Source organism: Amphiprion ocellaris, chromosome 8 (genome assembly GCF_022539595.1).
Source record: "Amphiprion ocellaris isolate individual 3 ecotype Okinawa chromosome 8, ASM2253959v1, whole genome shotgun sequence".
Classification (NCBI taxonomy): domain Eukaryota; kingdom Metazoa; phylum Chordata; class Actinopteri; family Pomacentridae; genus Amphiprion; species Amphiprion ocellaris.
This window is the reverse complement of record NC_072773.1, coordinates 7,690,997-7,745,257: the sequence shown is the minus strand read 5'-3', so window position 1 is coordinate 7,745,257 and position 54,261 is coordinate 7,690,997. Positions and strand designations below refer to the sequence as shown.

General features: G+C 41.4%; 2 protein-coding genes and 1 long non-coding RNA gene across 11 annotated transcripts; 1 reads left to right on the top strand and 2 right to left on the bottom strand.

Annotated features, from left to right (window-relative positions):
- Positions 1 to 2,912: 2,912 nt before the first annotated feature.
- myt1a (myelin transcription factor 1a) lies at positions 2,913 to 26,571 on the top strand. 8 transcript variants are annotated; one of them, XM_055013028.1, is made up of 23 exons: positions 2,913 to 3,214; positions 4,944 to 5,008; positions 5,098 to 5,152; positions 5,974 to 6,016; positions 6,108 to 6,176; positions 7,205 to 7,422; positions 9,021 to 10,124; positions 11,576 to 11,695; positions 12,109 to 12,199; positions 12,584 to 12,697; positions 12,801 to 13,018; positions 14,651 to 14,853; positions 14,979 to 15,194; positions 15,332 to 15,480; positions 19,315 to 19,377; positions 20,329 to 20,397; positions 20,640 to 20,702; positions 21,498 to 21,581; positions 22,303 to 22,524; positions 23,849 to 23,940; positions 24,267 to 24,370; positions 24,615 to 24,758; positions 25,472 to 26,571. In XM_055013028.1, the coding sequence occupies exons 3-23, from the start codon at positions 5,098 to 5,100 to the stop codon at positions 25,613 to 25,615; spliced, it is 3,585 nt and encodes a 1,194-aa protein (XP_054869003.1). In that variant the 5' UTR covers positions 2,913 to 3,214; positions 4,944 to 5,008; the 3' UTR covers positions 25,616 to 26,571. The 8 variants fall into 8 exon arrangements, with proteins under 8 accessions (XP_054869003.1, XP_023154342.2, XP_023154340.2 ...); XM_023298572.3 differs by having other exon boundaries at positions 2,915 to 3,214; positions 7,205 to 7,443; positions 25,475 to 26,571; XM_023298571.3 differs by having other exon boundaries at positions 2,919 to 3,214; positions 4,941 to 5,008; positions 7,205 to 7,443.
- A 59-nt stretch (positions 26,572 to 26,630) lies between these two features.
- Positions 26,631 to 29,286, bottom strand: LOC118470762 (uncharacterized). Its single transcript, XR_004847905.2, has 3 exons — positions 28,220 to 29,286; positions 28,009 to 28,143; positions 26,631 to 27,926 (listed from the first exon to the last, which is right to left on the bottom strand). It is a non-coding gene; the product is annotated as an uncharacterized LOC118470762 (long non-coding RNA).
- A 6,036-nt stretch (positions 29,287 to 35,322) lies between these two features.
- Positions 35,323 to 52,012, bottom strand: asxl1 (ASXL transcriptional regulator 1). Of its 2 annotated transcripts, none has more exons than XM_055013085.1 (11): positions 51,670 to 52,012; positions 46,625 to 46,707; positions 43,086 to 43,203; positions 42,491 to 42,692; positions 41,983 to 42,143; positions 41,488 to 41,572; positions 40,964 to 41,130; positions 40,487 to 40,583; positions 39,825 to 39,930; positions 38,558 to 39,518; positions 35,323 to 38,436 (listed from the first exon to the last, which is right to left on the bottom strand). In XM_055013085.1, the coding sequence occupies exons 1-11, from the start codon at positions 51,724 to 51,726 to the stop codon at positions 35,776 to 35,778; spliced, it is 4,698 nt and encodes a 1,565-aa protein (XP_054869060.1). In that variant the 5' UTR covers positions 51,727 to 52,012; the 3' UTR covers positions 35,323 to 35,775. The 2 variants fall into 2 exon arrangements, with proteins under 2 accessions (XP_054869060.1, XP_054869061.1); XM_055013086.1 differs by having other exon boundaries at positions 45,988 to 46,707; positions 51,670 to 51,736.
- Positions 52,013 to 54,261: the final 2,249 nt, after the last annotated feature.

Genomic DNA, 54,261 nt, shown 5'->3' with positions numbered 1-54,261 from the left:
TCCTTTTGGGTTATGTGGGTTGCAGAGTGGGTGTCTGTGGATCAGGCTTGATCCAGTTAGGAGACAGGGGAGTTTGGAGACCAAATTTGCAACTTTTAATTGCCGTTATATGCTTTAATGCAAGATGGTTAGACTAACCATGCAGGGCACTCTGCAAGAGTTCCCACTTACCATTCACAATAAAAGGATGACACTTTTATTTTTAAGATTTCAACTGAGGATGAAAAATATGAAGCTAAGGCTTCTATGCATGCTATCTTAGCAGTTTTTGCAGTGTGCCATATTACATTATTTTCCTGGGAAGGCCACTACTGTCATGAAGTGCTGTTGCCATGCATCACACAAGATGCACAACTGGCTTCATATATTGTGGTAAAGCTGCTTGAAAGGCTATTTCTAGATGGCATGGGTGCTTCATGTTACTTCATGTTCCTCAACACAGTTTTTTAAAATGTCCAAAGCAACTTTGTCGTCAGCTCCTCTCAAAACTTCATCAACTAGCTGCTGAAATATAGTAGTCATGTAGTCCAAACTGCATTGTTGTGAAATGAGAAAGTCTTCTAGAAACCCTAAGTGTTGAACACCTTTGGGCTTGACAGACTGAAAAAAATAAAAAATAAAAAAATCCTACTATGTCTGCACTCCCTGTAAGCACCATGGTCCTATTATCACACCTGAACTTGTTTTATCAGTCTTATCCAGGTAGTTTTCTCCTGACTACATCCTTGCTTGTGTTGTATCTACTCTCAGATATACATGACTAAAAGATTAAAGTATCTGCTAAATGAAACTGTAGAATTGTCGAAGTCTTTAGAAGCCTTGGTCAATGCCATCTGCCAATATGCTTCACAAAGGTCAAGTCTTGTCAGATACTTGCTGTTTCCCAAGCACTAAATCAAATTCTCACTCTTGGAATAGGGTAGGCATCCAAAACATGAACAGCATTCAATTTAGAGAAACTAACACAAAATTTCTGTTTTGTGTCATCTTTCCTGGGGACATGCTTCAGTGCAGGTATCAGCTTAGCAGGAACTCTGGAGGTGGTGCCCCTGATGGGTTGCTGGTTAGGTCAATGGAAACATATGTCATGTTGAATGAGATATGTACAGTAGAACTTGGCTTGGTACTGATGAGCCTCTTGCTCCCCCAGTTGGTCTGTTGACAGATGACAGAGCTCAGGGATTGATTGCTCTTCAGCTAGAGCAGGAAATAACTGCTCTTGTGGTTCCTCCTCCTCCTATACAAGCCCCCAACTTTGTTCATGATACAGGTCTAACCAGTCAGTGTTTCTTCAGATTCACATGAAAAACCTGGTGCTTCTTATGACAATCTGGAGTGTTCAGTTCGTAGGTGACAGGACCTACTCTCCTGTTGATCACATAGGGCCACTTAGCTAGGAGACCGCTCTCTATAATGGGAAGAAGAAGCATTAATTTCTTCTCCTCTTTTACAAAATCCTCTGCCAAGCCACTTTGTCGTAGTTCTGCTTTTGATGCTGCTGAGCACTGATCAGATGAATATTGGCCAAATCCTACAACTCTTCAATCTTGTCTCACATCTTTACATATATGAGGGAACATTACATCTTTTTCAGGTTTCGGTCCCTCCCAGGCCTCTTTTAGTGCGTCCAGTGGACCCCATACTGCATGACCATACAAAAGCTGGAATGGAGAAAAACCTGTTGACGTTTGAGGCACCTCTCTGTAAACGAAAAGGAGAGATGGGAATCGTTGGTCCCAGTCTGCCCCTAAGTCTTCCACAAACTTCCTCAGCATGGATTTCAGGTTTTTGTTGAAATGTTAAACAGGATTATCTCTCTGTGGGTAGTAGGGACTGGTTTTGAGGCTGAGAACTAAGGATGCAGCTTTGGTGTATCCTCAAAATAGTGACAGATGGAATCGTTGTAGTGTAACATTCGCTTGCAGGGAGGAAAACACTGGTATTAAAATGGAGAATTTACTGAAAAAAAATAGTAGGGCTGAGTTCTGCATTGATCCATATCCTCAGGAAAACTTGCAAATTTCAGAGTGTTAGCTTGCTAGCTTGGAGGTTGTTGTTTACCATATGGAAGGGAATTTAGAAAATGATAACAGTAGAAGGGAAGAGCAAAGGGGCCAGAAATGAATGGTCAAAGTGAGCTTAACCCAAAGCCTACATCAGTGAGTAAGGCTACGCTTAGCCAGATCGGTCTCCACTAACCAAACTCAACCTTTCTCATTATAATACTAAATGCACCATTTAAATGATTAACTGGAAAACTGCTCAGAGGTATGTATCAGAGTAACATCCACATGAATGCAGGTCCTGAGGCTTCACAGCAAAACATTTCATTGTGACAAGATGATCATAGTTCTTCACTTCACCTGACAGTGATATTAATGTGGCTGATTCAGTATATGTCAGTGTAGAACAAGAACTCTGTTTATTTATGGTTTACTTCTTTAGTTTTTTTGTTGTTGTTATTGTTATTCGTCCCATTCTGAAATCAACTGTAAAAAGTATGTGTACATTTTCAAGACATTTAACATTTGCAATAAAATTTTATTTTTTTATTCATAGACGGTGTACCTTTCCCAATTTAAAAAATGTTTGGTCACAACAGATATTATTTTATAATTGCAAACAATACTCGTCTGTCCTTATTGGCTGCTGTGGGACACAGGAACATGGCTGTGCTTTCTGATTGGTTTCTCTCGAGTAGGCATCGAATAGCTGATGGGTTTGTTCCAGAGGTGTGACCAATACTGTTCAGCCTAACATTTGGGCCACGTAGTTAACAGATGGTGTACAATAGTGTGAAATACTACTACTATCAGCAGCATTATTAGAACCGCCATAGGCCGACTTCCAGCTGCTGGGTGGCTCTTTAAATATTCACACCGTTTCCTCTTCATTCCAGGGAGCGGGCAGAAGGGAGCCCAGCCCCCGCAGGGCGGTCTCTCCAAGAGCCGTTTCCAGTTGCACCTCCGCTGGTGTCCTGTAGGAGGCGGTGCAGCGGGGCTTCTGTCCATGGTGCTGAAGATTCGGCTGGCTCTGTCCGGGGTGCTGAACGGCTCCGGGGTGCTGGACTCAGTGTGCGGCTGCGGTCGGTCCGTGCGGTCCTTTCTGATGTTCGGCTGCTCTGCTGTGGTCGTAGTGAGCGGACTGATCCAGTAACCGTCTGTCTGCCATGTCGGTGCAGAGGGGGAGGGGAGGGCAGTAGTCTGAGCGCAAGGTAAGGCTTTATGTCTCTGACAAAGAGCAGTTTTATTTGTCGGTATTTACGAGGCCTTGTCTGCGGGCTTCACGCTGGAATTCACACTGAGCAGGAAGGACGTGACGAGGCGACAGTAGGCCGCCCTCTAACGTGTCAGGGTGCTCTCTGGCGGTTTTGTTTCCTGAGGAGAATAATTGAAGCTCGGTCCAAATGTACGCTCGGCCCGGCTCCTAACCCGATTATTGTCGGCCGCTGGGCTATTTCCAGCTCCGACATTGAAGCCTTGGAGTCGATACAGTAAATTTAGCGAAGAGTGTGAACCGCTGAATGCCGCTGGCTTTTGTATGTTTCCTGTTTTGTCATTGTGCCAGTTTAAGAGAGCAGAAGGCCTCGTTCCAGTTAGCAGCCCGGCCTCCATCTCTGCTGTCCCTGTGCTCTCTACCTAATGTTGTCATTTTGCTTTTCATGTAAAATGTCAACAGTCAGTGCTCGTTCAAAGTGAAGGCACGGTGAGCCTTAGTGATACCGAGGCCTTACAGAAGGCAGGAGACCTTCAAGCCTTCTGTGACTCAGTTCAAAGAGCCACACACTGTCACGACCACAGCTGTCAGCTGTCAAACTGCCATGTAGGACGAGTCTTTGTAATCCACTCCAAGAGCAGGGATCTCTTCCCAAGTTATGGTTGTACTTTTGTAATATGTTTTCTTAGTTTTCATTATGAGCATGTTGTATTTACACATGCAATAAAATTTAGGAATGCCTTTGTATGCTAACACTTTTAAATAAATAAATAAATTTAGTAAAATAATGAAGATGCTATTTGCTTTTGGTATTATTTGGATTTTTTTGGTTGTTGTCTAATGAAAACAGCAGTTTCTCAAGACTTAAGAAAAAGAAATGATTCTGCAATATGAACTGGGTTTCAGTGTGTTCTCTTAGAAAGACATTTAATCTAATTTAGATGTAGGAATTTTAATCTTGGAAATCAAAAAATCACAATGTAGGATCTATTAATAGTTTATATTGTTGTGGCTTTAAAGGGCATTGTAAGTTTGTTTACTTATTTTTCTGTTAGATTTTGAAAGGATGGAGCTTGTGTCGCTGTGACTTTCCTTCCTGTCTTTTTGATTGCCTGCTCCACCCTTCTTCTTACCAAATCAGCTCCTCATATACATTCATACACACACTCCCCAGCAACTTGGTTGCATGGTTGTTGGTGCCAGACGTGCGTCTTCAGCTGCTTCAGAGTTAGGTCGTCTACAGGGATTTTCACATGCAGCCATCTTCGGGGTTTTACGGAGAATGGTATGATTGGAAACTAAACTTGGACAACAGGAGACTAGGAAAACATTAGCTGGTCTGATGAGCCTTGATTTCTGCCACAGCATTTAATGTGGTGTCAGAATTTGACCTAAATGTAAAAGCATGCATCCATTCTGCCTGTATCAACTGTTGAGGCTGGCGGCAGTTGTGTAAAGCTGTGGAACACATCTTTCTGGTCCATGCTGGGCCCCTTAGTGGCATTTAAGTATCATCTTCTCAAGTCCCTCCCCTGTCACTGATGAAGCATCAGCTACTACCTGGGTCACAAAGAAAACAGTGAATGGAATCAAAGCATCAAAACAGCAGATTACAAGTGTGTAAAAATAATTACCTTTCATCACTGTGTGTGTGTGTGTGTGTGTGTGTGTGTGTGTGTGTTTGTGTGTGTGTGTGTGTGTGTGTGTGTGTGTGTTTCACCCAGCAGAAAATGAGTTCAAAGGTCAGACGCTAACAGTGCAACAGGGGAGAGCCAGTCAACTCAGTGACAAAGTATGCATCTTTACATCTCTCTGTCCTGTCTTTCATCTGTGCTGCACTTCCTCGCTTATGACTCTTGCTCATTTAACTCTGTTATTCAGATGAGTCAAGACACTACAGAACCACGAACACGAACCCGCTCCAAAGGCATCCGGGGTCAGTACACACACACACACACACACACACACACACACACACACACACACACACACACAAAATGAGCTGTGATGCCCACCATGTACACTACGACTAAATGCAGTTGTTGGAGTATCACCTGTGCCCATGTTTAATTTGTGTCAAATTAATTTCTAATACATGGACATAGACTGAAACTAAATAATTACAGTTGCTCAAGTGACTATGTGGCCTTTTGATGACATTTTTACATATCTTGGCACTTGTATAATAAAGATAGAGTCTTAAAAACATGCTTGTAAGTCATTGAACCTTTCACTGTGTGAAACAGTAACAATAAAATCTTATTTTTGTCACTTGTGGCTTCCCAAGTTGTAAATTTGGCTGGAATAATGGCTCACTCTTTTTTAGCAGCAGCGTCAAGAGGTTATATGTGGTTTCCCTCATTGCTTCCAACTTCTCTTTGAACCACTGGACATGTTTTAACTCTTTATCTCCTTGGAAAGTTTCACCATTGTTGTGTTTTAGTTTTTCTTTTAAATTATCTGAGTCTTGAATGACACAAGAAATTCCTCATTATCACCAACCTTTAGGTGCTCTTATATCACAGAAAAAGCTGCTCTGAGCTGAACCTCTAACCAGCTGGAACACTATCATGCGACTGTAGTGGTTTTCTCAGTTTCTCACCCTTAACATAAACAACACATTAAGTGGATTTCTCAAAACAGTTCACCCAAACAGCACCACACAATAAATAACCTGCAAAATTGTGTACCCTGTTCAAAATCCAAAATCCAAATCTTAATGTCATTGTCATGACAGTTTGTCTGCTTTATACTCAGGGACATCAGAACTGGTGGGACAAGAGATGAAGCAGGAGTTAAAGTAAGTGATTTTGTGCTTTAGCAAAAGACCATCATAATGTACGAAATGTGAGTTGTGTGTATGAAGTGTACATTTGTTTTTTGTGTGTCAGTAGCACTTGTCCCACGCCTGGATGTGATGGCAAAGGCCACGTCAGTGGAAGATACTCACGACATAGAAGGTAGGTTTTATTATCCTACCTTAAACCTACTATAAATCAAACTTTGTGCAAACAGACAGCCAATTGGCATGAACACAAATTTAGGGCTTCATGAGATATAATATTTTATTTATTTATTTATTTGGTAGGGACAGTGCACATTAATGAACGCCCATTTATTCAGAAATGAGCGTAAATATGCCGGATTATAGCACGATGCTAATTTACATCTGTAGTCCCTAAGAAAAAAAGACGTAACAGTGAAACATAAAACAATAAGTCACAATAAAAGCACACTGCAAAAAGTACACAAAGAAAACATAACAGTGAAACATATAATAAAACATAGGACAATGGATCACAATAAAAATATGTTTGCATATATGAAAATATCTGGCCGGTATCAAGCCAGTTACTGTGTGATTGCACATGTTGAACAAAATAACAGATACAGTAGAGATCATAAATTTATAATCGCACTGTATCAAACTAAAGTATGGCAACAATTCAAGACATGATTTTAGTTGTGAACAGTATTTAGAAAGAAATTGGCTGAAGCTTCCAGCTAGAGCATGGTAACCGGTGCCTTACTAGTCCATCTGACAAGGTGGTTAGAAGCAAGCGGTGAGCAAAAGGTGGACTGAGTTGTGTAACTGAGAAGGCTGAAAGACAGTAAAAGAGGAGCCAAGAGATTCAGAGGACCTGAGGCAGTCAAAGCAGAGTTGGCTATGATGTTACAACCACATGGTATGATGAAACAAACTGGTGAAGAGTGGAGTGAAGAGCTGGGGTTAAAGTACTGCAGAGGCCTGACTGGTGGATGAGGTGTGTAGACTGACACACGACCAACAAGTCACCACACTTTGGTATGCACACACTAACACACAGGAAAGAAAAACAGGAGACAAATAAAAGACAAAAAGGAAAGGGGAAAACAATAGAAACACAAAGAAGAGGATGAAGGGAGTAGCTGCACCATGACAGCTTTTATCTTTTGTGTTTATTTTTGATGTTAATGTTCACTTACATGCCCATTCCTCTCTCCTCAGCATACTGGGCTGCCCAATTGTGAAGAAAAGGAAGCTAGAGGAGGCTGAGGCCGAGGAGAACCAGTCTGCTCCCAAGAGGAAGAACCAATCTGCCAAACAGGCAACAGACGAAGGTTCCACTGCAGATAGTGACACGGCAGAAGAGGAGGAGGAACAGAGAGAGGCGGAAGGGAAGGAGGAAGAAGACATAAAAGACAAGAAGAAAAACAAAATAAAAGGCAAGCCAGAGTCAATAAAAAGTGAGTGAAACCAAATTAGAACAGTTACAACGAAATAGCCTGTGTGAAGACAGGACGCAGTGTCAGAACAAGTGAAATGAGAGCCTCACTTTCTCATGTAGCTCAGAAATGTGCAGAAGAGCAACGTTTTGCTGAACTTGCAGATCACAACACCAACAGCAGGTTAGGTTAGGAAGGTACAGGGACTTTCTTTACCTAATTGTAAAGAATAAGTAAAAATATACAATAAAATTGTGAAAACCATCCCTAAGGATGAAAACATGAAACATGAAAACAATGATAGTATTTTTCATGGTTTTCCCAAAGACTGTGAGTCTTCAGCCATACTAGCTGCTGCATCAGGCTCCAATTCAGCACAATATGCTGAGCTGAACAGGTGACAAATTTAAGTTGTGTGCTGCTCAAACAGGGCAGCTTGGCACTGATTCTCTAAGTCTGTGAATTCTTCCAGAGGGATAGGCACCATTCTTCCAAAGGATATTCCATCATTTGGTATTTTAATGACCATGGTGGTCTACAATATCAGTGTAAAATCTTCCATAGATCTTCATTTGAGTTGAGATCTGTGACTGTGAAGGCCACACATAATTTTAGTCGTCAAACTATTCAGTGAGCCTAATACCCTATGGATGGGGACACTGTCATGCTGGAAGCAACCATTTCCATCAGGACAGAAATGTTTCATCACAGTATAAAGGTGATCACTCAGAACAACTTTAATTGATTTACAGTGATCCTTCCCTTTAAGGAGTCAAGTGGATCCAAAACATGCCTCCCACAGCATGAGAGAGCCACTGGATTTCATCACTGTAGGAGGCGAGAGTTCAGGTTTTAATTTGTAACTCATCTGTACTTACTAACATCAGTGTGCTAACATGCTAACAATGATTAACGTTAACATGCTAATGTTTAGAAGGTAATGTTTTTTTTTTGTCACTGTAACAGCGTGTTATTATAGTTTAGCTTGTTAGCATGCTGATTACTAATTAATTATCACTAAACAGCACAGCTGAGGCTGGTGGGATTGTCATTAGTTTTAACTGGTCTAGAAGACATGCACAAATTCTGATCCAAATCAGAATCAGCTTTCATACAGATCATCATTTAATTCAATTCAGTCATTAGCATCCAAAATGCAAATGGATGCTGTTTGCATATGTAGGAGACATTTAGGAAAGAAGGCTATATAAAGCAGAGAAATATCATTTATTAAATTTATGATATTAGCTTTTAGCACCCGACCAAAAGATAGAATGAGTGCTTTTCATTCCAGTGTATGATAACTTTCTTTGTTTAAAGTTGGCATGAAGAAGTTGCGAAGCTGCACTGTGTAAAAGGTGTCACAAATGAGTTTGTATTCAAGTACGGAAGTTAACAATCGAGTAGGACAGTATTTTGCAGATAGGGGACTTTGGCTAGAAAGAGTAGAGGCAACTAACTCTCCACTATATTTATGCTAAACAAATCAGCTACAAAGTCAGTCATAATGCATGCATCCAGTTGTACATTACCATGAAGCAATGGCAAAGGCAAAAAAAAATGTGACAATGTTATTTATCTATACTTTGAATCCACAGCTGATTGCTCACTGGTGAACACAGCAGACACAGAAATAGCAATTTGTCCTCGGGCCGACGAGAACAAGAACAAAAGCGTCACCTCAGGGACTGAGAACAAAAGTGAAAGTGAGAAAACTAGTGAGGAAGAGAAGCCAGTATTGCTCACTGATGACCACCAGCAGGAGGACACAGGGACGAAGGATGAAGAGGATGCTCAGCTGGCGACACAGGAACCGCCATCAGAGCAACCTGCAGAGGAAGCGGTTGTTACTGAGATTAAAGAGACAAACGAGGAGGAAAAGGATGAAGCAAAAGAAGTAAAGGAAGAGGAAGAGCTGCAAGAAAAACAAGAAAATATTATAGAGGAGAGAGAGGTAGAAAGACAGATGATAAGCAAGGAAAATTCTGATCACCAGTACTCAAGTGGAGATTACAACCATCAGGCCAAAGAATCAAAGCGGGAGCAGGGTGAGAGAATTGAGCAGGATGAGGAAGAAGATGAGGAGCAGCAGGACGAGGAAGAGGAGGATGAAGAGGAAGAGGAGGGAGCAGAGAGGGATGTCCTCCAAGAGAATTACAGACCTTACACTTTGAGTCCATGCACTCAGGGATCTGAAGCCGAGGTGCTACTCAGGGAAGTAAAGGTTAGCACCCCCATGACTGAGGAAGAGGAGGAGTATGAAGAGCAGGAAGAGGAGAGAGAAGAAGAGGAGGAGGACGAGATGCGGGGACAAGAAGAAGGCGAGGTATTGGAAGAGGAGGAGGAAGAGGAGGACTCCAGCAAGGCATCTCCAACTACTGTGGTTATAGAAGTCCACTCTGAGGAGGAGGAGGATGAGGAAGATGAGGAGGAAGAAGAGGAGGAGGAAGAGGAGGAAGAGGTTGAGGAAGGTGACGAGCAAGATCGCATCTCAGAAGGTTCAGGAATCACAGATGACTCAGAGAACTGGGATATGACTCGGGGCAACCTGGGGCTGCTGGAGCAGGCTATCGCATTGAAGGCAGAGGAGGTGAAGGGAGGTCAGGAGATCCGCAGCTCCCCAGACTACCAACCATTCAGTACCTCCAGCAAAAGCTCTGAGGCTGCCGCTGTAGCACGCCGCACCACTCACTACAGTAAAGGTAAAGGTCTACCCACGGTTGTTAATAACTAAGAAAAAGCTATGTTGTTTCTATTATTGTAGAGAATACAGGCTATTATCCTGTTAAGGTTGCTGTTAAAGATTTCAGTGTTCAGCGAATGCTCTATAATTATAATAGTAAGAATGCCCTGATCAAGTTTTTTTTTGCCACCAATTTAATCCGTGTCATTTAATATTTAGTATCTGCCAAGACTAAGTCCCAATCCGAGACCATTTTCCTAGATACTACACACTGCAAGTACATTAAAGTTCCAGAAAATCAATCCTGTGTATCTGCTTGACAGCTGTTCCTTAATGTTATGTAGGTGATTGCGAATCTTGTTGTAAAGCTCTGGTAGGATACTGTTTGAAATGTAATGTGGAGAGGGTTGAGTGTACCGTGGCTCCACAAGCTCCACAAGACAGAGAAAACCTGTATTCTCTACAAGCGTGCCAGATAATGTATTGTGGATTAGCTGTAGTACCTGACTGCACCACCAGGTGGTTGTTTAAGAATATTATTTGAAATTTGCATCATAGTATCCTGCTACAAATTGTAGTCTGTCTTTACGACACCTGTGAAATAGTGGACGTGAATGAAGGATTGGACTTTGGTTCAAGAAGATACTGATGAGTTAAAGAATGCTTTGGTCAGCCCCAGTCCCAGTCTTTGAAATTGGATTAGGACATCCTTATAGTGGAGGCAAAAATGTGAATTTTTTTTGTTTGTGATCATTCTTTATTAGTGAAAGGGCCATAATAATGTAATTATTTGGATACAAAAGCCACCCAGGTATGGAAGAGTAGAAGAAAAGCAGCTCATGAGTCTTCAGTCACAAACAATAAGAGCATGGATCCAGCAGAGGCTGCCCTGGTCCTGGACCTGCCTCAGTAGTGCCTTTGAATATTGTATCATTCAAATGAAAGAGAAATTACCCAGAAAAAAAGAGCACTGAAGAGAAGTAAACAGTGGTTAAAAGGGATCAAATGGAGAAAAAAACACAGAAAAGATAAAAACCTGGAAATCAACCTATAATGTAATACAAACCCAGTTAAACATTATTTCATGGAATTGTCTGGTGTTAATATTTTGTTATTGCATTTGTTAGTCCAGTGCACTTTTGCCACATATAATGTGAAATTTACACTATTCATAATTTCCTTAACCTGGTTTTGTTCAAGTGAGTGGCTTCCAATGGCAGACAATTGCCCTCGTAGTGCTTTTGTGGCTGTAATTAGTCAACAGTTCAAGGCTGTTGTGAAAATTCAAGATCAAAATCCATTCATTTTGTGAATATTTTTTTATTCAATTTTAATACAAATAAACCTATACCTAAGTCTGGTTCTGTAGTCAGTCTAAACTCCTCCCAGGTTTTGTAGCAGGGCCCACTCCTTGTGTTTGTTACTGATGTAGTTTAATTCCTTATCTACATCACATTCTCCTTTATTCAGAAAAGAAGGAAGTGAAGTGTCCAACCCCAGGGTGTGATGGGACAGGCCATGTGACTGGGCTGTACCCTCATCATCGCAGTCTGTCTGGATGTCCTCACAAAGACCGAATCCCCCCAGAGAGTGAGTACACATTACTGAACACCAGTGACTGGTACACTAATGTGACTTGATGCATATTTCTGTCACTTTCAGATTTACTGCAGTTGTCACAGCGATATCAGTCATTTTAACATGGACAACATTTTATTCAGATGCTCAGCAGCTTGGGAGCTTTGATATTATGTATGTATTTATGTATGTATGTGTATCATTGCTGTTTTAATTATTCTAATTACTACCATAAGGATTTTTATTACAATTGCTACAGCCCTCTGTTATTGAAAAAAAACTGCTAATACTTTCATTACCACCACTGCTTTTTCAGCTCGTGTTTGTGCTGCACATCTACTCTTATTACTCCTGCTTCTGATGTGTAACCATCTACAGCAATTTAAACACACTGACCTGAGTTTGCATCTGCTGTGTGTCTGTAGTCCTGGCCATGCATGAGAACGTCTTGAAGTGTCCTACTCCTGGCTGCACAGGCCAAGGGCATGTCAACAGTAACCGCAACACACACCGCAGGTACATACATACATGCAGAGAGAGAAGCACAGTATGAATCTACATAAGCAGTAGTTCTTACTACAGAAATCACTGACATTTGTTTTTTGCATACAGTTTGTGGTTTGGCAGCATTTCAGCTTAATGTAGCAATCGTCGAACCATAATTTTTTTTTTTTTTTTAGCCATTTGGAGTCTGTAGAATTTTAGAATGATTAGAATAATAATGGTAACTATTTCCAAATATATTTGCACAGGATTTTGAGTGAAACCTCACGGAGAACTAATCTCAGCTAATACTACTAACATATATCTATAATTACTCGTCAATAATTAAATGTTTACATCTTTATTAAGAGTTTTATTTCATTAAATGCAAACATCTGGATATGCCTCCTCTTTCAGTCTGTCTGGGTGTCCAATCGCAGCAGCAGCTAAGCTGAACAAGAACCAAGACAAACAGGTTCATTTACAGGCTTCAGCCAGCGAACCTGCTTCCAACTCTGACAGAGTGCTCAGGTGAGACATGCGAGCACATTTTTTCTTTTAATTTTGTTTTTTTAAAACACTGCTTGCCCATGTCTCTTGAGTAATATTACATAACTTATGACTTTTCCTCCAGGCCCATGTGTTTTGTGAAACAGCTAGAGATCCCTCAGTATGGCAGCTACCGGCCCAACACAGTGACCACCACGCCTCGAGCTAACCTAGCCAAGGAGCTGGAGAAATACTCTAAGGTGTCTTTTGACTATGCAAGCTTTGATGTCCAGGTGTTTGGAAAGCGTATGCTCATTCCAAAGACACCCAGCACAGCTGAAACATCACCTAAAGCCTTCAAATGTAAGATCCACACACTTTCCCCCCCTTCCCCACTTCTATGTTGGATTTTGACATGTAATTAGACATAATTTGACATAAAATTGCATTTTTTTAACATGACCTCCACAATGTTGATGCTGTTTTTGAAGTATATTAGCATTGTGAGTCAGTGCTATTATTTGTCATTTGTATTTTTCTTGGATGGTTAGACATTATAGCACATCCAATTCAGAGCCCAACCAGTGCTAGGTTTATGAGGCTGATACTGTTTCTGATGTTTTGCAGGCAAAAAAAATGTTTTAAAAAGTCAGTATTCATTATATCAAACTACTTAGTTAAAGGTCCAAAATATCAATTTGTTTGCACAGATTAACAGACAACAAATTTGAACAACAGCTGTTAAGACAGCGCAACTTTGTTCATCAGGTAGTTGGCTAAAGTATGTTTACTTTTCATCCTTGTTTTCTTATTGTTTGCATAGATTTTTATCATTGTTGCTTTTTTCATAGTCCATGCTCCTTATCAAAATAGAGACTTCCATATATAGAATGTCTAAACAACTGGGAAACTACATCACAAAAACAAAACAATAAACATTTAGGAATAGCAAAGGTAGAGGACTTGGTAGGCAAACACCCTAAAAAACAACATCACAAAAGGCAAGACTGTTAATAGAATAGCATACACAAGATACAAACATCCAAGGATGAGAAGAATTGATTAGATGTTTAATTAAGGAAATGTATATGATCCCCTTGGACCTCATGAAGTTTTATTTTGGCTTTGTCAGACAGTAATGTGCACATTCTGACAAATAAACAGCACTGCATCCTAAATCTATTGTATAATGTCAACAATTTTATATATTTTATAATCTATGACAATTTGTGTAAAATAATGACTTTTTTTGTTTGTTTGGGTTTTTTTTGCCCATCAGGCTCCATACATTACAATGAAATTGTTTTCATTACATCACACCTTTATAGTTCATCATTTACAGAGTTGTAGTTGAAGTAGTTGCTGCTCAACTCTGGGACTGCTTTGACTATACATGCTTCCCATCAATGGTGCCCAAACACACTGGAAAGTTCTAAAATTCCCAGAAATGCTGTATGTGTATGTCATGAATCAGCATACACACAGTGATACAGCCCAGTGTGTATGTAGCTGCTGTACCCTGTAAGAAAAAAGTCACAGTCTTCCAGAAACAGCTACAGAGCCCAGTGTGTTTTTCAACACGGGTTTCTGTGCAACTGTCTGCATAGCAGAGGGACACATATTTTTTGCAGTGTAGAATAGAATTGTATGTGTGCTCATTTTCTGCTTTCAGTGTCCCCATCAGCCTATGCACAAATTACGGCCATGACTACTTTAATTACAGCTCTTATAATAGTGCATTATAAAGATGTGGATGTGCAGTATCTCCTCATGCTACAAGTGTAGTCAAGCCTTTTTGCAATGAGAGCAGCCTGTGCAGCCACAAATTTTAGGCTGCACATGCTCATCAGCAGACGGGTCCCATGCATTTGGGCAGATTACTAAATGTGTCTAGTGGACCATTGTGTTCTCATGGACACAGAAAGTATAGGATACACAGTAGTCTGATGTTTTTCTCTTGTTCTAGTAAATTCATTCTGTTTCATTCTCATACAGCTAAATCATTCCCCAAGGCATCCTCCCCAAGTCACAGTGTGTCAGGAGGCTTTTCTAAGAACACCTTGTCCTCCAGTGGTTATGACTATAGTCAAGATGCAGAGGCAGCCCACATGGCAGCAACAGCCATCCTCAACCTGTCCACTCGCTGCTGGGAGAGACCAGAGGCTCTGAGCACCAAACCCAAGGACCCTTGCACCAAGGTACATTTGCTTTCCTTCAGATAGATTGTTCTTGGGATTTTTTTAGCCTAGTTTATCAGTGTGTAAAGGGCAGCATTCTCACGTTCCTTGATATTTTAGAAATTTCAAGTATCTTAATCCTACAGGAGTCAGATATTGAGGTGGATGAGAATGGCACCTTGGACCTCAGCATGAAGAAGACCAATAGGGAGATCATGCAGTCTCCAGAGCCTTCATCCTCTTCATCTTCCTCCTCTCAACATATGGGAGCCACCTTGTCTCAGGGCCACTCTCAGTCAGAGTGGGAGGGGCCACTAGACTTTACCAAACCAAGTGGAGTCAAGGAGGAAGACCATGAGGAGGTACTGAGCACACCAACATCCCTGTGATAAAAGACAAGTAAATAAAAAGGAAGTTATTCCCAATGTTTAGTAATACACTGCATCACTTATCAGAGGGTACCTGAATTTCAGGAAACCTATATATTACTGTTCTTCAGGTGGAGTATGCAGCTCCCTCATACACTTCATCTGAGGGTGAGGAAGAGGACCAGGAGAACCTGGAGGACAGGAAGTACCCCGGAGAGGTCACCACCAGCAGTTTCAAGGTCAAGTTTCAGCCCAAAGACAGCAAAAAAGAGGTTCTTGTGTAAGTCACAATTTTTTATTTTTTTATTTTTTACAAATTCCTCCATTGAAAACAGGTCCAGAAGTATTCCATTTGTCATTTCACAAGTGGTAACTATAAAAAGCCCTCTTACTTAGATTTGTTTTCTGAAATAAACCAAAAATAATTGATATTATTCAAAAGCACTCTTAAGGGCATCAGACTACTAGATTTACTCAAAGTACCTGGAGTTTGGTTAAACTTAATGTGGGACAAGAATAAACCAGCAAAAATTACTGTGATTAGCTGTCTCAACCAATGCAATCTGCAACACATCTAACCAGGCACAGATACATTTGCAGTCTGAAAAGACAAACAAAAATGAACATATCAGCTAAAGCCCATTGTTTCAAATAATTAAACCCAAATGTGCTGAACACAGCATTAGGTTCACAACTCTCACTAAGACATCATGACCATGGCATGAGTGAAATTCAGCCTTGAAAGCCTAGATCTGGTAATACTTTATAATACTGCCTGGGATTTGAATGAAAAACAATTACAGTTACAATAGTTATTGCTTCTTACTGGCAGAAGACAAGAAGAAAGAAGCAACAACTGGGAATCTTAGAGAAAAGAAAAACGTTTTTGTTGTAGATACTGGATACCTGCAGGTCCCCATTAGTTTGTACTCCATAAAGACTGACAAGACTGTGATTGTTTTAAAGGTTGTATACACTTTTTTCAGATTTTCCTACCTCAATGTACCCCAAAGTTCTCTGGTGTACTGGAGGTACACCAGTAAACCTTGTACTTTCGTTATCACCACTCCGTAAATACAGCAAAAGTTATTTCAACTCCTTTTAACTTCTAACAGTGCTCCCATTTGTAGCCTATTTTGTTAACCTGTTTTGTGTCTATTAGGGTCAGTGGGTTACCAATTTCTCATCCTGCTAATTTCACCTCTTTTCTACAACTACGTCATACTGCAGCTCCTAGCACTAGGTTGCCAGGTCTACGGGCCCTGGAAGACAAACTGCATCTATTCCTACGCTCAGATTTGTTAGCCAAACGTTTATTTGTTCTCTTCAGCATCAGTGATTCTTTCTTCCAGTGTCCCAGCCCCAAACTGTCTCTACTTTCAGTGCATCTACATCAACAATTAATTGCTGGTAAATATATGAACTTAGCACATCTCCCTCTTGCCTCTAGAGTAACCTTAACCTGAACTGTCATATATGGTACAGCTCCATGCCATTCCAAAGAGCTGACCACACTTCGATTTCCATATGCCTGCTTCCTCTGCAGAGGCATATTCTGTCTCTCTTTGCCAGCTTGAAGAAAAGTACTAGATGCCTACTTAACAATTATCCTCAACCTCATTTCAGTGGAACAAGGTTCTACCACATTCAATTCATCTTCAGCAGTTCAACCACCTACTGGGAAATTTTGACTAGGAACTCTACCATTGCATCTTTGCCACCTGCTTATCTTTTTCCTGCATATGAAGCTCCTTCTCATCTTGCTACTGCATACAACATACCGACTCAACACATCCCACAACCTCCTAGCTTCTTCTAGGTGACTCTGAGAGTGCATTGTTTAAATGATGCAAGTGAGAGGAAATTGAACGCTTCTTTATCTCTTTGCAGAGTTGCCAGGCCAGTACTAACTTGCCTAGGTACTCCCGTTGCTTGAAAAGTTTGCTCGCAAACTTTCTCTCATAGCTGCCGATGCTAACAAAACTTTTAAGAATTCAATTAGCAGCATATGCAGGAAGGTTCTTGCGTTGATGCTGTGGAGAAGAATTCAGTGCATTTCCCAAAGGAGAGTATCTCTGATCAGAGGTCAGCTGAAAGGAGGGAGGCCTAGGGAAACCAGAAAAGAGGAGCTTTAGTTTGGTTGACATGCTCTGGGACAGTGGCGTAGGTAAAACCTGATCACAGCTACAGGAGGTGACTGGAGGAGGAGTACCAGATACAACTTCAGCTCAATGTACGTCTATTAGGTGTAAAGACCATAAGTCTGCTCAAAAAAGTCCCAGATGCTGTGGGCTCACAACTGTTTAAAGAGATAAAGATAGGGACTATGATCACTTTTTTTCTCAAGTCCTTTTCCCAAAATTCTAAATTAGTCCTATCAGCATAGCAACTAGGACATATTTCAGTAAACAAAAGAAGTATCATTATAAATTTTTCAGCTCCCTATGGCAGTCATACCCCAAACATCAGTAGCATAATCTCTACTGACAACTTTTTCTATTCCATTTGTAAACTTGCCCCCAGAAGTTGCTGACTTTCAAAAGCCTACCCAATTTCCATCTACCCAGTTTGTAGTTTGATGACTCATTTTGTCTATTGGAAAAGCTAGTCATACTTCACAGAATGGCTCACATTTAGCTGCAAGAGCAGCCTCAAACTGATTTACCCACTATCAGAAGCCTTGTGTTGTTTCCTAATCAATAATGATGAAATTCTGTATCTGGTCCATCTCCTCAATGATTTCCTAGTCATACCTTCTCCTTCGTCACCTCCAGTTCACAGTGTAACCACATGACTCCTACTTCGTTATAAGAAAGGCAAAGGACGCTTTAACCTCTCTGGAGTTCCTCAGTATAACACTTGACACCATCCATTTTCAGGTTTCTTTACCTGTTTAGAAACTCAGCTGTTTTTATCTTAATCTCAGAAACTTTTTTCTTCCTTCTCTGCATAATAAACAAGAACTGTTCTTCCTTGTGAAACACCTGAATTTAGCTTTGTAACATCCCTTCACATGGTCACACTCTCATTTCTCACTTGTTCTTACTTGCATCATCTACACCCTTACTTTTAGACACAGTTGTCCTTGACAGCTCATCGAAAGCAGAAATTCTCATCTGGCAACACCTACTCACTGGAAATTTCCCCTGACGTGGGGAGTAATAAAGGATTGTCTTATCTTATCACCAACAGGAATAGCATCACCTTCTTTTACATTATCTATTTAGCTCTACACAAATGGCTTTGAAAGGTTCCTATGGGAAAAGGTGGTTCTCCACCAGGCTCCCACAGTTCCTCCAAAACTCTTTCCAACCATCTCCATTTAAGAAATATATCCAGTGCTCATTGTTGCCCTTTTGTGGGGGCATGAATGGTCGACAAGATCCATTGTCATCCATTCTGGCAACCTTGTCATAGCTGACATCATCAACAGGAGCCAAATCAACTCTTCTTACTGACAGCTTGGAATTAATTTCCTTTCTTTCTGTCTTTCAGTGTAGCCACATTATTCAGTTCTCTCTACTGTGCTCATTTTGCTGATTAAAATACCTACTATAAATTAAATTATTCCTGTTCCTTCCGAATGCTCTTAGTTATTATTAGTCATTAAAGACCGTCCACATAGGAGCAGCTATAACTTCTCCAAGCCTAGATCCCTTAATTAAGGGATCTACCTCTACCACCTTTCTTATCTGCTCATCAGTATTCCCTCTTTTCCAATCAATAAACAATGTTTGCACTTGCTTTAGGTCATGGTTCTTGCTCGTGAAACACCTATTTTAACTTTTGTTTCTAGTTCCTTACACATGATGCAACCAAGGAGTAACAAAAATTCTTAGTGGTAAATTTATCCTTTCCTAAAATGTCAGTTTGTTACTCTCTTGTTCCTTATAGTCTTGTTTTCTTTCACTGTACCTGTATTTCAGCTCCAACAGGAAGCAGTAAGTGTTTGATTGTAACTGCTTCCTATAATGGAATCACACTGCAAATTGAGAACTATATCATAGAGTGTGACCGTAAAGTCATCTGTAGTAAAAACAAGAAGAAGACACATTTTTCTTTGGAACATCAGTATAAGCACTGGACAGATCTGTGAGCATGTTTTTTGCCCTAGATGTCCCACCCCAGGCTGTGATGGCAGTGGACACATCACTGGCAATTACGCATCACATCGAAGGTAAGACCTGCACTCTGACTGAAATACCAAGCAAAGTGGTATTTTTTATATAAATGCATTGTGTGGTTGCAATAACAGATGATTTGCAGAGGATGAACTATAATTTGATTTTAGCCTCTGCTCCAAAAATTGATTCTGATTAGAATTGTTTTAGAGGGGAAATTGCTGATGGTATTTTTCCAGCCTGATGATTGTTCTTGGAAATAATGGAAAAAGCCGACAACATTAGAAGCCCTACTAAATTGTATCTCTATCAAAAACTCAACAAAACAGATTCCAGCTTGTGGAACTGTAGATAAGCATGCAACAAAGAATGAATTACAACAGTACTTACGAGGGCAGAGTTCTGTCTTCAGAAGAGCCACTTGTTAATCAATGCGTCTGTTATTTGGAGTCTGCTGGTTTGGAATACTATCAAGCATGACAGACAGCTTGGAGTAACTTAGTATGATTAATCTTAATCAAACTGCTTCTTCAATTCTAATGAGACGCGATCAGTCATCAGTACCCGCAGTGCCTCAGTGGTTCTCCACGTGCAGCTTAGCTAAGACACCTTGAGAGCCTCATGACCCATGGAGAAGGAGCATCACCCCAACGTTTGATTACTGTATGTACTGTCTGACCAGGAGAAATGAGGAGGATTCCCCACTTGTTGGTTGAAGTAAAGAAGCCTCTCAGATCAGCAGCAAACAATATTCCAGTGGACTGTTTCATTTACACCTGACATCATTCTGATTGAATGATTTAGAAGATGCTGCACACACATGTTCACTATTATTACTCTACTGAGGAATCAGTTAACACAATAACTCCTGTCCTCCTTGTGTGTGCTGCCCAATCCTGTCCTGGTTCTTTAGTCCAGTTAAGGTTCTGGCTCTTTCTTTCTCTCATACTCGGACATCCTGTTCTCAGTCTGGTTTTCTGACGTTCTCTCTCTAACCTATCTTCCAGTCTGTCAGGCTGTCCTCTTGCTGATAAATCACTTCGGACCCTCATGGCTGCCCACACAGCTGAACTAAAGTATGTGTGCTTTCTCCTGTCTCTCACCTCCAACATGTTCACTGAGCACTCTGCAGCTACAGATCTGTCCCTGCTCTCCTTTTAACACAAAAATCAAATGCTCCAAATCAGTCGTAATTCTCTTTCAATGTTTAAAAAATCTAAACACTAAGCAATGATCCTAAATTATTTTGTGACAAAACTGGTTTCTGCCTGTAGTCTGCTGATAATACAAACTGAAAGAGTGTCTGTGTGTGTCTCAGGTGTCCGACTCCGGGCTGTGATGGATCAGGCCACATCACTGGAAACTACGCTTCACACAGAAGGTGAGAGCTCCTCTCTGGTTTTGCCTGCCAGACCATGCAGTTTGTTTATCTTCCATTAGTTTAGTTATATTTGACTCTGCCAAAGATAAAATAAGTCTATACATCTAGTTGTGGACTTATTTCCTGGTTATCCCTGTGCTTATCATGCTGATTCTTGTAAATTATACAGACTAAAAACGAACAAAAGTCTTTCCATGAACATACAGTGTGAAAGAGACATTAAAAGGAATCCTCAGCAAAGACAACACTAGTTGCCCAACATGTTTTCAGATATATAAAACTGGATTCAAAAGTATTTTTAAATTTTGTAGATAGATAGATAGATAGATAGATTCTTTATTAATTAAGGGAAAATCAAATATTCAGTAGCTTACATACAAAAACAGAAAAAACAAGAAGACAAAACAGGCAGGCTAGTAACCAGATTAACATTAACATTAAGGTTAGTATATACTCTAAAAAACTTGCTGTACAATACTATAAACAAAACATTTCTAATTTTATAATCTGCCAAACTACTAAATTTATTAAGAGTCAATATACAGTATTTACACATTAAGGCACAGTGATTTAAAGTGATTTAAGTGACCTAAAGTGATTTGACAGGTCATAAGAAAAGACACTGTAGTAAAACTACATAAGGTGCATAGACATTCTACAATCACATTGGACCAGTACTAATGTGATCATGACTGAGACAGAGAACTGTATGTTTAAAGAATACCATTTAACAGCTTTGTTTTCATCAAAGTTTTAACTTTTCTTCTTTGTTCCTCCATTTTTTTTCTCTGCCAGTTTGTCTGGATGTCCTCGAGCCAAGAAAGGTGGACTCAAATCAACCCCTACCAAGGATGACAAAGAAGACTCTGAACTGTTGAGGTGAGTGTAGCTCATTAGCTCTTATCAATCAAGCAAACCATGTGTGATATTGCAGTTATAAACAAGCTTATTTTTCATGAAAGTCATTGTTGATATTAATAATTAGCAGAGGATGAATGATTTTGTTTTTCATGATGACCTGACCTTTCGTTCTTCACCACTATTAGAACTAAATTCATCTTTATACACAAATAATATCTCAGTGTAATGGACAATTTGTCATGAAATGAACTGAACACATACATGATCCTCTGAGACTGAAAACTACTTCTACTACTATCTTTCCTTTACCATGTGTCCACACAAGAAACTGCATTTCATCATTCCAAAGGCATATTACCATCAAACATTCAGAGGACACTGACAGTCATGGCTAAGAAAGCCTTTTCAGCTAAACAGTAATTTATACCAATTATGTATTTTAGGCCCAATCCGAAATAAAAAAATATAACTTAAACAAGATTTAATGGCGAAAATGGAAAATAGTTCAATTATATATGTATGAGTATTGAACTTTTTTTTTTTTTTTTTTTTTAAATAAATCATAAACTATTAGAGATTTGATGTCTGGGCATTTGTCTGAAACATTTAGATCTGGTTGTCTTTATTTATAATTAAAAAGAATAAGTACACCGGATTTGGTAGGTTTGATTTTTTACACATCCATTTCTAGTAAAACTTAAACCCAACTAGTCAGACGATGTTTTCTGTCTGTCTCTAGGTGTCCCGTTCCTGGCTGTGACAGTCTAGGTCATATCAGTGGGAAGTACGCCACCCACCGCAGTGCCTATGGCTGTCCACTGGCAGCACGTCGACAGAAGGAAGGTCTTCTTAACGGCACTCCCTTCTCCTGGAAGGCCTTCAAGACCGAAGGCCCAACCTGCCCGACACCAGGCTGTGACGGCTCCGGTCACGCTAATGGCAGCTTCCTGACACACCGCAGGTTTCCTGAATATCCTGAAGTTACAGCACACAGAGAACTGTTTTACCCCAAACTTTGCCTAGAGTTTAACCTAAACGTACAGGGATTTCAACCCAATGTAAGCAGGGACATTTAGATTAAAACACATAATTTTTTTTCAGCCTTCAACATCCTCTGTTGTTAGCGATGCAGATATAAATGTTAAATGCCAGTTAACCCTAGCCAGACTGATTTTTATGTATGTTGGAGATATAGGTAGGCGGAAAGTCAGTGTTACCGAACCTCTTAAATTGTTTGTTAAATCCAGGTAACATGAAAACAGTTCACACTACATTACCGGTTAACCAGTTGAACTACGTAACCACAAGTTGAAACCATTAGCCCATGCTCCAGAGTGCTCTTAGGAGCAGCGACAAAGTTAAGGCATTTGCACTGTAGCTATATAGCATGGGCAGAGAGCACGCCCAGTTACTGAAGAGGAGGAGCACAGGAACAGCTATATGTACATACAGTAATATGCTGACACTGAGCAGCTGATTGACTGTCTAGCCTGCAAACCGACATGAGCAAGTCACTTTTCCCCAATTGCTTGTTTGTGGCTCAATCAACAAGCTGACGTGCAGGACTAAATGCGTGTTTGTAAATTGGAATAGAAGGAAACATCAGCAGGATAGATAATGAGGGTTGTTGTTCAGAGTCTGTGACATATGTTGTGTAGCAGCTGTTTCCTAGCTCGTTGTGACTGTCTGATACAACACTGACCTTACTGCCATATGTGGGCATTTGATTAGTGATGTTGAATGCAGGCACCACTGAATCAGAAATGCTCAAGGTATTCATGTGGTGAATATTAGCTAAAAAACTGTTTAAAGACAGGTATTATATAAGATCCTAATAACCCTTATTTTTTATCATATTACCACATTTTAATTTTATCAGGTACAAACCATGGGCAAGGTAGGATTTCAGAATATGAACAGTGCTCAGTATCTGGGCCCAGGCTGAAAATAATGTTGCTTAGGATGAACATGGGGTTTTAAATCTTTTTCGCCTTGGGGTCCAGTGATCGGTTAAGCCAATGTTGCACAATAAACTCTTTGGTTTTCTGATGTAGCACACTCTCCAAAGAAAACCAAATCACTTCATCTCCACATGGCCTAGTATCTTCATACACCAATATAAAATTCTAATATAAAAGTCTTCATTTTATTATATGAAATGTCCTGAGGCCACCTATTTTGTGAATTGGTGCTGTATACATAAAATTGAATTGAAATTGAGTCAGAACAGTCTCAACATTGTTCAAATGTAAGAGCTTTTAATCCTGATCAGTTACTTCTCTCAGTCTGTCAGGTTGTCCCAGAGCATCGGCCAACAAGAAGAGAGCCAAGTTCCCTGGAGATGAGTATATCACTGCAAAGTTCAGAGCCAGCGATGGTAAGACACAGTGCACAGTTTCCTCTCTTCCTAATGGCGATCCCCCAGTGTCTCCCAAACTATTTTTGCTACTGTTCTGACTAGCATTAAGACATGGAGGCAGCAAAACATGAAAAGTTCATCAGGCTTGTTAGGGATTTGCACAGCACAGATTTGAGTTAGCAGCCCAATGCAGTGTTTTATGCAGTTTGATGGATTTGTAGCCACTACATGCAGTAACATTCTGGGCCACAGATATCTGTAATAACAATGTGTAACAGCCAGACTAGAAGTGGCAGTTCCCTTGGTATTCTATCTGCAAACTATGTGTTATTGTGCTCACTCAGTTTTGGACAACGATGAGGACATTAAACAGCTCAACAAAGAGATCAATGAGCTAAATGAGTCCAACTCAGAGATGGAGGCCGACATGATGAACCTGCACACTCAGGTGAACTAAGCGCACTCACTACACTGCTGCCAGCAGCACTTTGGATATGCTTAAAAAGACATCCAAGACACTGCTGTGTGATGGTAGAGGTGGATATTGTCATTGAGTTACTTATAAGTTTTTCTCAGTTACCAACAATGATACTAAACACTAAAACATCCACTAAAACAGCAAAGAACATTTTTCATATAGACTGCCATTTTTAAGATGTTAAGACTGTGTTCTGTGTCTGTCTCTGCTTCAGATTTCTTCCATGGAGAAGAACCTAAAGAGCATAGAGGAGGAGAATAAACAGATTGAAGAGAGGAATGAAGCCTTGTTCCTGGAGCTATCTGGCCTCAGTCAGGCTTTGATCCACAGTTTAGCCAACATCCGTCTGCCCACCATGGTGAGTGTACTAATTTAACTTTGAAAAGGAAGACCTTTAAATCTTGTAAAATATAAACATCCTCAAATTCTCCTAGTGCCCAGATCCAATGTGGAGCATATTTTGAAAAGCAACAGAGAAGATTTTTTTGGAGGGTGTGTTGACCTGCTGGACTCAGAGGGACTTGCATGGCTGCATGATTCTGTCCCAAGTCTCAGGAAACACGCAAAAAAGCAGGGCTTGATTTTATAGATGCACTTTTGGGCCTCTTTGGAAGAGTCACTGTGGGTAAATCTGTGTTGCAAGTAGGCAAACAAGCAAGTGCATCGTATCATTGTTGTCTGTAAATACCTATTGTTATCAGTTACTGTTGCTTTGAACCAGAGGTCTCCCAACACGATACAAAAGCTTCTCAGTCATAAGTAATGAAAACCACTAAAGCTGTTGGCTATAAGTCATGAAGGAAATCTTCTGTAACTCATGGATTTTAAAAATGAGGGTGGCTTTGTCTTTGTCAATTTTGATTTTGTAACTTTTTTCAATGGTGAAGTATTCAGACAGCCATTCTTGGTCACACAAACATCTCAGAGACCTCCTTCCACTGCTTGACACTGATTTTGAGGTGAAAATGTCGACCTGTCAAACTGTCAACATTAGTACTTTTACTATTTTATGTCTGAAACTTTGTGGATTTAATGCTTAATTTTCTGACTTCTGGACTTGTGTGTGTTCAGCAGGAGCCGCTGTCAGAGCAGAACTTTGATAGCTATGTGGAGACCTTGACACACATGTTTACCAATAAAGACTGCTACCAGAACCCTGAGAACCGAGCTCTGCTAGAGTCCATCAACCAGGCCGTAAAGGGCATTGAGGTGTGACAAATTGCAAGAGGGCGTGAAGCAGAGCATCACATTGACACCAATCTTTCTTTCCAAACCCTTTAGATACTGTATGTAATTAATTCTTCTCATTTGGAACTTTGTCCTTTGTTCTTTGCATTTCTTTCCTTTTTGCATGTTGCTTTATGACGGTACAAGCGTGAACAGATCTAAAGTATGTGACAGCACACTGGAATCAAAATGCTACTGTCAGCAAGGGTATCTAAAGGTATACACAGACAGGTACAGAGCGTGCAGAACAAAGTTAGGAGTGCAGTATACAGCCTAAGCTGAACAGATTCTTAGTTAGTAAACATATTCCATCTCCACTCAATAATGTTGATATTATTCTATATGAGCATAGTGATGTTGCACCTCAAGGACTAGTTTGTAGATTCATTCTTACTATTGCTGTGTAACTATTCAAGTCCTTTGCAAATGTCCGTTTAATAACTTACTTACTCATGTCTGCGGTTTTATTTTTATGTTGACTATTTATTAGTCATTATCTATTTATTTTTAATTTCAAAATGCTACCTGTGAAGATATTAAACAGTAACCAATAGAAGGGAATCATTTCCTCTGCATTGTTGAACCAAGAGGAAATATTTTAAGATATCTACTATGAATTGTTTTATATATCTTATTATTTATTTAAAAATACTGGGATCTTTTTAAGTGCAAATATTTTGTAACTGAAAGGTTTTTAATAATTTTCTAAGGATTTTTTTTTGATGCTTCTGTTTATATGATTTCCTTTTTATTTCCACAAACTATTTTGTGTACACTGCAATACACTGGAAAAATTGAGCTGCGCATATTTGTTATTTATTTGGTGATGACAAAGTGATGGTGAATATTTATTTTGTATTGTCTGTGCTAATGATGGCTGTGTATGGATTAGTATTTAAGTTGCTCTTGAAATAAAGGTTAACCCACAGTAAATGTGGACAGGATTGATTGCATTTTTGTTTTTACTCTGACTTTTCAAATATTTCCACACAAAACTGTTTGATAAAAAAAAAAAAATCTTGCTTGAAACAGCCATTCTATAGATCCCTTGTCACTGTAAAAACCTTCCCTAAAGCTCAGTTTAAACTATATCTTGCAAGCAACTGAGCATTGTTTCTTCATATCATTATCATAACATCTCAGTCAACCTTGGAATAAAACACTACAAAAGAAGGAGAAGCGATTGCCTGGGTATTCATAAGTGAAATCATACTACTACACAGAGCTGGGTGGACTTCAAGCTAACTTTGTGGTCACAGCTTGGTACAATTCTGGCACACCTCCTACATCCTCTTCATCGTGTCCTTTAGCCAGTTAAACACATGTACATAGCTATGCATATAAAATACCTTTGCTCTGATGTCACATGTGTGGCGAGATTCGAGGAATGTTTGTACCCAATTACACCAATTATGGTCCCAACAACGCCACCTGGGACTTGCACCCAGGAAATCCTAGCTCAGGTGTGTTTCACTGTCACTAAACCAATTAAGGCTCAACAGGTTCCATTAACACAGGGGGGCGAGACGTGTTCCAATTTAACAATGTTTATTAACAAATTATAAGAAAGGAAATAATGTGACACACCAGTTAACATATACTAACTAAAAGAAAGAATGGGCAACAAGGAATAAAAACCCGGGCTGGGGCTTACCCTGCGGCAGGATAACCAAAAAGGGGAGAGGAATCCTCAAATGAATCACCCGTGACACTGCAAATAATACACACACACACACACAAAACCAAAAGAAAGGGGGGGACCGTGAAGAAGACGCCACCACCAGGGAATAACTGCCGCAGTAAGCCACAGCACCTGTAAATAGAAAATAAAGATTTATAAAACGTGCCCAAACTAACCATAACTGGTGTGGACAAAAGAAAACAAAACCAAAGAACAATAAATGATGGATTAAATCAATACATGAGGCTGAATAAACTCACAAAGAAAACAAAAAAAAAAAAAACCCAATTAAACCAACTAATGCAACAAAGCAAACCAAAATACCAAAAGGAAATACCTAAATTAATTTCCAAATATCAAAGAAAAACAAAACACCATCAACTGAAGTAGCCCTTGCAGCTGTACAGGTTCTGGTACAGCAGCAACACAACCAGCCTCTGCACGGAGCGGACGCAGACGGTACTCAGCCCTCCTGGGCTGAGAAGTCCGCTCCAAGCCGCAGCAAACAAACAAAACAAAAAAAAAACCACCAACAGTTCACCAGACGAATATTAAAGAGAACCAAAACAGCAGCTCGGCTTGAAGTGATGGTGGCAGTCAGATATGCCGGGCTGTTAACTGAAAAGAAAAATAACCCTGAGTTAATAAACTCATTACATAAAATCAAGATAGCAGCTGGGGGAACCAACCCATCACGTACCTGGCAACTGGAGGGTGTGAGCCACAAGGATACGGCTCACACACACAACCAGAACCAGCCTGTGATCCTATGCCCAGCAGGGCTCCAGCAGATCGCCGCTTCACCCCGGGGAATTCACCCCAGCACTCAGCCACGCTGGAAGGAGTGGAAATATGGTGATCAGCAGATGTAATCACACGACAAAAATAAAAGAAGGCGGCAGAACACTTACATATTCAGACAGCACGCCTTGACGGCAATCACAACAGCTGTATACACCAGAGAACGGCTGCGTCCACCAACACCGTCATGCCAAACCACAGCTACCACAGAAGCAAGCAGGGAGCGGAGGACAGAAAGCTCCACTGCTGCACACCTGAATATAAAGGGCGCATAGTACCGCCCAGCATTTACGGTGCTCGCACCGCTGGCACGGCGCCCAACAGCGGCCAGGAGGGAGACAACCTCCCGTCACACATGTATGACCTACTGCTAGTCTCCCTTTGCAGTGTCTCTCATTTGAACTCAGAGAATCACACATTAATATTTACCTTGAATTTGATGACATTATCATTTGTGGAAACTTATATATATTCAAAAGTAGTATACCAACAACACATCGTCGTCATTGCGCTTGCTTAAAATTGAGTGCATTAGATGCTTTAAATAACAAAATACTATATATTGTTACAGGGGTGTCAGAGAACCCAGACGCAGACACAGACATGGGGAGACAGGAGGAAAATAGGAAAAGGGAGACTAAACTGAGGTAGAAACTAAACCAAACTAAATACAAGAATATGAAAAAGCCCAACAAAGCCCAACACGGAAATCCAAGGAAAAAAAACCCAGTCAAACTAAACTAAGCAAACAAACATTGTACTCACAAGACCCAGTGGAACTAGACTAAAAGGGCAGGCAGAAGCGATTGCCCAGCGGTTGCGGGAGACAAGGCAGGACAACAAGCTGAAGACAGAGATGGGACCAGCAGAAATCAAGAGGGGGAATGTTGAAGAGAGTCCAGGTGGGGTAATGGCAGTCTGGAGGCAATGTAAGGAGTGGCAGGAATCCAAAGGAGAAGCTGAATCCGTGAGAATCTGCAGTCTATGGTCTGGCAGTGAGTGAATGATAGAGCTGAGCTTATATTGCAGGAGGTGATTACCGACAGGTGATTATTGCAGCTATGTCCACTTTCTGCAATCAGCAGACTGCAGGTAAGCCGAGGAGCAGGGAGACAGAGGGGAGAGAGAGAGAAGAGGGAGAGACAGATGACAGATGCAAAGACAGACAGATGCAGGAAGAAAGAGAAAAGGTGTGAGGAGTACAGGGGCAGGGATCATAACATATGTACTGTATATATATCAATCAATCCACCACAACACCTGCAAGGGGCATGTGACCATCAGAACTGGACCATGACACAATGAAGACGGTGGCATGGTCTGATGAATCACATTTCCCTTTTCAACCAGTCGTCTATCAATATTGTTGCCAGATATGTGCTGTAAAGTGCAAAATATAGATTAGCACACTGATCATTGGGTATGACTATTATTGGTAAATGTAAAGAGGGACAAAAATAAATATGAAAAAAAATTTGAAGAAACTGTCAGAGCAGCTTGACAAGGTCAGTACCTCAGCGGTTGGAAAAGGCTGCTTCCTCACCCTCCGGTCTTAGCTCCTCCATAAAGACAAGCAGAGAGGAGAGCTGCACAGAGCAGGTAGATCTCTATTTTTAACTTCAGGACTCAGTTCATCCATAAAGAGGGGCAAGAAGACTGCTTCATGGATCAGGTAGGAGCAAAGCAATACCAGGGTAGTTACTTATGGCTCCTGCGAAGGGTGGGGCATCCCGTCCATGTGCGTCGAGCCAACCAGATGAACCAGTTTCTTCCACTGCTGGCGGTCTTGTGCCAGCAGCTCTGCATCCTCCACAGCAACTCCATGTTGTTTAAGGTCACCCACAACAACTTCGAGCCATCGGGTGCGGGGCTTGCCTGGTGGTCGTGTCCAACCTGCAGCCTTCGGACCGAACTGGAGAATGGCTCTCATTGGATGGTCAGGAGGGAAGCGGAGGACATGGCCGAACCAGCGGGTGCGGCGTTGCGTGGCCAAGCAAGATGCTCTGCGTTGGAAACCCGCTGGGGCCACCTGATGTTTTCGATGGTTCTGAGAGCCTTGCTATCAAAGCCATCTATTATTGCAGCCAGAGTTTCATTTAAGGGCCATGTTTCCGAGCCATAAAGCACGATGGAGAGTACTGCTAAGTTATAAATATGGAGCTTCGTTTTGCGTGAGATAGTCTGGTGCCGCCAGAGTGGTTTCCAGAGACTGCAGAGCTGATGATGCCAGGGCTCTTCTGCGAGTAATCTCTGGTTGTAGGTCCCCGTTGTTTGTCACTATGGACCCCAGATACACAAAATTCTTGACAGGCTCTACGATGTCATTACCAAGCTGCAGGGGAGGTGGATCCGGTCCCGCACCGACATGCATGAACTCGGTTTTTGTCCAGTTCACTTGGAGGCCAAGCCTCTCTGCCTCTTCACTGTATATGCCCAGAGCGTCTCTCAGCTGGCTGTAGGATGTACTGAGCAGGATGGTGTCATCAGCGTACTTCAGGACAGTCAGGTGGTAGCTGCCAAGGGACACTCCGGGGACCTGCTCACAAACCCTGGACATCAGATGGTCAATGATGCAGTTGAAAAGGTCAGGAGCAGCCACGCAGCCCTGGCGAACGCCGCTGGAGATGGGAAACCAGTCGGAGTCTCTGCCTTTAACACGGACACAGCTCTGTGCGTTGCTGTAAAGCAGCTTAAACAGGGCAACAATCTTAGGTGGTGCTCCTAGGGCCTGTAGGATGCTCCACAGTGAGGTATGGCAGACGGTGTCAAAGGCAGCCTTCAGATCAATGAATCCGATGTACAGGTGGCGATCTGTATGGAATTCATAGCTCTTCTCTATCAGCAAGCGAACAGTAGAGATGTGGTCTGTTGTGGAGCGGTTGGGCATGAAGCCAGCCTGCTGGGGACAGCGGCCGCCTCGGATGGCTGGGAGAGCACGAGTGAGCAAGATCCTGGTGAAGAGCTTGCTGGTGATAGAGAGAAGGGTGATACCTCTGTGGTTGCTGCAAACAAGCCTGTCACCCTTACGTTTCCAGAAAGGCAGGATGACTCCTCTGTGTAGTTAGGAGGAAGAAAAAGAGAAGCGTGTACCTTTAACTTCAGGCCTTAGCTCTTTACCAAGCAGGATCAGGGAAGACAACTACAGCAATTCTGCTTCCTTATACAAAGCAGAAACTGGATGTGGCCTGTTGGGTACCATTTGAGGAATGATGACAGCGACTCTGATCTGACAAGCCAGTTTGCTGCAGGATTGGAAACCTGTCCAACCTTTGCTGGCAAACAAATCCTGCCAGCAGGTGGTGATGTTGTTTTTTTGTGTTCATTCTTTGTTCACTGTTACAGCCAATAGGAATGGCAATCAGGTTTCAGGAAGGGAGTGGCTTATGTGTTCAGTTGTGGCTGATAAGGACAGAAATGCAGAGCATTCTGGGAGAAGTCTCTGGAAGAATGTAAAGGTCACCTGAAGCAGAATCACATATGTTTCTGAAGCTGTACTTCTTCCAACTATCAGGTGAAGAACTGTAAGGTGGAGATCCAGTGTGCAGAATGTAGGAGTAACTCACACATCTCTGCTCTCCATGCCGGTCTGGCACCATGGACAATACACCCTGCCATGGGGTCCATTACTGATGACGGTGGGGAGCAGGAGTCACCTCCACCTATTGCCATGCAAACAGGTGTGTGGTAACAAGACTGGTGGACACTCAAGTGCCAAAATCTGTCTCATCTATGTCTACCCAAAGGATCACTGCAACTAGAGACTTAGAGCTTACGCGATTCTAGATGACCAAAGCAACAGATCTCTGGCCAGATCTTCCTTTTTCGACATGTTTGGTTTTGCAAAAAACTCTTCGCTATACACTCTGGAAACTTGTGCAGGGGTGTCCGAGGTGACTGGGAGAAGAGCGAGCAATTTCATTGTGGAATCAGCTGATGGATGATCCAGTCTTCCCTTGCCTATGCTGATTGAATGTGACATGCTCCCTGATAATCGGAATGAAATTCCAACCCATGAGGTAGCTCACTTCCATCCTCTAGTCAAGGACATTGTAGAAGAGATTCCAGCACTCGACCCCCAGAGAGATATTCTGCTGCTACTTGGGAGAGATGTTATTCAGACCCATAAGGCGGATGATCAGTGGAACAGGCCAAATGCTCCCTATGCACAGAGGTTAGCTCTAGGGTAGGTAATTGTTGGAGACATTTGTCTGGCTCATAAACCCAGACATGCAAGCGTTGTCAAGACAAACATCTTGGATGATGGGCGACCAAGCTAGCACAAGTGCAGATGAAAGACCTGCTCTTGCAATAGAAGAATATGCCTTCTTGCAGATAGTGGAGAAGGAAGTCTACCAGGAAAACACGAACAGCTGGGTGGCTCCACTGCCTTTTTTGCTCTCAGAGACCACATCTCCCAACAACAAATGGCAATCCAGCCAACACCTTAATTTACCTCCATTTGACACATGCTGAAGAAATGACCTGAAATGAGGCAACGCTTCATTGACTTAATGCAAAATATATTGACAATGAACCAAATGTGATGGGAGGTTGTGTTCCTCCTGGCCGCTGTTGGGCGCCGTGCCAGCAGTGCATGTATCATGATTGCTGGGCGGTATTATGCGCCCTTTATAGCCAGGTGCATTTCAGTGGTGCTTTCCGTCCTCCGCTCTCTGCTTGTTCCATGGTGACTGTGGCTCTGTGTGACAGCGCTGCTGGGCGCAGCTGCTTCTTCGGTGTGGCTGCCCAGCATTTGTGATCACCATCAAGGCACACTGTCTCCAACACGTGACTGTCCTGTTGCTGGTCTGTTGCATATGATTATGCCTGCCTGGTGGTTACCATCTTTCTGCTCCTTTCAGCGTGGCTGACCGCTAGGCTGGGGCGAAAGAATGATTGGCTGGAGCCCAGCTGTGCATCGAGTTACTGACCCGCTCTGGTTGCGTGTGTGAGGCGCCGCATTTTTTTGTGTGGCTCGCATTCTCTGGTCGTCGGGTACGTACCTATTTGGCTCTTAACCATCTGATCTTTCTGTATTTAATGAGTTTATTAAATTTCCGGTTATTTCTTTTGTGTTAGCAGCCCGGCGTAGGGACGCATCACCATCACTCCAAGCCGTCCTGCCGTTTTTGGTTTTCCTTGTTTGGTATTGTTTGTTTTCCGCCGAGGAGGAGTGGTAGCAATTTACCTCTCTAGCTTAAACATTAACCAGAGATCTTGAGAAATATTGTGAAAATCAGGAACATCCTGTCTCAGAGTGATGCAGAAAAACTAGTCCATGCATTTGTTACTTCTAGGCTTGACTACTGTAATTCCTTCTTATCAGGTTGTCCCAATAGCTCTCTGAAATATCTACAGCTGATCCAAAATGCTGCAGCCAGAGTACTGACGGGAGTTAGCAAGAGAGATCATATTTCTCCTATATTGGTTTCTCTTCATTGGCTTCCTGTTAAATCTAGAATAGAATTCAAAATCCTTCTTCTGACATATAAAGCTCTTAACAACCAATCTCCATCATATCTTAAAGACCTTATAGTACCATATTATCCTAGCAGAACTCTTCGCTCTCAGACTGCAGGCTTACTTGTTGTTCCTAGAATCTCTAAAAGTAGAATGGGAGGCAGAGCCTTCAGTTATCAGGCACCTCTCCTGTGGAACCAGCTCCCAGTTTGGGTTCGGGAGGCGGACACCCTCTCTATTTTTAAGACCAGGCTTAAAACCTTCCTTTTTGACAAAGCTTATAGTTAGGGCTGACTGGGGGACCCTGACGGGGTGAGCTGGTGTTTTCATTTGCACAACTGACTTCCCCTCTTGACGTCCGTTTAGTCTGCCCCTAGTTATGCTGCTATAGGCCTAGGCTGCTGGGGAACCTCTCTTGATGCACTGAGCCCTTCTCTAACTACCTATGTATTTACTATATATACCATTATTGCATTACACTCACTGTTTCTCCCTGTGTCCTTTCTCCGAGTGTCCCTGGTCCCAGAGCTGGATGCTTCAGATGTGTGGTTGTTCTCCCACAAACTGGCCTAATCTCCATCTGTGGGATGCTGCTGCTGACCTTCCTCCAGCCCACTGCTTCCGGCTGCCCATTCCCACCAATCTACTCTGCATTGCCCTTACTATACTTGATCTGCTCATCTACATATTTTTGAATTTACCACCAGCTATATATGTAGTATATTTAATGCCAGAGCTGTACACCATAGCAGTAAACTATAATTATATATATAATTATATAATTAGTTTCCATGTCAGTTGTACTTTGCATGTATCATCTGTCTTATCATGCATGTATCAAATTGTGTGTTTTATGGTCCTTGTCCCCCCCCCCCACCTCTTTACCTCTTCTGTCCCTCTCAACCCACCCGGCCAGCAGGCAGATGGGTCCCCCCACATAAAGAGCCGGGTTCTACTCAAGGTTTTTTTCCCGGTTAAAAGGGTGTTTTCCTTGCTACTGTCACCTTTTGGCTTGCTCTGGGGGTCAGGCATCTGGGTTCTGTAAAGCGTCTTGAGACAATTTGACTGTAATTGGCGCTATATAAATAAAATTGAATTGAAAAAAAAAAATTGAATTCTTACATGGCAGTCTGTCAGTCCACAGCGATGCAAAACACACTTGACTATCATCACTGACACCTAGGTTCCAGCTACTTCTAATTCATTTTAGAACTGATTTTTAAAGACTAGTAATAATTTGCGTTTTCTTACTGATTGTGGCAGTGACAACACTGTGCCATGCACTTTATAGTTTCAAAGTATATTTTGTCAACAATTTGCTTCTTCAGAAATGTATTCAGCTCCTTAGACTTTTGAGTGTATCAAATAGACCCTATTTAAATTTTTTCAGAGAATCAGCAGCTGTAATCAATTGTAATAACTCACACGTCATGCTAATAAGAACATTCGTGTAACACAACTGTCTACACCATGAAAACTGTTACCTCTCGTTATTGTATGTATATATTTTGACCCAGAAAATTTTGTCGTATTTCTAAAACACCTATATTAAATTTATGAAACAACTTGCTGTTTGTGACAAAGACACATCTGCATCAATCACTGAGAAACTTGAGAGATACAGCAGATTCAGGAATCATTGGAAACTCACTACTGCTATGATATACGTAGTCCTTACAAAGGTATGTACACTTTTGTTCATAGCTGTATATACATATATATAATGTAGAAAATACACATACCAGTGAAACAATGTCATTTATTCATTTTAATGGTTAAAAAAATACTTCTTTGTGCAGAGACGACAACAATTCCTTGTTTGCTGAGGAAACAAGGGACCAAACCAATGATGGCCACCAAATAATGACAGGTGGAGCAAGATAAGATGAGGTAAATGTTTTTGAGGAGAGAAAACCAAAAAGGCACAATTTACAATCAATCATGCCCCAAATTCACAATAATAATAATAACAATAATAATAATAATAACGACAACATCAGTAATATCAGTACAGCAAAAGAAAAATCAAAAAATCTGCAACAACAAAAAAATACATACCAATGATATTATACAAGGCAAATCTTGCCTATCAGGCCCCTGCTGTGTGCTCTACCCTAATCAGGCTTCTGTACACTCTGGAGTCCCCCAGTCCTGCTGCTAATACTATACAAATAGCAGTTCTACAGTGCATAGGGACTTCAGCATACTATCTCACCACCAGACATGACACGCAGAGTTTGGAGGGCCCGATGCAATCATCATGGCAGAAGGCACCACAGCCTTGGCACATGATCATGGCTTTGAGGCGGCACGAGCATTTTAGTGCCACCTCCTCAGCCGTACTGTCAGTAAAGGCCTGGATACTGAGGGTAGCCTGGGTGGAAGTCAAGCGGGGGCGCAGATGGAGCACACCTTCTGCCATGCTCCGGGAAAAACCACTGTTGTCCATCACTGACACATTGGCTGTGTAACTTACTCCTCCAACACCTCCACTTTGCTTGGGAAGCTTTCCATACAGTTGAAAGGGAAGGGATGAAGCAGAGGACGAGGGTGAGGGAGAGGAGGAGGAGGAGGGTGAGCCGGAGGAGTAGGGAGTTTTGCTATGCTCTTTCTTTGCCATCCTGGCTAAAGTCATCTCCATGTTGAGGAGTCCCTCCATTGCCCCTCCACTTAAGTAGCTGTCCACAGAGTTCCCAGGCTCCTTTTTGGTTACACGCAAGGGTATAGTGGGGGAGGATTTGGCAAGAGCCTGGCAAGAGGGCCGCACACCGACTTCATTCTTTACAGTGGGTGCAGGAGATAGCTGCTGTTGGTGAGGGTGGGGGAGCTGAGACTGTGGGGGCTTCCAGTTAATCTTAATAGTAGGCGCTGTCTCTGTGAGACAGGGGTCTGTACTGGGAGGAGAGGGGCCATTAGGTATGGTTCGGTGTGCTGGTTGGGTCTTATCTGGAGTGGCCCCCTGTGAGGGCTGAAGACCATGAGACTCTTTGATTACTGCAGACTCCACAGCAGTCGAAGAACTAAGGTCTGACTTACTTCTCGAGGACAGAGAAATGGAGGAGGAGGGTGGAAGAGAGGTGATGACTGGGACAGCACCAGGGGCCTGCTGGGACTGGTACTGCAATACAGCTGGAGCCTCCATCAAACAGGAGACTGAGCGGCTTGTTGGTGAGTTGTGGATCTGAGAGACTGTAGTCAGCTCTGCACTAGAAGACTGGACTGACACCTCAGGTCTGTTGCGAGGCCCTGGAATTCTTCCTACAGGCAGTCTGGACTGGGGTCCTGGTAATCGGCTGATCTCCAGCCTATTGGCAGAGTGTGAGGGTAGAACTTTTTCCAGGGGCAAGCTGCCTTGTAGTAGCTGAGTGACCAAAGGGTTATTGGCCTCCACACTGGAAACAGGTCTGGCAGAGCTAGCCAGTCTTTTGGACACCGCTGCAGCAATTGGGTGAGGGTCAGAGGGCCTTAAAGCTCCACAAGACTCTTCTTCAACAGAACTTTGTCTAGAGGATCTACAGTCATCTTCAGGCTCCATTTTGACCACAACATTGGTGTCCCTTAGTCCTGGTGGGATTGGAGTGGGGAGAGAGTGGTGGTCCTGGGAATGCGAGCGGCTATGTTGTCGATGAAGCAGACCATTGGGGAAGCAAGGCTGAATGACGGTCTGACCTTGGCGGCTTGATACATGGGCCTGGATGACCGGCTGCTGGTTCTGTGTAGGAGGACTGCAGATGACCAACTGGCCATTTCTCTGAGTGCTCAGTTGGTGGCACCAGTCCTGGTCAGGTTGCTGCTGCTGCTCATCCTCTTGGCTCTCATTCTCACAGTCTGAAGCTGTTTCTGTTGAATCACTGTGTGTGCCACCCTCATCATCTTTCTCTCCACCACAGTTCACACGTTGGGGAGAGGACAAATCTGTTTGCCGTCTCTCAGTAGCTGAGCCAGAGAATGTCTCCTGGGGTTCCACATGGTGGGAACCATGCTGGATAACACCACACAGTCCAGCATCTTTCCTTTGTTCCTTATCTTTGGCCTGACAAGAACTGGCCAGTGTCTGAATTACATCTACACCCTGTGCCCCAAATCTAGGAAGGGAATCTGGGATTGAGGTTGGGGCCAGTAAGGGTTTTTCACAACCCTGGTCTACTGTCTCTGAGGGGGCAGCAGCAGAATCTGGCACCTTGCTTTTCCTGGCTGACTGGGTGGCTGATGAGTCAGATTCAGTGTCAGGCTCTGGAGAGAGAGTGCAAGACCTGTCTGTGAACCCATTCGAAGTGTTCTGGACAGTAGCCGATGTTGCTTCTACTTCTTCTCCAACCTCTGGCCCCTGAGCTGTTTCATCTTGATGGGGACTTGGAGTCTGTGGGGGCTCTAAGGACATGGAGGTTGAAGTAGTGGACAATGAAGGGGAAGGCTGGGATATGGACTCTACATTGAGAAGCTGTAGTTGTGTTCCAGACGAATTAGCGCCTGAAGACGTTCCCTGCTCCTCCATCCCACTACCTCTCCTTCTTCCATTTCCATCTCCTCCTCCTCCTCCTCCTGCTCCTCCTGCTCCTCCTCCTCCTCCGGGCTCGATAGGTCCTGGATGCTCTCTCGCTCGTCGTCCATTGCTGCTATCCGGTAGCCCAGCAGCAGGCCGCAGCCTGACCCCGGGCGGCCCTGTCCCGTCGCCAGAGGCTGCAACAGCAGCAGCGGCCTCGCGCTGGGCCCGGGCTTGCTGGGCACGGGCTTTGATGTCCGCCAGGGTACGCGCCCCACCGGTCCCCGACCGCCGCGAGCCCTCATTGGGCGGCACGATCCTGGGGCAGATCTGGTAGGTGGGGTGCCCTTTGACCCATGGAGGTTTGATTCTGGACAGTTGAATCTGAAACAGAGACAAGGACAGAAAGTCAAACTTTACTAAACAAATAATTTGGAGTAAAAAAAAAACAAACAAAAAAAACATTGTGTGCAAACAAAAGCTTTCTTGAAGCCTTTAGCCTTACCCGGATAGGCGGCACCTTGGGTTCTTCTGTTGTCGGCTGCGGCTTCTCTGAACGGACACTGTCAATTGTGGTACGAAAGGACTGACGGTCATCAAGCCGCGGCCTCTTTTCGGGGAAGCTGGAAAAGGCCTCAGTCTCGTCTGGCCTTCTCTTCTGCTCCTTGAGGTGGGTGCTGAGAACAGGGGTGGTGGCTGGGCTAGCTGATGGGCTGCTTTCACGGCTGCTGGTAGCAGTGCCCCCTGTTACGGAGGTGACCACAGAGGCTGTGTCATCAAGGGGATCAACGGCAACTACGGCACTGGAGGACGCCGAGGAAGATGAAGAAGAATCCAGGCCTGCAGCAAAAGCTCCTTGCCTATCAGAAGGTGAGGAGGGTGAGGAGGCAGGCGAAGAGGCTGACGAAGAAGAAGAGGAGGAGGAGGAGGGAGAGGTGGTGGAAGCCAGTACAGGTGCAGTCTCCTCCGAGAGCAGGTGGGTGGAAATTTCAGGCTCCTCATTTGCACATGTGGAGGCTGGGCTGGGGCTAGGGCTGGGAGTTGGAGCAGGAGTCGGGGCTGGCAATGTGGTTGGCTCTGGAGGAGGAGAGGCTTTTGACTCTGTGGGGGCAGTCTCAGCTGGAAGTTCCATGCCACAGTCTGCCTGCAGCACTACCTCACCTTGAACCACTGTGTTGTCCGATATTGGGGAACCAATAGAGACTGCTGAGATGTCCAGTTCAGTACTGGCCTCAGCTTCTGCAGACTGCAGGGCTGGAGTGGCCTTGCAGAGGGTCCGGCGGGCTCTGCGACGCAGGTCAGCCCGTGTGCGTCTCCTCATCCTGCCATCTCTCCTCCGCCGACCCACACTACGTCTTTTAGGGGCACCAGTTGCGACCACAGGCTCACTGTCGAGCACACTTGCTGTAACTTCACTGGCTTCAGTCATGGTGAGCTTTAGGGACTCCTCTCGTGTCAGGCCAGACCTAAGGGAGTATTAAGAATGTTTTAGCAGATTGTGGATATCAAAGTGGGCATGACTGATGTTAGCTATAGTCAATTTGTCTATATGATGAGAACAGTAAAGAAAATGGAAATAGCTGGCATTCAACATCTGGCCAAAAATGAACTGTCCTACATCTAGCGTTTTCTAAATAATACGGATGATACTTGGTGTAAGCAATGTTCATTCAACGAGTAAGTATAATGATAATTGTTAGGGATGACAAAAACCTAATATGGCTGTTATGAGACTAGTCAGTTTAATTTTGATGAAATGCGCTGGCTCTTACTTTTGACCGTGATACTCTTCAAAAAACTTCTCCTTCCACGCCTCTACCTTCTTCTCTTTTTCCATTTCTTGTCGGAAACGCACTTGCATTTCGTGGGTGAACTCACCTAAACAGATCACACACGTGTAACATGTTAAAGTAGCTCCACAACACATTTTTTCTGCAGTGTAAACATGTCTAATTTTAGTATAAACTTGACTTAATTATCCATAACTTGAGCTATGCTGTAGAAATGTGTCAGGACATCGCTACCTTCAAAAGTATAAAGTTAAGACATTTTCTCAATCAGGCGACTGAAAAAGCTGGTTCACCAAGATTATGCCAAAGGGTTTTTTTTGTTGTTTTTTTTTTTTAAATACAGCCCCCCCCCCCCGCCCACGACCCTCATGAGGATTAAGCGGTGTATAGATGATGGATGGATACTTGATGACCTTCTTATGGTCACATCATGTGAGAAATGTTGGGGCATTATGTTGTCTTTTGTCAGGGCTTTCACTGCTGGTGTGTAACATTTCTGCACATTCTTAATAGCAGCCTTTTGGTTTCTTTTTGCTGATGCTCATTCCTGACAAATGAACAACACATTCTTGTCATGTCTCATCTAATGTGACTTTTAAAGGCCTGCCAGAAGTCTCCTTGTCCATGATTGACCAATAACTTACCCTCAGCCAGCCTTTCTTTCCAGCTTTGCGAGGCATGGGTAAAGAATTCATTGTTGAGAGCTGAACTACTCAATCTGGCCATACCATCAGGTCCAATCTACAAGCAGAGAAATCGCAATGTACAAATAGAAGCAAAACAATAAATCCACGTAAGACACAGAGTGGTTGGTGCCTCAAATGCAAACTGTTGCTAAAATGACAACATAAGGCCTGTATTTTAGGGTGTGTAACTGAGCTCAGCTTCATAAAGTTTCAATCATACAGAATTCCAAAATACAAATAAATGTAGTTAGCATACTGCAACACATTCTAAACTGCATAATAGCTTAGCTTAAAACAACTTGCTGCACTAAATGTCCAAAATACTGGTTATATTCTTTTCTAACTTCTAATGCGGTGTACTAATTATTTTAGAGTATACAAATTTCTGCACATATAAAAACAGGGATAAATTGGAAGAACAGTAAAACAACCTACCTGCCGGTCCACTTCTGGCAGCAGTTGCAGCAGCTGCTGTTGGGAGTGTGTGGGAAATGCTGAGAAGGTCCGGACATTGATGAGGGCTCTAATGTTGGTGTTGACTAGGATAGAGCCAGGTGTTTCAAAGTCTACATCCACCCCTCCTCGACTCCTCTTCATGGGCCCTGTCACAAAAATGGGGGGGGGGGGAAACATGTTTTACTTGCCCTGCTGCCTGATGCTAAAGCCGTCTGTAGGCCCATCCCCCAAAGGCCACATAAAGTCATACACAGAAGTTTTCTTGTCCAGTGTTCTTGACAGGTTTACTGGTTACTTTACCCACAGACAGTGGATAAATTAATTGAATCCCACCTTATTTATTATTTTAACAGCATGATTTCCATCTTGTGTGCATTTTACTTTTGGCTATCTGTATTGTTTACAATAATGAAGTCTGATCTGTGAGCTGCATTCTGGATTCTGTCTTTTATGACTGTTGTGTTGTTAATGTTGTGTTATCACAGCAAAAGAGTAACTCTTACCAGAGGGAACATGTTCTCCATTCACTTTAAGAGGGGTGAGCACGACACGTGGCATCATGACCGCTTTCTTCCTTTGCCTCCCTGACTGTAGAAACATAGATGGCGGAATCGATAAGTGCAGACAGTACAGTTGTACAGCACTAGAGGTGTAATAGCATTTGCATTTGTCTTGAAGTGTTTGGTGCATGGCAGTTTGGTCAATTTATGGCAACAATAAATGTTTCACTTGTAATGAATTCTAGTTTCATTCTAATTTATACATTTCTTTTGCTTCTCTGCTGGACCAAAATTGTACCCTAACATGCTACAAGGTACATGCCAAATTGTGAGTTATTCATACGATCACACCCTGCAAAAGTTAGTGTTAAATTCAACTGTAAAAGAAACACTGTGCAGAATGGCACTGCAGACTATAACTAAATCCTGAACAAGTGAACATATTATAGTTTCCACTGTTAACATGGAGTGGCCACTGGCTTCATGAAGGTTTCTGACCTGTCTTGAACGGCTCAGTCTGGTCTGGGCGTGTTGGGTCTGTTGTGTGTCTGTGCGTCCTTGCTGGCCTGCTGCCCTGCTAAGACGGGTCTGAGGTTGGGTGCTGGGAACCTGCAGCTCTGCAGAGCAGGACGCACTAGACGAACTCTCATCTACAGACACTTAAAGCCAAGGAAAAATATATTCTGTCATTAACATTTCTAAACAGCAGAGACATCATCACAGGTATACAGTGGCCAATACCCTCATGAAATAAAGGCCACCCTCTCAAAGCAAAAAAAAAAAAAAAAAGAAGAGGCATGATTTCAAATAATAAATAAATGATAGATATTTTACTGCCCAGAACCTCATCTACTTGTCATTCAGTGGCATGATCTGTATGATTAATCTAAAAAGCAGATTATATTCTAAATACACTGGCTGGTTGTGACATCTCTCACCATGACTACTCATAATGGTACCCCTAGGGTATGTATTGAGAGGTCAAAAGTGTGCGGTTGAGTGTTACCATCATTGTCTGCGCTGGCAGCAGCAGTGGTCTCAGTAGAATCACAGCTCTCCTGCTCAGCGGCCTCAGTTGGGCCGACTGAGGCTACAGCTGAGCCTGACACTGGGGTGCTGCTGCTGGACGCTGGCAGGACGGTACTGCCAGCCGGATCTGATGGCGTCTCTGACTCTGAAGTCGCCTTTGTCCATTGGAGGGCATTCTTCTACAGTGTGAGGAGTAAAAGAGATTAGCAGGCCCCTACTTAAAAATACAGTTTTCTGCCAGTGTTATGCATATCATCCATGTTACTATTCAAAATAATGAGACTGAATGGGTCATTTTTACCCTGTGATATATGGAGTTTTACCCAATTATTAATTTCAGCAAACCATCATCTTTGGCTTTCTTTCATCTTCATACTGATGTCACTTGATAAGCCATTTAAAACTCAAAGTAATAGATACCTGGCCATTCTTTAAAAAAAAAAAAAAAAGCTGGGCTCTTCCATTGCTATATAAACTCAAAAAAAAAAAATACTCACTATACAACCTGATGTTTTATTTTAAGCAACAAAAGAATGTCTGATGAGACTATTTTCAAATGTGTGAGTGATTACCTTGAGAGTGAACAGGCTCATTCGTCCAGGAAGCTTGAAAAAGATACTGTTCTTGACTCGATCCCCCCTCACCTGAGAGTGCAGCATGGTGACCAGGCAGGCCAAAGGAGCTGTACCACTGTACACACACGCACACAAAATACAGAGTAAGATTAAAAACAAATTCACAGCTTTGTTCACATCTATTTGTCATAACAATAAAATACAAGGGTTGGGTAAACAATCTACCAATTTCCAATCTATGTATTCAATTGAATTCCAAATGCTTTTCTTTTCATTTCATCTTCAGTGTTATTTATCTGTCTGTGCCTATCTTCCATTACTTGCATTTGCTCTATTAGCAGTTTCTGCTGTGCCTTTTTGCCTTATTACAAATGAATACCAAACTATATGACCCAGCATGAGTGCTTTGGCTCGTTTCTATAGATGTATTTGGATCTGCATCTTTTGTATTGTTTATTTCAACATATTCCTAGCTGGCTAAGAAAGACGACTACAGAATGAAAAATAGCAAAGGAGCTGCAGTCTTCCATCTCATTCAACAGTAAGAGGCTTCTTGGCGCAACCACAGACTGCAGCTTATCGCCAATGCATATTCCGGCATGCACATCCTTTGAAATCTGCCTTATTAGTAATTATATTTGTAATTTAAAAGTTAATCATTAGCATCCCTTGTTTGAAGTGAAAAAAAGTATACAATATCATCTGCATAGTTAGCCCACACAACAAACTCTCCTCATACCAAGGATTTCAAAAATGCGGACCAGGGCATTGCTTTTTGTCTTTGATGATGGTGATGAATGCACTTTACATTTAGGGTTTGTTGGAGACAACAATGATGAGTTGCTCTTTCTTTCTGATGTTGGAAAGATAGTAACCTCAACTTTGGATATTGTTTTCTTGTGTTATATATTTGCGTTGTGGTACGCATTTGGGCACACATTTGTTTTGTTGTGGTACACAATGAAGTGACACTGGACATGATGACGTCCTATGTAAATCAACGGTATTCTTCGCCACCAATGGTAGTCACCTTAACTGTGTCGCTTCAAGGTTGAGATTAGCTTAACTTGGTACCTGGCCACCTCATGTCAACAGTAGGTTTTTTGCATGTCATCGCTACATGTTGCCAAATTTCACTGTCATTAATGGATGTCTGGCCACCACATTACTGCTGGTCTCTTCCCATGTGTACAAGGCTTAAGACTCCATTTCATGCTCTGGACAATGTATATGCACAAGTCTTCACTTCAGTGGCAGCCAATTTTTGGCAGACACTACAGTCCAAAGTAAATTTTAACTTTCTATTAAGGGTTGTGCCATTCGATAACCACACTGACTTTGGACAACACGAACGCAAACTGTTTATTCCCTCTTTCCTCCCTATTTAGTAAGGAACTATGATCATGAGCACGGTTAATTACCACAAGCTATTCTGCTCCTTACTTTAAAGCAATTTGTTTGCAATTTATTATCTATCAATTCTGGCAAGTGCACTGGGCTGTCTATTTAGAAGGGAATGGCAATTCCTCCAGCCAATTGCTGAATAAAAAAATCCAATTCTTGAAGCCTAACGGGAAAAATAAGAGTGTAGGAACAAAGAAACAAAAAAAGATGGTTCTTCTCAGACATCAATGTTTGCCCTCAAATGCCCAGGTCTTGTCATAGTTGCTGTCTTGAATTTCAACAAACTTACCTGTCTGAAAATGATGATTTAAATCATCATCTCAAAACATCAAGGCACAGCTAATGTTTCTGCTAATACAGTACTGTGAAAAAGGATTTGCCCTCCCTGATGTCTTTTACTTTTGCATATTTCCCACACATATGTTCCAGAAAATCAAACTAATATTTAGATTTATTTAATATTAGACAGAGATAATCCACAAAATGCAAACTTCTGTTTTTACATGATTGTTTATTAAAGAATTATTGAAAACCTATATCACACCTGTGAAAAAGTAACTGCCCCCCAAAACCTAATAATTGGTTGGGCCAACCTGAGCAGCAACAACTGCAGTTAAACGTTTTCCATAGCTTGTGCTCACTCTTTTACATCAGCATGGAAGAATTTTTACCCACAGCATCTCAACTGGATTGAAGACCAGACTTTGACTCAGTCATTCCAAAACCTTAATTTTGTTCTTTTTGAGCCACTCAGAGGTCCAGTGAGGTCTGCAGATATTCGTCTGGGTGCTTTTGTGACCTCCTGGATGAAATGTTGATGCGCTCCTAGAATAATATTGGCAGGCCAACCACCGCTGGGAAGGTTCACCACTCTTCCATGTTTCTCCATTTGTGGATAATGGCTTTCACTGTGGTTCTCTGGAGTCCCAGAGCCATAGCAATGCTTTTGTAACCCTTTCCAAACTAATAAATGTCAATGGCTTTGTTCTTGAATGTCTTTAGAATGTGGCATCATATGCTGCTTTTTGAGACCCTTTAGCTACTTCAACAATGCCAGACAGGTTCTATTTAGTCATGTTTAGATTCAACAGGTCTGGCAGTAATCGTATGTGGGTGTGGCTGATGAAATTGACCCCAACTCTCAAATGAATTTGGTCATTTGGTAGATTGTTGGTTAAATGGGCAATTACTTAATCACATAGGTCAAGATGGGCTGGACAGCATTTTTCCTTAAAAAAAAATAAAATCATCATCTAAAAACAAACTACATTTTGTGTATTCTTCGGATATCTTTGTCTTACATCTGATCTGAAACATTTACGTGTGATAAATATGCAAAAATAGAAGATACCGTAAAAAAAATAAAAAAATTGTCACGGCACTGTATATGCCACATGTACGCACAGACATTACAAAATATGAAAGAGCAAGAAAAGTGTTAACAGTAGACAAGGAATTAGTGTAGGCAATGAAAGGCTATAGTCCTTCAACCTACCTTCTGTATAGGTCAGCAGCAAGCCAAGTTGTCCATGCACAAGGAAATAAAAAAAACGAACTATAAACACACTGATTGACATAACAGTTAACATGACAGTGTAAGTGTGATAAGTTTACTGCCTGTTAAAAATACTATAAAATCATTAACAAATAAAACACAGGAAAGTTCAATATTTCAAAAAAGTTTACGTGAAGGTTATATACATTCCTGACTGCAGAGCAGTAGCAGTAATAGTATACTACACTGTTTTGACAATCAGCCAATTAGCAAAACAGCATAGAACACGCATATGATTACTGATCATCCAGCTACACTTGTAGATGAAAACTGACTACAATTTAAACTCAATATTACACATTTTGTTATGGTTTATGAATTGTCATGGTATCTACAGGCTTTAAGAACCATATTTATACATATTGATACTCTCAAGAATGACTAATGACAAATGAATATCAGTCCTACATTCCCATTAGATCGAGCAGAAGTGTGTTTGTGTACTTGTCACACTATGTATATGAGGATCAGTTTGCGCTTTAACCCCTGGAGAGAAGATATTTTGGTAAAGTGAAGCTATACAAGTGTGTGTGTGTGTGTGTGTGTGTGTGTGTGTGTGTGTTTCTGTCTGTCTGACCGCATCTCCTTCAGCCCCTTGGTCTGGATGACATGCAGGATTTGTTTGGGAGTCATAGGTGCATCAGAGAAGTTCTCCAGAACCTGGAAAACATTGGTTTTACACCAAAAAGATTGTCAAATGCTAAACTGTTAAAAAAAAAAAAAAAAAAAGTAAAAACACACAACAAATTTAAATAAAGACTCAAAAGCAAGAGTTTCAAAGGCTAACAAGCTAGAATTTTGCTAAAGATTTAACACAAACAATATCTCAAAGCCTTAGACAAATGTTAAAATCCAATTCACTGAGAAAAACAACATGTTTATTTTTCTGAATTAATAATTATTATTAAAAGCATAGAACAGCAGCTGGCAGAGTTCTGTACATAGGTAGTATCATGGCGCCTGCATTTTCGTTACAATGATTGGAAAACTACAAAATCTTTACAGTAGAGTTTGCCAATAACAAGATCAGCAGAAGCAGGTGCATGTCAGAGAGAAAAAGAACTTGCAGTGTCACAAACAGGCATTAATGTTTGTGCAATCTGTGTTATGGGAACAATGAAACTGCAGATTCGCAGTTCTAATTAGAGCTGAGCTAATGCTGATTTTGAATATGAATAGCAATATTTAAAAGGTTAAAATTTGTTTAAAATAGAGAATTCTGAGTAACAATGCATCTGTGATAAGCTTTAATCATATGGAGCAATGCAGTGCTTTAAGTTATTTTTCAAATTAAACTAGAATTATCAAGTATCAAGTTGCAGTTTACATTTGTATCTGTCTAGACTTGACCCTTGACCTTTCTCATTTTATCCTTGTACACATTTACGTGAAACCTAATTAGCGCATAAATTCTTGGGTTACAGTGTCTATGAAATGTATTCACCTCTTTTAAAGTTTTCCCCTTCTATTGCTTTTCAATGTGGTTAATTTATTTGGCTTTTTTGACAAGAATTTACAAGAAAGACTTCTTTCATGTCTAAGTGAAACAAGTTTTTACAAGTTCATGTCAAATAGTTAAAAATATAACATGTAAAATAATTGATTTCAGAAGTATTCTCCCCTTTTCAATTGACTCCTAATTCAACACAGCAAGTTTAAGATCTCCCCAAAGATTTTCAGCAATGTTTAGGTAAGGTTCACCTTGTCTTTCTTTAAGTAACTAATGGTGGATTTGACATTTGATTTGGATTTTGCTTTTGTGCCTAATATTTCAGACAGTGGAATCTGCAAGCTGGTAGCTCTCGGCTATCTATTTATAGCCTTCCGCTGTTTTGTGGGCCTTAGTTAGTCTCCTCAGTCAGTTGTTCAGAAGGACCCATGGTTGTTGAGTTGGAAATTTTTTGGCTCTAGAATCAGCAGACGATTTCTAAAAACAATATCCTGACATGCCTTACATTCGAAATGTGTCAATTAATGTGACACAAATTACATGAGTTCAAGTTCAACAGTGCACAAGCACAGAATGAAAAGACATTATGTTTTGTTTTTGCCTTGTTTTCTTGGCACCAAAAGCTAAAACATGGCAAAGGCTCTCCACTCCATGTTTTATATCTGAAAAGGATTCAAGGCTATTTGCAAATGAAGAAATGTGGATTTTTTTTCAGATATTTTCAAGTATGTATATTTTGGAACTGGACTGAAAATACAGTAGAAGATTTGAGACTTGGGTTAGGCTAGGAGTACAACCATGCATCTGTACAATCAAATTTGATCTCATACAAAAATAGTCATAGCTTCTACCTTTATCAAGATAATAATGTTCAGTTTTGACTGACACTTCCTAAAGCTGCATTTTCCAGGTTGACTGCAGAATTAGTTGAACAGAAGGTAAGAAAAACAACAGTCCACCAGGATCAATCTATTATTTTTGGTGGTAGGAGGAACAGAACACCCCTTCATTTTTTCACAGCTTTGAACTCACCCAACCCAAGGTCTACCTTGTTTAATAGTTACGCTTACCGAACATTAACCTGGAGCTCAACTCCAAACTGACTGACACCATGACAAGCTGATAGCTGCATTTTATTAAAAGAGATGGCTATAAAAGCTGACCCTAGCTTAACAAGCAACAAAAACAAAAAACAGCAGGCTAACCTGTCTGTGTTATACTCAATAGTTCTGCACTGGGATCACCATACGATATAGGTCTAGTTCCAGAAATCATATGAATCATTTCTGGGGAATGCTGGCCTGCTCTGAGTCTGCTATCATTTCAGTATAAAATAGAGTTCAAATCATTTAAAAGCAAATATTAACTTTTATTTTTCATTATTATGTGTTATGTCCAGACCAACAATTACCTACAAATTCAGCAAGAGAAATATAATTAAATTAACACCTGTCAGAAAGTTTCAGAAAGAAGAATGGCCTCAATGAGGTAGTTAAACTTTGATCGTGAAACTGAATCCAATACACTTCATCTGCAGTCAATATTAAAGAAGTGGCATGCACTGTTTTGACTAGAAAGAGGAGATCAATTAAAGGAGCACACAGGTATTTTGAAAGCATATTTAAATTTCTAATATTAGACAACATACCCATGTTTTGGAATGTATGTCACTGTACACTGCTAAAAGATGGCAAATGTGTTTGTTTTTTTGCAAAACTTGGAATTCAAATTTCACTAAGTAGCTCTACAGTTACATAGAGCTGAATTTCCATCTTAAGTAACTAGAACTTTTTTAAAAGTAACTAAAAGCTTCCCTCAGCCTGTTGAGTATTTGTATTTCTAGTCGTGGTCTAAGTACTTCCACAGATTAGACAAGTTAGTCAGCTGATGCATAAAAAAATGATGACTGTTATAACACCTGAGGGGGTCTCAATGATAACTGGTTAAACTCTGAGTCAAATGCTAATTGGTTAAACACAAGCAGGACAGCAAGCACCATTTTCTGCCATCTTAATGTCCTTGTCTACTCGCAGTAAGTCTCTTGCCATCTCAGTCTGCAGTACATAATGGTTTGGCTGCACCTCAGTATCATTCTGCTAAGGGGGGAAAAAACACTCTGGCTTGTTTGCATTTCTTTACACCAATCACAGTCGCTTTGGGCAGAACTAGGCGAAGGGTGTGGCTTTAGTGTTCCTGCAAAATAGTAATAGGTGGAAGTGTTGTGGTTGAACATTTATATGCAGGAAGGCAAGCGCTGTCATTAAAATGAATAATCCACCAAAAAAAACCCAAAACATGTCTGCCTTATTGCATGATCCAGATCCACAGGAAAAAAAAAAAATTCAGAGTGATGGGCTGTTAGATTGGTTCTTGTTTTTTCCTGTAGCGAAGTGGGTTTTGAAAATGGAAATATGTAGATAGCAGAAGAAGAGAAAGTTATAACTAGCTGACATGAGCGACCGATGGCAGGCTTATACTAGTATCCTACATCCAGTGAAACAGACTAACCAGCAGTCCTCAACTCATTTGTCTTCAATGTAAAATTCACAATATAGGCTAACACCCAATAACCTTGTTCTATTTCCTATGAGCCCCTAGAACTGGACTTACTTTCAGTACAATAGTCTGAACAAACAATACTTAGGGACAAAAGTGATACCACAGTACTTATTTTATATGGTACAGTAGGTACCGAAAGTCCTGCAACCGTCATAGTTAAAAGTCCTGTACGGAGATATTTAATGTTGGAGTCAATGATAAGGTACAAGTTATAGATGATCAAAAGTCAGAATGAACACTTGAAACATCTCAACGTTATTTAAGCACTTCAAAGACAAACATTTGGATCTACAAAGAATTCAAGGTGAGAATGTCAATTGTTACTCTATATCAACAACAATGTTCACATCCTGAAATGTTACGGTTAGTGTTATAGTGCATTGTATACTCACACACACAGACAGGCTAACTTAGCTTGCTTGCCTGACTTGCTGCTGGTAACATCAGTGCTACCAGCATTACCATTCAGCCCTGTCAACATGCAGCAGTGTGTTCGTGTGTCTTTGTTAGCATACTGTGTGCAGCAACCTCTGTGGTTTTCCTAATGGTTTTTTCACAATATCAGCATTAGAGGATGTTGAGCAGTATACCAAAACACACATAACCAGCCATATGCAAAGTCTCTCAGGCCCCCCACACAAGCAGGGACTTTTTGGGGGTTAAATAATTTCGGAGATCCTAATTTAGACGCTATTCCTAGTAGTGAAAAGGCGCAGTGTTTCTTTCTATTCTTGTCATTCTTCTTGTGATTGAAATGCAGCTCATGTTATGTCAGCTATAACAGTAGAAAGCAATGGCTTAATGCCAATTGTTCTCTATCAGTGTGCATTATAATTAAATGTAGTTCATTTGCTATGACCTCCCCCTCCCCCAACCAGCTCGTCAGCCTTTCACGTTTTACTTGCAACTGTTCCGCATCTTTCTCACATATCAACTGTGTTTCTAGTTGATCTTCTGACAAATCAGTGTCGTTATGATGAACTTTATAACGACTTGTTCCACTTTTATTCTGCCAGTGGGATTCTCTGATTCTCACTACAGCTAGGCTAGTGGTTAACTTCAGCTATCAGCTTTGCTAACGTTAGCGTGCATTCTGTTCAACATTTGCTATTAGTAGAACCGAAGTAGGCGTAGATTAACGTTAAACGAGGTTGTGTTTACTGACTGCTTTGCATACCAAATGCATAAACTTGTCACAGCGTTACCGTATCTTTAGGATTACTCAGGTTCGTCGGATGGTAATTAGCGTTAAGCTTGATAGCTAGCTGCCTAGCAAACAAAGAGCTCAAAACAAGAGAGGTGGATGTTAGCGTGCTAGCCAACGCTAGCATGCTACGTTACGTAGTTTTTAATGTTAACAGCCAAAAAGAAATGCAACATATGTACAATGTGTCCTTTCGGTTACGCTCATACCAAGTGATTAGATGTAGCCGCGTTAACATGCTTATTGGCTACGTTAACACTGCTCTGCTTATAGCTCTCTGATACTACAGCAGAATCCAGGCTGTGGTCGTGAGGAGAATGGCCAAACACAACACATCTGGATCCATCAGTTCACATTAAGCCATACAAAAACTACGTTAAGCTAAAAAATGCTATATTAGATTGTTTACCATGCGAGCCGCCTCAGCCCAGGTCCGCTCCTTCTTTCTCTTTTGTTTGTCCTTCATTTCCTCTGCGCTGGTGTCTGCGGCTAGCCTGCCGTGTCTACAAAGCAACCTCAATACGATGGCGGTTTAGCCGTTTAGCAAAATGGCTAACTACGTTCTAGACCCAATACAAGACGTTCCTTGCAGCTAGCGACAACGCTGTGGTCTCTGCGAGTCTCTTATAATTGTCGCTACTGTGTCCCGTGCCTTGCTTGCCTAAACTAACTCTACACACACATCGTCTCTCTATAACACAGAAGCAGTGTGAGTGCAGGGTTGGCTGTGATGCTGCTGCAGGACAAGCCTCTCTGGAATGCATCAACCAGGTCAAAGGTCAAAACCCTCCGCAGGAATGCAACAAACAAGTCCAGCCCTCCACCTGCAAACAGCAGGCTACATTTAAACAAATGCTACATGCAGATCATTTTCAATATGACAATTGTACAATTTATATCGAGGATTCCATTCTCCAGCACACAGACATTACATTTTCACCATACATTATATATGAGTTGATTTCTTCTTTGAGAACAGAGAAAATGTTGTTTAATTTATAACAGTATACAAACTAAAGGCAACTGACCATAGCAACTGCCATGTCATTTTCACATATTTGAATCTGCTTTAATATCTGAAGTTTTTGAAATAATAGTCAACACAGCAAAATGTAATATTGGGCAAATTTACATACATAGTAGCGACAGCATTAAGAATATTATGATATTCAGAAATAAATTTTGTAATAAACACCTGGTATTTCTGCAAGCATTGTATTTATACAATACATTTACACATTTTTTATGTAATATATTAAAAAATATAATTTAACATAAATGTGATAATGTATGAAGCATTCACATCTAACCTAAACCTTGATGTGTCTGCAAGAAGGAAAAGTTTTGTGCAAAACTCATCAAAAAAGAGACCAACTGTTCGCCCACTAGAATTTTTTTTTAGGGATAATAGTAGGGCACAAACACATGCAACAGATTGTGCTCTTTCAGCATTGGTTTGTTTTAGTTTTAATCTTTTAAGATTTTAGTGTTTCAGAATACATGCATTAGTGCTTTGCAGCATGAAGCAGTGTTGCACTGACATACATTAATCAGCTACAATATTGAAACCACCTGTCTAATATTAAGCAGATTTACAAATGCCACCTAAACAGTCCGGATACTTTAAGGCATGGACTGGACAAAACCTCTATAGGTGTCCTGGAATATCAGGAACAGACACTTCGCAGTGCCGTTAGTCTTGGAACTTGTGGAATGGTGCTTCCATGGATCAGACTTTTTCAGCATGTCTCACATATGCTTAATCATATAGAGAGATGGGTAATTTGGAAGCAAGGTAAACATCTTGAACTCTGTCATGTGCTTCATGCCATCCATGTACAATGTTTGCTGTGTTACAGGGAGCATTATCTAGCTAAAGGAGGCCTCTGGCATCAGTGAATTATGGTATCATCAAGGGGTGTATGTGGTCTGAGACAATGCTTCAATAGGCAGAATGTGTCATAGTAACATCCACATGAATGTCAGGCAGGGTTGGGTAGTGATGGATTACATGGAATTTGTCAACTAGAGATAACTAACTAATCAGCTCAGATTACATTTGAAAAAAAGTAGAATCAAGATTATACACTGAAAGAAAATAATAAGGCAGTATGCAAACAGTTTTCTTTCTCACTTAGAGAGGATGGTGAACAGATTAATTTCTGTTCCCATGGTTAGAAAAGGGAGACATTTTTGAGCCAGTCAACTGGTGACAAATTCTCGACTCCTGAGTAAATCCACTAACTAGTCAAATGTGTCTTTAAAGGACAGTGATCAGATAGTGTGACCAATACACAGACATTCATTTGACCAGTGACTGTAAAAGGCCTTCTTATATTGCAGCTTTATTAAAAAAAATGCATGCCAGCATGTTAGTTAGAGCTATAGCCAGGGTCTTGAATGTCCAAAACTCTACCATTTCTCATCTAAGAAATCATTTCAGACAGCATGGTGCAGGTACAGCAGGTACAACAGGCAATCTGCTAGATGTTGTTCTAGATGGATGCATGTATCAATCTGACATTACATGGTCCTGTAGTTTTACTACATTTCACAACATTCATTCTGTTGCTGAGATGCTACTACTTATGCCTCTGTTTTAAAACAGATGGATAAGAAGTAATAAAATATTACATATGCTGTTGCTATATTTTTGTTCAGTATACTTACGCTGTCACAGATTGTTTCATTACATTTTGATTATATCTTTATTATACAGCAAATTTTAAAATTCTGAAACTTTTTCCACCATAGTCAATGCTATATGGCTGAGTGAAATTCTAATCCAATACATTTTGAGTCAAATTCAGGAAATATCCACTTAGGCAAAAGCATGAGGCACTGTGTGTTCTGGCACCTTTTTTTTTTATCAGAATGAAAATTAAGGTATTCAGCAGTTTGCGCAACAGAAGCTTTTCTGTGGCATCAGACACCATGGACCTGCCTCCATGCGCATCAATGACGCGCCCATGACCCTGTTAATCTTCATCAGTTGTCCTTC

Excerpts from the sequence above, each read along its gene's own strand:
- myt1a (XM_035943069.2), top strand. The coding sequence starts at position 5,098 with ATGAGTCAAGACACTACAGAACCACGAACACGAACCCGCTCCAAAGGC. Across the intron at positions 12,200-12,583 it reads AACCGCAACACACACCGCAG|TCTGTCTGGGTGTCCAATCG; the intron begins GTACATACATAC and ends CTCCTCTTTCAG. Across the intron at positions 24,371-24,614 it reads TGATGAACCTGCACACTCAG|ATTTCTTCCATGGAGAAGAA; the intron begins GTGAACTAAGCG and ends TCTCTGCTTCAG.
- asxl1 (XM_055013085.1), bottom strand. The coding sequence starts at position 51,726 with ATGAAGGACAAACAAAAGAGAAAGAAGGAGCGGACCTGGGCTGAGGCG. Across the intron at positions 46,708-51,669 it reads GGGCTGAGGCGGCTCGCATG|GTTCTGGAGAACTTCTCTGA; the intron begins GTAAACAATCTA and ends AATGTTTTCCAG. Across the intron at positions 39,519-39,824 it reads GAAGAGTATCACGGTCAAAA|GTCTGGCCTGACACGAGAGG; the intron begins GTAAGAGCCAGC and ends ATACTCCCTTAG.